This window comes from Engystomops pustulosus, chromosome 10, assembly GCF_040894005.1.
Source record: "Engystomops pustulosus chromosome 10, aEngPut4.maternal, whole genome shotgun sequence".
In the NCBI taxonomy this organism is placed as follows: Eukaryota; Metazoa; Chordata; class Amphibia; order Anura; family Leptodactylidae; genus Engystomops; species Engystomops pustulosus.
Window position 1 is genome coordinate 61,187,824 of NC_092420.1, and position 72,089 is coordinate 61,259,912.

Sequence of the window (72,089 nt, forward strand, 5' to 3'; positions counted from 1 at the left end):
TCACCTGCTACAAAGCAGGACCTGACACTTAAAAATAGTGTCTCATAACAACATATGTCAGCAAAGAGTTAGACATTGCATAGACAACCCACTTAAAATAATATATTACTAGCAGATGGGGCCATGGGGGCACCATTCTTTAGTTTACCTTAGGCAGCATAGTCCCCCCTGTCTATACACAAAATGTATTTAGTGGGTAAACCCCTTTAAGCATGCATGACCATAGCTAAGCATTCAAATAGTCTGTTGTGTGCCTAAAACCTAAAAAACCATTTGCAATGCAATTTTGGGTGGTCAATTCACAGAAGATCCATGTACATTCTTTGTCTGCAGCCTCCAAAATACATCTCCTTCCATAGTAATTATTATCATCCATATTCATATTTCTAAAAGCAAAGGAACCCCTTCTTCTCATGTGACACCATTTAAACCAAGTATCATAATTGATGTTTTTCTGCAATGAAAGACTGTAAGGTCTCCATATGTATTACTGAGGAACGTCGTGATGTAATTTAGACTTTGCTTTAATCAGATGCTACAGTCGGGAGATGCAGTGGAGCGTGTACATTGATTATTTATACTCAGCTGGAATGTACATTTTATGTAATACTTTACACAAGTCTTAAAGCGTATTCAGAAATTGGTTCCACAAGATGTGTTTTGCACAAGGGACCCTGGTTCTGTTTAAAGCATTTATTTGCCTGAGCCTGACAACAGTTTCCTATTAAACATCTGAGTTTCTCTTTAAGCTGCCATGAGATTTTGGTAAAGAACAGAACACTGAGATCAGGATAAAATCCTTCTGTGTATTACTTATATATTACGCAGCAAGATAATAGATTTCATAAGAGCTAGGAAAATAAGGTAATCATGGTTAAGGGGTTTTATAAAAGATACAGATACCACTAGTAGGGCAGTAGTTAAAGTGCTGTTGCTAGTATCCCAAACGAATAAGAAGCCCAACCACTGTATACATTGAGTAAATCCAATAATTAGTGATACAGATAATACCAATATTTCAGTAATTGCCTAATGTGATCACATTTACATTTCATGCCCATTGTGTTACTTCAGAAGGACAGTTCCTGGAGGTGCAAGAAAGGCACATATTATAATTTGGTTTGTCTAAATGGAGTTGTGTCATTACTAAAACTAAATGCTGGAATTCTTGCCCCAGGGATCTAGTGGGACTGACCACCCCATTAAGAGTCCCAATTCAAAGTAATCCAGTGTTTAAGTCCTTCCCTAGTTATGCTTCATTCCACTACAACAACCAATGGGCAAGAATTGGACAATACAAGAGCATAACTAGTTTTATTATATCTGCAAGGGTTAATATTTTGTTTCTGTTAAATGTATCTTCCTGAGGTATAGCGGGTGTTCAGATTGGCTGGCACCTCATAAAGTTCCAGAACAGAGAGATTATCAATTTGCTTTTTGTCTGGACTTCTGGGTCTTAGTCTTAGTGATGGGCAGTCCAGCTCTTTTCAGTAAGGTGGATTTTTAGGTTCAGCTCACTGAAAATAGCTTGCTCTTCTGGCTCTTGAACTTCTCCCTAAATTAAATATTAAATATTAATTAAATATGATACAGGGAGTTTCTGTTCAAGGGTAGAGTCAACCCATAAGGGGTGGAGTTAACCGAGCCATTGTTAAAATCATGACAGAGAGCTGTATCCCACCTCTTACTTGTTGCAGTGGAGCATGGGAACTGCCAGCTTCCTGCTCCACTGCACTGCATTTCACAGACTGCCAGTGTGTAGCCTGCAAGATGCAGGATCTGCAGTGCAGGCAAAATGCGACCTCTTTGCATGCGCCGCATCTCCAACATAGGAGAGAAGGCGGCACTGGCATTGGGGGCAGGCACTGTGACTGTTGGCTACTGTTGGAAAGAGCAGTCACAATTGGCTGCTGGGAGTATGCGCTGTGTTGTTGATATAAGAGCATATACAACTAAATAGTCAGTGCACGTGGGTTTTAATCATATTTAGCCCAATGGTATTTTAAATTCTAGACTAGAAAACTAGAAGGTTGAAAAACATGAATTCAATTGCTTCTAGAATCTTAGGAATAATTTTGTTCACATGTCGTGGTACACACTTCTCGCTCGCAATGCTATGGTCTTCCAGCTCTTATGCAAAGCACAACATAGAGCATCCTACAACAAATGGTACAGTTAGGAAAGGAGGATTTAATATTAGAAGAACAGGCAGAAGGGCAGAGGTTGAAGGCCATTGTTCTGGACTATACCTGTAGTAAAACATCTCCAAAAATATCAAACACTTGAGAAGACAAATACTTAACGTAGACCAATTTTTTTCATTTAGTTTTACTCAATGTAGGTATCAATATGACTATGCCAGAATACTGGAGTATTTGCACCTAAAATGTGCGCCACATTTATTGAGGCTTTAAGTCCACTTTTAGGCAGCTTTGCAACTTGTCTGGAAAGGGGGTATGGCCTTAGTAAAAGGAGGTGCATCCCTTAATGCTAATGTTCTTATTTAAAGAGGACCGGTCACCGGAATATTGGCGCAGGGAGCTGCTTACTAAAGTAAGCGCCTCCCTAGCCCTATCCCAGGTGTAGCAGTGTTAAAATGCTAGCTTTATCAGAGCATACCGATAAGCTAGCGAACACTGCACTACATAGTGCTTAGAACGCTGCACCGAGCTTACCGCTGTCCAGCATATTAATGGGTGGGAGGTCCGAAGAGGCGGTGACTGCCATATGAAGCTTGGCAGTTACCACCAGCCTATGGTGTTGCGGGGGAAAAGCAGACAAGAGCGGAGAGCCTCATAAATACGCCGGACCGTTAGTGTTTGCTAACTTTATCTGCATGTTCCGACAAGCTAACAATTTAACACTGCTATACCTGGGGTAGGGCTAGGGAGCTGCTTACTATAGTAAGCAGCTCCCTGAGCCAATACTCGGGTGACAGGTCCTCTTTAACTTCTTATTTAAAGTTCTTATTGAATTCCGTGCATCATATATCAATATGATGCACAGAGTTCAATCCTCAGCAAAGCGATCAGTCCTTGGAGTGACAACCGACATGACCATGATCACGGACTGATCACAGAATAATGTGAAACGGGCCGAAATGTGAGCCATAAGGCACTATAATATTAAGTGATTTGAATTTTGGAAGCAAAGAGAAGCCGTAGCTCTAATTATCACAATCCATTCCGTGGAGTTGTCAAAATAGTTTGTTACTTTTTCTGCAATACATGTTCTTTCCTCCAAGTTTCTCCTCATGTTGTGCACAGAATAAGGGCTGTTTTTAATATTGCAAGATAAGGATTGTACCAGATGTTCTACAATTGAATCCTGACAAATATATTGATGTTTCCTGCTGGGACCAACAAAAAAAAAGTGGAATATAAAGTGGAAATATTCTTGGCTGTTTGCATGTCTTTTTTTCCAACACATTTGTAAAGCTACTGCAGAAGCCATTACAAATTATGCTTATCCATCGCTGGACAGCCTGAGGCCACATACAACACGCGATATACAAACATTTTCTGTCCATGGCTAAGCTTTAGTTGTGTACTTTGGTAACACAGACTACAGAAACTTAGTTGTCCAATTATAAGCAAAGTAGTAGTCAGTAGCAACCTGATTGTAGGGTAGTAGTAGAACCCTTAGCTACTGCTCCTTTATGAAGCAGCACAGGGTGCTCCTATGCAAAGGTTTAGCCACTACAATCATATAATAGAAAAACATTGTAGTTTTTTAAAATTGTAAAAAAAAAATTAGCATCTGCAATCAGACAGAACCACTGTCAGATCCGAGGAACTTTTGGAGGTTCCCAGAACTATTTAATCTGGTGGGCCCACAATACTCCGGTCTGACACTGTACAGGTGTCTACAGAACTGTACTTTGTACTTGCTAGTGTGGTTTACAGATATTTCAAGGCCTTTAAAAGGTTGGATATTGACTGAAATAGTGTGGAAACAGATGGGGAGATTTATCACTGCTACTACACCAGTTTTCTGGCGTAGAAGCAGTGAAAGAATCACAAATTGTTGCGTTGTGCAAGAATTTGTGATTCTTACAGCGATTACACAACCTCCAAGTCATGTGGGCATGGAAGGGACGTAGAGGGGCACCGCGGCTGGTGGAGTGGGTGGGCACAGGGTGTTCCCGCCCGGTGCCTGCGTAATTCTGAAAAACCATGCATTGTCTGATAAATCTCCACCAGAGAATCAGGTCTCCTGCCTTCTGAAGTAGCTTGATCTTTCAAACTTGTCCCAGAGAATGGCTTGGATGGTAAAAGTGGAAGAATTTTTTGTCCACCCCAACACAGTATACTTTTTCCCTTAGTGCCCTTAATCTATCCCTCTTATCAAAACTTGCTCTTATTGTGCCCTACCAGCAGTTCCCACCTCTTATTTTGTCCCCCCATCAGCTTCTCCTCTTATTGTGCCCACCCATGCAGCTCTCTTTCTTGTGCCCCCCAGCAGCTACCCCTCTTATTTTGCTGCCACCATAGAAAAACCAAAACAATACTCACCTTATCCCATTTCCCCATAGCAGCTTCTCTCTCCTTTCTTTCTGCTGTATGTAGAAGTGAAGACATCAGGCAGGGATGACATCATCACATCTCTGCTACACAAAGCAGATGGAAAGAAGAGAGCAGGGAGTTGCCGACTTTCTGCACTGTCACTAATCCAGAGCCTGAAAATGGGAACTTTCCCGCTGGATCCGGGACGGATGGGAGGTATGTGCAGACCTGCCTGCTGCCCATGTGGTACATAAGATTTCAGTGGATGTTTTGGTTCTACAAGTTTTGCCTATGATAGGTGTCTGTTGGGTAGAGGACATATCAACTAACAATGACAGTGGTAACTTTGGCTATAAATATATTTATAGAATAGGATGGATAAAATTATATATAATGGCAATGGAAACTATTGAGTCCTGGAGGATTTACAGAAGACTTTTTCGATTGCATCCCAGGTATTATAAGCTGGGTATCCCTGAAGAGCAGAGGATCTTTTCTTATAGATACATAATAACATGTTAGGTCTGATGAAGCTCACTACAACTGTATATCACTACAACATTATCCCAACCCCTGGGGGATGCTGCCAATATGTACCATACTTGTTTTCATGTGATATCTCTTGAGACATCTGTGAAGTCTTCAAGACAAACATGTTTATTTCTCAAATAAACTTTAAGGGGGTCTGAATGAAAGCTCACGCATTAAAGCAATTCAAGTATGAGCTAACCAAATGATTTTAGCCGATGGCAAAGTAATCTTAAGTGTGAAAGTTCAATTTCACAGAAAACATGAACAACACGGCTCTGTTCGGGGACAAAAATGTGTGAGTCAAGACAGCCGAGTATAAGTAATGCAGAATGAACACTATGGGTGGACATATAGAATAGCCACACTCCTACCATTACAGAATATTCCTACAATCTCCAATCTATATGATTCCATTATAGGGTTTGTCCATTTTACGAAACAGCTTGCCAAAAAGTTATCAAATTGTGCCAATTGTGCCTTGTGGTATCTGGTAGGAGATTCTTTAATTGAAATCTACCATTCAAACCAAGCATGATAAAGCAGGCAGTGTGACTGTGATAATCTTCTAATATTTGCTATCCATGGCCTCCCCCTCCAAGATTCCACCTCCAGTTGTCTCCTGTAATATCACAAAGTGGAAGAGGAGAAGTGCTCCTGCACAGTGTAACATGCTGTGAAGCTACAGCATGGAGGGGCTCTGGAAACATTTCCCAGGAGCCCTTCTGGCTCATTAGCATAGTTTTAAAGGTTTATTTTAAAAGGAAGGAGGCCATGGATCTATGAGTAAGTGTCTCTGGTTTATCATGATGGATTTTGATGGCAGATTTCCTTTAAGTTGTGTGAGTTGATGGTCCAAAACAAGTCCAAAAACTACCCTTCTCCATACAAGGTAGGTGTCAGTCAGTCCTGGCAACGGTCCTGGTAGTTAACCTGCTAGTTGCCGTTGTTAAAGACAATCTTTTTTACATCAATGGCGCAACCTGGATGACAATTTTGCACCCCACATATAAATTAGTTTACAGGTAATTCATATATTGCCAATTCCTATATCCTTATGTCTGTAATTCCTATAAACTCTGTGAAGCGTTGCAAAGCAAGTTTCATCACACAAAGGATGGGAGAAGTGCTCCTTGCATATTGTAACAGCCTGTGAATCTGTGAGCCTGTTAGTACAGTAGTGCTTTAGACTCATTAGCATAATTTTAAAAGTCGATTTTAGAAGTAAGGAAGCTATGGATAACAAATATAAGAAGATTATCACAAGAGTCACAGAAACTAATTCTCTACCTACTAGCTGAAAGATAACTGCAATTGATAGAAAGAGCCTGCAGAGGGGGATAATATAAAGTAGAGAGGTCACATACTGCCCAGAAACGGTATTATTCCTCATGTGGACGCACTAGAACTAGGTGGTACAAAGCTGCATATTGAGATCTTTGTATGGTTTCCAGTCCTGAATTTATTGCAGTCAATCAAACCTCTGATCATCGGTTGCTATGTGTAAAAGGCATTAAAGCCATTCATTGCTGACATAGATTTGTTTTAAATGTTTAGATTTCTAACCAACTGACCCAAAAAACGAGACTACACAAAAAATTACAATCTGTAACTAGCTCACAATAAAGTCTATTCCAGTATGAAGGGGGTCTTGTTAATAACATGGTCTAGTAGTCTTCAAGCCTTTATGAGACTTTTCCTCAAAGAATGTCTTGTGAGGCAGCCATGGCTATGAGGCTGAAGGTGTCACGCACAGAGGATGGCTGAAGAACTGGTTTATAGGGACAATTCATATAATATTACAGGGGCATAGCGAAGCTGGACGAACCTGTGCATCAGTAAAGAGTCCTAAAAGGGTTGCCAGAAAGAGCTTGAACCGGGCTGGGTCATCTAAGCTACAATGCCAGGGTTTCATTTACCCCTTTTACATTTCATTCTTCCTCTCCAATGTAGCTTAGCATTTGTCAAATATTAGAAGCATTGTATTTCTGTGGTATGTATTCAGGGATCTGAATTAATTCTAGATAAGATGAGGTCATAAATAGTTGGGGGTCTGGATTCATGATTTGTGGTATAAAATGATGTGTGAGGCTTGGGATGGCTCCAAAAGTGAGGACCAACTATGTCATGGAGATCTGGGCTGGGTGGAGAACAAAAGTAAAGAGTACTATTACCATCAAAGACAATTTCAGTCTCTAGGCGTGTGTATGTGTATACATATTTCCTGGGTACTGAAAAGGGATGGATTATCATCCTTTATACCCATTGGGCCATATGCATATCAACAGTAGATTGCTAGGCAACCTAATAAGTAGCCTTATACCATTGGCCCCTTGAGTTGAGTGACATCCATCATTTCCACCCAAAAGTCATATACACCCACTTTAGCTCCTCCCACTAATTAGTAGCCCCGATCCCCCGATGACGCCAGGCGTTTGGCGAAACATGTCGGGGGGGGGGGGGGGGGGGGGGGGGCTCGTGTCTTAATTTTAATATCATGATTTTGGCTGCTAAATCAATGTGATCGCTGCAGAGATCCAATACTTGGAGTGATACAGTGAGGAGATATCTATCCTAAATAACTTAAGAGCTATGATAGCAGTCCAAACATGCATTTTTAAGAGTTAGTGTGATATAATTTGATTCAGTCTTACCTTGAACATTGAATAAAGTTTTAGGCCTGACTGATAAGGTTTTTTTCTGTCTTAGGACAGATTTGAGAGTAAGGTGTATGCAGTATGGCAAGAAGATGGGGGTAAATAACAATGTTTGGAGAACAGGCAAGGGCCTTTGAGTCTACTTAATATCCACCAATGGTTATATCCAAATCTTGCCCTCAGGCTAAGGCTTGGTGTGTAACTCCATAGTACTAAATGCTGCACTTGTCTACTTAGCTAGCAAACGATAGAAAGTAGATATATAATAGTTATAAACCAGAACAGATATGATCCTAACAACTTGTAGTGTTAAACCAAACACAGCACCTTTTAGATGTGTTTTTATGTTTTAATGCTGGCTCTTCATGGGATTAGAGCCATCATTCTTCTATTGAAAGAAGAATGAACCACTCATGGAGGGCTTGGGACCTAAAGCATACTGTCAGGAATGAGGGAGCTGAGAGAGATGTTGGCTATGTGTGACAAGCTGAATAAAAAAAATCAGCTCCCTCATTTCCCCCTCCCTCAGAAATTCTCTTCAGTGAGTCACACACAGCCATCTATCTCAACTCCTTCATTCACCCTCTCTCATTCCTTAGGGGGGCGGGGTTAGCAGTATCAATGACAGTAAGGAGGCTGGGTAGCTTGACAGGAGCTCCCACTGCCTCCATCTTTAGTAAAAGAGAGCATCAATAAAAGTCTTTATTAGAATTATAGCTCTAATTCCATGGAAAGAGCCATTGATGAAACACGGATAAAGACATCTAAAAAGTTCTGTGTTCTCATCAATTTCATGCAACAATAGGGTAAGTCACTTAAAAGCTGGAAGTAATTATCTTCTGATGACTTTTCAAGGTACATTGGCATAAGATTCATAGATGGACAGACACGGATGTTATCCTCTCTACAATACAGATGTAGTTAATTATTATACCACTATTTAGAGGCCAGGACATAAGCCTGACTAGTAGACATAAGGTAGTCACAAAGCCATCATAACACACATCAGACCTGTGGAGAAAGCAAGAAGACGGGAAATGAGTCAAAACAGATAAAAATCAGAATAATATGTTCTGTCTCCTCTTTATAAATTCAATTACAAGTCACAATGGATTCATAGTCCTAGCATACCTACACCACATGCCGCACATATTTCACAATGCCATCTACTTATCATAGAATATTTTACCTTGGATTTTCATGAATTAATGCAGAACATATTGTTCTTCGTTTTTCCTTATCATCATGACCTATTGCAACTCATTTCTTAAAGGAGCACTTAAAGAAAGACTGAGCTTTAAAGGGGTTGTCGCATTATATAGACATTTAACCAGTATCCACGGAGATGTCTAATCGCTGGGTTTCCTAAAGATTGGGACAGAGGAATAGGGATTTCCAATGGCACCGGAGTGCTCCTTGTAAATGGGGAAGTGGAATCCACCTATTCATCTAGTTTCATGGGACTTCCGAAATCGACGTACCGTATATACTCGTGTATAAGCCGAGTTTTTCAGCACAAAAAATGTGCTGAAAAAACTCCCCTCGGCTTATACACGAGTCAAGTAAAAAATAAAAAACTTAATACTCACCCTCCGGTGTCCGGATCGTTGCCGCGGGTCCCGATGTTCAGCGCGAGGCTCCCGATCTTCGGCGCGGGTCTCGGCGGCTCCTCTTCTTTCTTCTCTGCTGTCTCGCCGGCAGCATCGCGTCCATGCGATCTGCGGCGAGCGCACACTATGATGCGGCGGTGTCTCCGCTGATGACGTCATCAGCGGCGACACCGCCGCATCATAGTGTGTGCCCGGCGAAGATTGCATGGACGCGATGCTGCCGGCGAGAGAAGAGGAGCCGCCGGGACCCGCGCCGAAGATCGGGAGCCCCGCGTTGAACATCGGGACCCGCACCAACGATCCGGAAACCTGCATACTACATTGGGGGGGGGGGGGTCTGCCTGGCTGTATACTACATTGGAGGGGGGGGGGGGGGTCTGCCTGGCTGTATACTACATTGGAGGGGGGGGGGGTCTGCCTGGCTGTATACTACATTGGAGGGGGGGGGGGGGTCTGCCTGGCTGTATACTACATTGGAGGGGGGGGGGGGTCTGCCTGGCTGTATACTACATTGGAGAGGGGGGGGGGGGTCTGCCTGGCTGTATACTACATTGGAGGGGGGGGGGGTCTGCCTGGCTGTATACTACATTGGAGGGGGGGGGGGGTCTGCCTGGCTGTATACTACATTGGAGGGGGGGGGGGGGTCTGCCTGGCTGTATACTACATTGGAGGGGGCGGGGGGGGGTCTGCCTGGCTGTATACTACATTGGAGGGGGGGGGGGTCTGCCTGGCTGTATACTACATTGGAGGGGGGGGGTCTGCCTGGCTGTATACTACATTGGAGGGGGGGGGGGGGGGTCTGCCTGGCTGTATACTACATTGGGGGGGGGGGGGCTGCCTGGCTGTATACTACATTGGGGGGGCTGGCTGACTGTATACTACATTGGGGGGGGGGGGCTGGCTGACTGTATACTACATTGGGGGGGCTGGCTGGCTGTATGCTACATGGGGGGGGCTGGCTGGCTGTATGCTACATGGGGGGGCTGGCTGTATGCTACATGGGGGGGGCTGGCTGGCTGTATGCTACATGGGGCTGGCTGGCTGTATACTACATGGGGGGGCCGGCTGTATACTACACCCTCGGCTTATACTCGAGTCAATAGGTTTTCCCAGTTTTTGGTGGTAAAATTAGGGGTCTCGGCTTATACTCGGGTCGGCTTATATTCGAGTATATACGGTAAGTCTCATAGTGACAAGACCGCTATTTTCTTCATCATTTGTGGTCCATTAATTTATAGGGCAAATGTATCCGGTGATTGCTGCTGTCCAATCAGAATATGGTAGAGGGAACAAAGCTGAGCTCAGTGATTGGTTTATATATTATGTATAGGTTTCACTGTTATGAATATAACAAAAAAATACAAGATCAACCCTGACTCCTAGGAAAGATGGAAAGAGTCACAATTACTCTGTCCATCCAAGTTCAGCTTCTTTCCCTCAAGATTGTTTTATTTGTCACTTATTGCCACCCCCTCACTGAAGGTAATTCAGCCTAGATTGTTTCCGATACAGGTAGATAATACTTGGATAAGAGGTATTTATTGACAAAGGAAATTTTTTTTTATGTCTTTAAAGTGAAAAAAAAAGCAACACATTGGGCGCCCATTGGAGTACAAAGGTAGTGAATCGTCAAAGAAGACATAAATAATTCTGTATGTGGCACTAGACAAACTTTGGCCAAAGTGCAGCGTGTCCCACCAAGCCTGAACCCAATAATAAAATGGTACATCTCAGGTCCAGTTTACACTTGTGTCATGACTTTCCATTATACTTTCCGTTTTTGGAGAGCGTAACGAAAACTAAAAAAGCGAGGTGAACAGAAGGTCTGCCACTCACCCATGACTTCAGTGTACAGAAGGTTACCCTCCATTACATTTCCATTATTAATAGCTTAAAAAAAAATGCAGGCTTTTTGTCCACTTTATAACAATGGAAGGATGAACAGAACCTGCAAGTGTGAACTGAGGCTTACATATCAGCATCTAAATGTTATTGTTTGTATGATAAAGAATTATTATATTTTCCATTATACTTTCTGTATCCATTCATGTTTTTTTAGATCTCTGCTTGCTGTCATTTTACAGGAAGCTTCATGGTTTACTTCCTGTGGATAGATATGGGTGCCCGGTCATGTGATGTCACACAGGTGCACGGCTCTCTGTGAAATAACGAGCCATGCACCTGTGTGACACCACATAACCAGTGACCGGTGTTTTTTCACAGGAAGGTTCTTATAGTAGGACAACAAGCAGAGATCTAAAAACTGAGGAATTGATACAGAAAGTATATTGGAAAATTGTATAACTTCTCATCATACCAACAATAACACTTATTTACCGAAGCTGAACCATCCCTTTAACTATGTTAGGTCTTCTTGTCCAGTCCATTCAAAAGACTCACGGGGGGAGATTTATCATAATTCTCTTAGAGCAGAACTGTTCTAATTGCCCATAGTAACCAATCAGAGCTCAGCGTTCATTTTCTCACAGCTGTGTATAAAATTAAAGATGAACGCTGATTGTTTTCCATTGGCAATTAGAACAGTTTTAACTCAGAAACGTTATGATAAATCTCCCCCTAGGTGTCTTTATAAAAGATATAAAAGCACAATCCAGCACAAGGCTGCATTCACACGAATGTATGCCCGCCTTAGCCGTAACACAGTGAAAGATAGAACATGTCCCATCCTTTTCCCGTGTACAGAGCGATAGTTCCCCTTGCGGTCGTGTGAATACAGCCTAAGTTTTGTAAAAAGTCTATTGATGGTCATGACTACTTACAATAATTCATATAATTGGAAATCGTATTTATAGCACATGAAACATCAGAAAAACAAAGCCAGCAGAAGAGAAACGTAATGCTGTAATGGGATAAATTATATAAATAGACAACATAATGCACTATTAACATCCGAAACTCATATATACAAACAAAAGATAGAGCAAAACTACAATATTTATAACAAAGGGGAAAACGAGAAGACATATGCTAGTAGATGAGCATAGACTGGCACTATGTGAGGGTTTGGCAGCATATACAGTGTCGTGCAACCTATGTCCGTCTTGTTTTACAATGGCAGCAATGTACATTATTGACTTTATAATACTATATACAGGAATGCAGATTTCTCAGCGTGAACTATGATGTCATCACAGACCGATCACCAGAATGACATCCATAGTAGTCCTCAGCCCTGGTGTGAATACAGACTATAGGCAGATATAGTCCAGTCACTCACTACACAAGGTTCCCTTTAGAATAGGATATCTGTTCTGAATTACAAAGATGGAATAGTGGGGGGCATCACTCTGCAAAATCTGTGACAACCCCCTCCCCCCCAATAAAACGGAACGGAAAATCATACATGACAGCCCAAAAGGGTTTTTACAGGCTAAAAATACTGAGCAGCGATACAATAGGTCATCATTACCAGAATGGTCTGACACTGGACACCCCACCCCTGAGCAGCTCCTCTCACCATTGAATCTAGAAGTCCACAGTATGCAGGTCAGAGCCGTACATTGACTTCTACGGGACTTTTAAGTCTTTCTGGTATTGAACATGTGAGAGCAACTTGTTTTCCCCTGTTCAGTGGACAGCAGGGACTCTTGTCCCCCCCTTCACGATCATGCATTCAAATGTAAAGTATGATACAACCCCTGTAAGTGTGGTAACTATATATGTAAGTGCAAATTTATGGAAATGTTATGTGTGACAACAAGAATGAGGCATAATCCTACCACCGGTATATAAGAGGCCAAGTCCTAAGGAATAGTGACTACTGTCCCCAACCAATGCTAAATCCTTCAACCAAAATATAACTACTGGCTTGTGTCAGCAAGACAAGAGGCCTGACCATGATTACACTACTTGTTTACCTGATTGTATAAAATAAAATACAATACTAGTAAGGTTAAGAATCTTTTAGAATTGCAACACTGCACTTCTATTTTTAGATTGTTATTAAAAAGAATAAGCCAAGTTAGCCGTAAAGTGTTAATAGAGTGGGTGCCTACCTAACAGAATAGGTGGTAGGTGTCTGATTGCTTTGAGTCGTATCACAAGGTCCCCTCTTACGGTTAAAGGGAACCTGTCATGAGAAACTGACCTAAAAAACCACAACCAGTATGTTGACAAGCAGATGAACACCTTCCAGATCATGTTTCTTTCATGGTCCAGTGTGATGGCATCATCCACAAAATCAACTTTGAAGTAAGATGTAAACTGGTTGTATAAAGTCAAGTAGGCGGAGAGTTTAACACTGAAGTCAAGCTCTCCCTGCCTTAGAACTTCCCTTCATTGTAATTGATGAACCTGCATCCAAAGACATTACTAACCAGTGATGTCAATGAAGTCCATGATGTCAATCACATGGGTGGAGGTGTTCAGAGGCGGGGAGAGCTTGACTTCAGTGTTAATCTTCTGGCTCCCTGTCTTTATACATTCAACCTACATCTCAAAGTTGATTATTTGGATGATGCCACCTAGCTGGGCCTAAAAGCTGTTCTACTGCTCGACAACATGCAGGTTCTCTTTAAGCAGTCATTCACATGCACATTAAAATGTTTCATTCACTTCCATGTGAACGATGTAGATTTATAGTGGATTCTGAGATCCTTTTGGTCAAGCAATTATATCCTATAGATACATTTTAGTTGGAATAACTTAAAAAGGGAGTCTCCCAGGTATGAAATCACCCACAAAAAAGACTAGTGTTGTCTAGGGCACTTTAAAAAGTTTCAGAGATACCTTCAGTTTCTTTCAGTGATCTGTAACTGAACGGAAACACCCATTGTTGCAAACTAGGGCCACCACTTAGTAAACTGGGGGAGGAGTCATACATTTTGGTGCACCCGTTTTTCTATGCAGCACTCGATACTGGCACTTTTACATAATTATTGACACCCCCCATAGAAACGAGCCTTAGAATGCAAAAAACGGGGACAACAAGCTGCTTACTTGTGTAAAATAAATAGGTCTGAAATGACAGGTCACTGGGAAACAGGAAGGGTAGTTTTTTTTAACGTGCACATACAATGCTGTAGAGATTTGGGAGCTGGCATTGTTCCAGATCTATAGAGGTGTAACATACTCATATACAAAAGGTTCCCCTATCACTCCGTGCCCCAACAGATGTGTGTACAGATGCATCACCAACGACTCTACCTCTTCCATGTGCAAAAATATATGTTAACAAACAAAACGACAATAAGTAGGAAAAGCAGGGGAAAAAAAACATCAGTTCTTCGTTCTCATTCACAAAAACTTAGTTCAGTAATAATTGTCCATGAGGAATGTTGTCCCTTTAATCAGAGAAGAGGAAACTGAAGTGTTCCTGAAGAGATCCCACATATCGAAGCGGTTAGGAGCGATACTTCAGAATAATGGGAACTGCCAGAAATAGAAAAATCACAATTACATAAATTGAGGATAAGAATTTTATGTCTTCACCAGTCCCAAACTTTCGCAAAATATAGATGTGGAGAGCATTTCCACACAACATACAACGATGTACTGATGGAAGGCTAGTATATTATATATACTAAAACTATATTAGAATAGGTTCACACACAATTATTTGAAGCAGACAAAACTACTCCAAAAACCGCATGTGACACTCAAATATTAAACATCCGAAGAAATAAAAATTGTTATGATACATACCGATAATGACTAGCAGGATGAACACCAAGACCAATGCCACAATTGCTTTCATCTGGAATAAGGAGAATATATGTGGTGTTAAATCAAAGTATGTAAAGATGATATAAACTTAAAGCCCATCTTTGAAGCTATTCTTATTTCTTTACTGATGTGGTCTTAGATCTCACATTATCACACATCACATTATTTCACAATGACTGATGTAAAAAATGAAGAAATGACTGAATGGTGAACTGGTGCTTAATGGACAACTGGGTGTTACCATTTCATCAAAGTGGTGTTTCCTTAGACAGAGAGCCAGTGTCACACTGTATAGATACAACTCACCCACTGGCAACACCCAGTTGTCAATTTATTTTAACAGTTCTGAGAGAAAATAACTGGAAAGATCACAAGGTAGAGGTCTCTTAGGTCTGGGGTCTGGCCTAGATGCACTGACCGGAGTACTGCTATTCAGAGCGGAAATAAATAGGGGGAGATTTATCATCAAGTTTCTGAGGTAAAACTGGTCTAGGTGTCCATGAAAACCAATCAGCTCAGCTTTAATTTTATAAACAGCTGTGGGAAAATGAAAGCAGAGTTCTGATTGGTTGCTACGGGCAGCTACAACAGTTCTGCTCTAAGAGACTTATGATAAATCTCCCCCATAGAGTGTAAGGGGACCTCCACAGCTTCTTTACTTCAGAAAAAAAAAATTGTCAGCAACTTATTTGAAAAAAGTAAATAAAACTTGCTTAAAAGGGATTTAACAAAGATTTGTGATACTGATGACCTATCCAGAAAAATTGAAGTAATAATTGGAATTTAAAAAATGTGAGCTAATAGACGGCAAGAGACTTCAGCTTTGTCACCAACCAAAGGGCGAAAATGATTTGGGAAATGTATAGATCAAGTGAACATAAAAGTATAGGAACCTCCCAAATTCAGACTCTAATATGTGGAAGATATAAAATTTAGAGTATACCTTGCATTCCCGCCACCACATTTGTCTCCGGAGCTGCCTTGCTCTGCTGCTGAATGCTGTCGCATTATCTGATAGACTTTCTGTGGGGAAAGGTAAAAGAAAGGAGAATGTAAAGATGAGTGACCGGAGACACTGGATCAAACAAACACATTAAAATTCTCCTAATGTCAATGGCAATTGTGTGTTCCTGGTAGATGACCATGACCTAAGGAGCTCAGGCATCCCCAGAGCTTTTACCTCTGCTCTTTGGTGTCTCCACATTCAGACATCAAGTTATTATTTCCTATGGGAGGCCTAACTCAATAGGCCAAAGGCGGCCATGATAAGCTACTCCTCCAGGCCCATCAATATTCACGGAGAGAAAGCCACTGACTAATACCACTGGAGGATTAGCTCTTGTGATAAGGGTTCGGAAGTGTAGACACTGAATCTATGGCTACTCCATTGACATTAGATTGACGGCCATTCCCAATTAAAAAAAGGAGAGCAGTCAGGGTCAATACACTTTATTAAAGGGGTTTTCCTGATATTTGGAGGCCTCAGTGACCTCCAGCGAAGCCTTCGTCGCTCCTTGAGACGAGCAGAGCAGACAGCTGTGCATGTCCATTCTGATCCATTCCCCTCTATGGAGCAGACGGAGATTGCCGAGCACCACCAATCAGCAATCCTGTGGATAGGGCCCAACGTGTTTCCCAGGAAAACCCCTTTAAGGGATCCAACTCTCCATTAGATAATGACTGCAGCTTCTCATTGAGCACTGTCCACCTCACCAGATTTATCTTGCAGTTCATCCAGCCGCTCCCCTCGTTCTATCACTTTGGTGATATTTTCCTGCATGACATCGATGACTTCATCCACCTGGTTCTGGACACTGTAAATGGAAAAGTATATAAGTCAGTTAACAGCGGGCTAGTGGTCTTCTTGGCAGCTTAAAATGGAAGGCATCTTAGGAGAAATCTACCATCAATATCCAGCATGATAAACCAGGGGCACTTACTCATAGATAGAGGCAGTGTGCCTGTGGTAATCTTCCATGTTATCCATGGCCTCCTTCCAAAATGAACTTTTAAAATCATGCTAATGAGCAGACAAGCTCATAAGGGCATTACTAGACCCCCTCCATGCTGCAGATTCACAGGCTGTTACACTGTGCAAAGAGCACTTCCCCCTAGGTGGGGTTTGAGACAGTGTAACAGACTGTGAATCTGCAACATGTTGGTGCTCTGGCAAAACTCCCCTTGGAATAATTCTAAAAGTTGATGTTAGAAGGAAGGAGATTATAAGGAAGGAGATATAAGAAGATTACCACAGTCACAGTGCCTTTATCTATAAAACCTTCCATAGGCCATAGGCTCAGGATTAATAATCTGATAATGTGGATATTTTATGTAGGAGATCTGAATATGTCAAGCAAAGGGGGAAACAGGGATAACCCAGAGTGAAATGTTTAACCATTTCCACCAGCTGTGAAGCTGAACACAAGCAAGACAGTCCAGTTGAGGGAAAAAAGACAGGTCCTTCAAGTTCACCTGAGCCTATCCCAAGTCATACAAGTCCTAAGTCTGCTATCCCAGTCCTTCAAATAATAATGGTGGATTGGGAACCTATTTCCAGCACCTAGATCACTTAACTACATCCAGAAAATATTTGCCTCTGTGCAATCTGCAGAGTAAGTGCTCCTAACCCTGATCTGGAAACCTCCTCTACTCCGTGTCCAGGAGTCAAGGGTCAAATACCAACAGGAGAATAAGAAGGAAGCGTCTTCCCTATGATTTACATCGCTTTGAACACCAACTGGTGACTCCACCGGGTTTTCCCAAAGCGTCCTATCTATTTCAATGAGTAATGTAAGTGTCAGCTCCTTGTCATGTCATTATCCACAACATATTTGTGACGGATATTTGTTAAGATTAACATAATATCCACATCTACAATATGAATAAATCTGTAGCATAGCTGTAAATTGTGTAACATAATAGGTTTATTTTAACAAATGTCCCTTCCCATGAGCACCAGGGGTTAAAGGGAACAAGTCTTGATTTTACCTCATTAAACTACCTACCCCTTCAGGTACCTACCCCATCTAGAATTCCTTCTAATGTGAAATCTTACCCAACGCGGTATGAAAATGAGCAGAGAACAGTCATATTTGCCTGAGATGAGACAAGTTTAGAGGCAACAGGGGGTGGGTCACTTCAGGCACCTCAGAAGGGGTTGGGTCACTTCAGAAACATACTTCTGGTTTCATATTAAGGATAAGAATCTCATCTTTAAAGGACATCTACCAAAAGGATCAAGGATTGTAAGCCAAGCAGACTGACATATTGGTGTGAGACCCTCTCTGACAGGTTCTTTAAGCTTCTTATGCCTTTGTTTTAAAAATGATGCAAATGGGTTGTCAGGGGTAATTCGGCAGATTTACCATTGAGCATGTTACATTTTTCTATCCCCTACAAATTATTTGCCTTAGGTCCAGCCATTGCAAGGATCTACTCTGCTTTAGGGCCGATTCACACTGCACATTGGTCCGTGAATCACAGAACATGCATTGTCCTGTTTTCCAAAAACAAATTTTTATCCTCCAAGGCTGAAATTCAGACAGGGACATTTTTTTTTATGAATTGAGAAAATTGCCATTATGTGAGGAAATTATTTAATTGCTCTGAGCTTGCAGGATAATGCGATCATACTGCTGGAATGTAGCGCCACAATTATAGGAATCCCAGGAATGACAACAAGATCTGATTAGAACATCTTGTAATTAAGCCAATCAGAGACTAACTGGTATCCATGCCGAAATTCAGAGTGGTCACAGCAGTCGCAGATGTGACTGGGCCCCCTGCACCTCATTATTGTGACTGCAGTCTGTACAATAGAACGGGGCTGCACTTACACCCGGAAAGCTTCAGAGCCAAAATTGTATACCATTTCTTTCTGGTTCTGTAAGTTATACCAGGTACATTACTAGAATGATCTAATGCGGGATCCCACATTTAGGGGGGGAGCTATCACGGGGCGAGATATTCCGTTGTACAGGCGGTCCCCTACTTAAGAACACTCGACTTGCATACGACCCCTAGTTACAAACGGACCTCTGGATATTAGTATTTTATTGTACTTTAGTCCTAGGCGACAATAAATAGCTATAACAGTTATCACAGCTGGCTGTAATAAAGCTTTAGTGTTAATCCTGGTTCTTATGACAACCCAACATTTTTAAAATCCAATGGTCTCAGAGACCAAAAAAGTTCTTGCTGGGATTACAATGATAAAATATTCAGATCCGACTTACATACAAATTCAACTTAAGAACAAACCTACAGACCCTATCTTGTATGTAACCCGGGGACTGACTATATAAGCATACAGAGGGATACGTCATACATCGTAATGACATGTCGAGATTCCGCCCAAAGTGTCCTTACATTATAAGGAAAAAATAATGTGTGAACCCAGCCTTAGGCTATGCTGTAAGATGTACACATGGATACGACCCCACGTGATCCACGGAACGAGGTGCGATACAATATAAATATAACCCCGCAGCAGGGATACATGTACAGATCACTTTCCAGCTGTCGCCCACAGACTTACTGTCTGATCTTGTCATTCCTTGCTCCAAACTTAGGTGCAGAAGGTCCCCTCCTGGAAAGAGAGAATATTCAGTGTCAGTATCAAATGGTGCGACTTCAGATATGAGCGTCCACAGCAGACAGACAGAAACTACAGGACAAAATGGTGGAATCAGTATCACAGATCTCTCCTCTGGTCAGCGGGGACGAGTCACATCTTGCTGGAATAAACATTTATACTTGTATGGACACAGCTAGAAGCTCCCAGCATACAGGTTACTGTGCACTATATATACTGCGCCGCACAATATAACATGATCTACGCCTTCCAAAAGCGATAACTACAGCTGGATCCTATCTGCAGCTCTTACCTAGGTAAAATGTAGCTATGGTGGGGGCTTTGTCTATGCTGGAGACCCCAACCAATGGGGAGAATGGGGTCCCATTAAGTACGACGTGGACCACTTGGTCCCGGGCCACAAATGAACATTTGGGGACGGCTAAAACATATCTGAAAATAAAAATCTGATAATCACCTTTCTACTCTCAGACCAAAGGAAAGGAGAATGGGTGAGAGTTAATACAAAGGGCATAATAGGGCCACTCTCTTATATAACATTACTGCAGCCCCCCACCTAGTGGAAAGGGGGAAATATAAGAGAGAGGCTGCAAGAAAGGAGGCTTCATAAGAGCGGGGGCATTATATAGCATGTGGGCATTATACTTTTTAAGAAACACAGGGGTTTGGGGAAACTCCACTAGTCCCTTGAGAAATTTTGTTGTGCAGTCGCTCTAATTGTTCCATTGACATTGGAAGGCATAATTTCCGAGAATAAAATGCTCTGATGAGCAGTGGATAGGGGGACAACCACTTTAATCCTTTGGGCAGGTCATTAATGGAGTTTTGTTTAGCTTGGGCCTGACATCAGAATTGATATTAATACAGAAGCAGAAAGCACCATACTCTGGGCAGTGGCCATGCTGTGCTATTGCAGCTCTGCTCCCTTGAATTATAATGGGAGATAGGTTGTTATAGCACAGCCAGGCCACCGTAAAGCATACAGAGTCCTCCGCTTCTGACCCCAGGTCCCCATTGATTGCAAAGAAACTTGTATCTTGTTTCATGGTTTTAAATTTCCTCAAATTCACTGTGTGCTAAAATTACTCTTTTTTTCCCTCAAAGGGTTGTTATAGCTCTGATGAAACCACTTTTATACCGTTATGTTTTTATTTTTACCAACTTCTAGGGAGCACCAGGTGTTGAACACCACAACTTTATTTGCTGATGAAGATTGACTAAATTAGTCTTATGTCAACATGTCATGGAAAAGGAAGAACTGAGGCCTGTGCAGAATTTAGGGTGAATGAACTTGTTATATTCTTATCCTGTTTTTAACTTTACATTTTAATTTAAGGCACTTACAAAAAGAAGTCTTCCTCCTCATCAGAGTCTTCCTCTAACAGATTTCTCTGTAAAGAAATAAAAAAGTTACAGATATATGAACAATATAAAGATTAGAATAAGACAAGCCGGCCGGTTGCATCATGTTACTGGTGTCTATTTCTTATCTCACATTTATGGCTATTCCTAGGAGTGTTGTTTTCAGGCTTTAGATACTATGGATTGACAGTACACAAGATAATTACAATGTAGACAAACTATATCAGAATAGAAGCATCAACTGGATAATAAGTAAACCTGTCTGTCAGTAATTATACATGTCACAACTAACACACACATGCAGCAAACTCCAATGGGACAGGAATACTCTGCGGAGGTGCTTGTTTTAATTTAATTCTACAATAGGAAATCTAGCAATAATCTAATAAATATCTTATATAGATGTATTTAAACTTCTGGTCTGGTACCATTGCTCTATAATGGCAGCTGCCCAATGGTACAGCCAATGGTTCAGACCTGTGTAATAAATGTATGGTATAACTGTATAGAATTTACATGCCGAAGACATGTGACCTCCGGCCTGGCAAACTAGGTAGCAGTAGGGTAACATGAAACACAAAAGGTCTGATAACTCTTTACGAAATGGTAAACTATGTTCAATTACCATTAAAGGGGTAAGTTAGGCCCTATCCTGTGGATAACTTGGTGATCGGTGGGGGCCTCGGGGATGAGACCTCCACAGAACACGAGAAAGGGAGGTTCAATTTGCCCCAGTCAGCCCCTCGTCACTTCCCAAAATGAGCGGAGCAGTTGGCTGTGCATGGCCGGGATGCCCAATTCATCTCCATAGAGCTGACGGAGACTGCCGGAGCCATACTCAGCAATCTCCGTCAGCTTCTGCAGCTCCACTCAACTTGGGGAGCAACTAGGTGTCCGACTGAGGTACATCAGACCCCTCCTTCTAGTGATCTCTGGGGGTCCCATCACTGAGACACCCACTGATCAGAAAGTTAGGCCCTATTCTGTGGAGTCCGACTGAAGGAGCAGCAAGCAATCCAGAGAATGTGGAATCCTGATCTCTGTCGCTCCTGTTCACTGTCTATGTGAGTGCAGCACATTCTTGTCCTGACATTCTAACCATTAGCAACAACGGGACCCCCAATTCTCCCTCATAATAGGGGTCCCAGCGATCAGAACCTCACCAACCAGCTTGTTATCCCGTATTCTGCGGACAGGGAAAAGCTTGCAAAGTGGCTACAATCCTTTTAGAAGCCTCAAGCACCGATTCTTTTCATAGTAAGACGAATGCTAGGAATCTTTGATGGCCAAATTCTCTAATACTAAACTACTGGCATCAATTATCATTGTAGTAAAGGGAAAGGATTCCAAAAATGTCCTGTGTAAAATGGGACTGCCCTAACAATCATCACCTCCAGCCAGGACTGAAGCAGACAAAAAGCCTTGGAGAACATTTCTTTCTGAATGGAAACACATTGTAACCTTTTTATGAATACATTTTTCCTGGTAAACAGGTTGTTTCACTCCTTATAAGCCATTAGAGTAAGCAAAGAGTAAGCATAGTAACACTGCAGGTGCTTAACAGTAAATCAGGGGGTGAAAGCCTTTATCGGTCTGGGGGTTGCATTGTCATCAGATGCAATAACTAATACAGACCCCAGAACAGACTACAAATATACAGTGTACAAACCAGACCTTAATAGTTCTGGAGACCCGACCCCCCCATAGCACATATAATAAGGGAGACCCACCCCCAGAGCCGACTATACAGTAGATTCCCCTATAGCTGACTTTAAAGGGAACCTGTCATCATAAATTGACCTTATAAACCACTACCAGTATGTTGTCAAGTAGCTGAGCAACTTTTAAATCATATTTCTTTCATGGCCCAGCTTGGTGGCATCATCCAGAAAATCTACTTTGAAGTGAGATATAAACTGGTTTAGTGAAGTCAAGGAGGCGGAGAGTATAACACTGAAGTCGTCTTTCCCTGCCTCAGAATATCCCCTTTACTGTAACTGATGGTCCTGCATCCAGGGACATCATTGACCAGATCTCCAGGAGTATTGTGCACAATGTTAATCACATAAGATGAAGTGTTCAGAGGCGGGGAGAGCTTGACTTTGGTGTTTAACTCTCTGCCTCCCTGACTTTATACATCCATCAGTACAACTCTGGAGGAAGCAGCTTCCCACTTAGCAGCCTCAGGCCTGTGGGCAGCAGGGAGCGGCCTGAGGGTTGTGCACCCATGCGGTATAAGATTTAACCCTAACTCCACTTCTTTGCCCAGCTGGCAGGGTTTTTATCAATGGACACCTCTTTCAGTTTCCTTGCTGCGGTGGTACATGGGTACTGAATGCTTAATTCCCTAAAGTTGACAACCCCCTCAAAGTTGTACTGTTGTTTGAGTACATTTTTTATATTGTGTGTGTTTGAGGAGGGGTGATGTGAACATTTTTCAAATATACTATATTATTCAATTCTTCTTAATTTGTTAAAAACCTGCTACAAAGTGCTGCCATTAGTTACATAAACTGTCTATAAGCCAGTATAGTGTATGTCTATGCAGGCTGAATACTCTCTCGGCATCTCCTTATGCAGCTGAAAGTGAAGCGAAGAGTCATGCGGATAGCCGGAGAGAGGATAAAAATTGTTAAAAGTCACTGCATGAAGCTGTATAAACAAGCACAAAACCTGCTGTTTCGACAGCCTGCATAGCCACACACTATTCTTGCTGGAATATACAATTTCCATCACAACAGACAGATAATGTGTAACTGAAAGGGCACTTTACAGACTGGTCTTTAATAAACTGAGTAGGTGTTTTCCCCGAAAACAAGTTAGGCCCTACCCACAGAATAGAGCCCAACTCAGTCTCAGTGATGAGAATGCTGGGGGCCAGCATTGGCTGGCTGGCTATACACTGCCGGGGGCCAGGCCTGGCTGGCTGGCTATACACTGCCGGGGGCCAGGCCTGGCTGGCTGGCTATACACTGCCGGGGGCCAGGCCTGGCTGGCTGGCTATACACTGCCGGGGGCCAGGCCTGGCTGGCTGGCTATACACTGCCGGGGGCCAGGCCTGGCTGGCTGGCTATACACTGCCGGGGCCCTGGCTGGCTGGCTATACACTGATGGGGGCAGGCAGGCTATATACTACTGGGGGCTGGCAGGCTATATACTACTGGGGGCTGGCAGGCTATATACTACTGGGGGCTGGCAGGCTATATACTACTGGGGGCTGGCAGGCTATATACTACTGGGGGCTGGCAGGCTATATACTACTGGGGGCTGGCAGGCTATAAACTACTGGGGGCTGGCAGGCTATATACTACTGGGGGCTGGCAGGCTATATACTACTGGGGGCTGGCAGGCTATATACTACTGGGGGCTGGCAGGCTATATACTACTGGGGGCTGGCAGGCTATATACTACTGGGGGCTGGCAGGCTATATACTACTGGGGGCTGGCAGGCTATATACTACTGGGGGCTGGCAGGCTATATACTACTGGGGGCTGGCAGGCTATATACTGGGAGGTTGTGACCAATGCATTTCCCACCCTCCGCTTATAAGTCAGTAAGTTTTCCCAGTTTTTGATGGTAAAATTAGGGCTTATATATAAGTACAGATTAAATATTTCCCATTAAATTGTAAAAAAAAAACATTAAAGTACACTATAAAAATCATCACCATTTTTGCCCTGTTTGCCAGATACAATACATATCATATATCAAAATGACCCTCACACACTAGGAAATTAATTTATAATGGTCACTTTCACATAATTTATACATTTGAAATAAATATACTATATATTACCATTTACACTTCTTGTAAATTTAACCCCCCACAAAAAAATTTAAAAATGCTTTAACATTTGTTAACTTTTGACTAGCCCTATTTGTCAAATAAAAAATGAAAAAGAAAAAAAAAAACATTGCAAACATTTAAAGGTAGCATGCAAAAAAATAATAACTTATGGTTCTTAAACCACTACATGAAAAAATTCCTTAAAAATGACCCAGTCATTAAAGAGAACCCGTCATGCAAAATAAACCCCCTAAACTAAATATATTTTCATAAACTGCCATTAGAGAGCATTGCCTCTATCCCTTCATTGTCCCTCTACATGCCTGTAAACCTAAGTAATTGCCATTATACCTGAGGGTCTGGTCACATGTACGGCTAGTGCTGCGTTTTCATGTTTTAATGCAAGACACTGGGTCCTGGTTACCATTCACACGGGTTTAAAAAAGAAAACACATTGGGGATCAGCCGAGGCCCCATACCCTATTGCTGAGTTTGTAAACCCAATACTAGCGGTACATGTGACTGCATACTAAGAGTGTGGTCACACTGTGCGTTTTTAAATCGCTAAGCAAAATGCATGCGTTTGTGCACTTTGCCATGTATTTCTTCATTTCTGTGTAACATTTTCACAGCTACTTACACTTCCAGAAATGACAAAGCGTGATAAAGCCATATGCATGGTAACATTCAAAAACACATGCATTTGATTAGCGTTTAAAAACACTCCAAAAAACCATCATGTGACTGCTAAATGGTTCATTTCCATGCCTGAAATACTAAAAAAAAAAAATTAGTTTGTAAGCTTATATACAACTCAGAGGAGTCCATTGACATTAAGCGAGATCAATGCGGCCCTGCATATTGAGTGGTTACTGCAATGCCCTGCCTCATTGTTCCTGATTGACAGGTCTCACTGCTACCTATTATATGCTGCTGCATGGAACACTGAGAGAGAGCTCTGTTACATCATTGGCCACTTCATGTAATGTGACCAGGATAATGTCATCGTAGGTCCTGTTACATTTGCACAGTCTACCCCATGTATGTACCGGATCACATGAAATCACATTAGCCTCCATGGAGGATGGGGAAAAGTAGAAGTCCACAGAGGCGTGATATGATCATGCCACGATACTGCCATTTGATCAGGTAGATGTTGCAAACGTAACTGGGTAAAGGACCTTAGATGACATCACCCTGGTTACATGACATTCTGCGAAGAGGCAAGGGACATAGGGAGGAGTAGATGGAAGGGGCCAACCAAGCAGGAAGGGAAACAATTTATAGCTAGAATAAGGGCGCCAGCTGGTTAATAGGACTCTACGGCAACCTGTCACTAGCTGTATTTGTGAAAATGTGGTGACCAGTTCCCATTAATGCTTAAAAATTCATTATGTAACACAGTGGCGTAACTTGAATATGCAGGGCCCCAGTGCAAAGTATATTTTGTGCAACAGCCTTGGTTTTGGTGACAAATAAGTTCCTGTAAAGTCACTGTCTGTACAAAATAGAGAAAAAAGTAACACATCAGTTTAGACAGAGAACACAGAACTTAAACTCTGACCCATAGTCATCAGGGATATCATTTCTTGCCAGGGATTTAGCTTATTGTTCCTGCCGTCCACATCATTCCTATTGTTTCCACCTGCCAATTCCATAAGAAGGATGGGAGTCTGAAGTTCTGCTTGTAACATTGTAAGCAGGACTCTCATTTCTAATGTTTCCTCTAATCACTTTACTACTCTAGAAGGTCTTATTTTGGCCGGATCCTAGAACTGCAGGGTGATACAATGAAGTTAGTTATGTGATGCTGGGAACAATTATGATCATAGAGAAAAGCAATACGATGACAACCACAAGACTAGGAACCAATCTTATTACTGGACTCAACCTGGATCACAATCAGGACACAAGAGCATCAGAGGATCCTTCGGTGTATCCAATGGATACAACAGGGGACAACCTTATTTGGGGGCTGTTTTGATTTTTTCTAGGTGATGAACAATGTATTTTATCTTGTGGCCCCATGTAGCTGCAGTCCAACACTAGTCCCAAAGGTGATGTAATGGGATCATTACAGAAAACACAATTATTAAATTTGCTGTTGTGACATAAAAGCAGATCTTGCTATGGGCAACACATGCTATATGTCCTTTTAATAATTTACTCTACAATGCATCAATGTCATACTTACCCGTTCACTTTTTATGGACCCTGTGACCTCCTCATCATTGAGGTGCCGCTTAAACTTTGGAGGCATGATGTGTGATCAGACCAGCGTTCTTGTGCCGAGAAGATCTTCTTATCACTTTACAATTCTGCTTCTTGTTTCTGCAAAACATAAAGTGTTAGGGATTTGTGAGTGCAAAACTTTTGTTCTAAACTCCCAAAAATAAACTCCAAACACCGGACCGACAACAACGCTGAACCGTAGTCTATTTTCAAGGGCAACCGGTAAGATTTAGATGTATAAAAAAAAGTGTAAGGAGCGGAGACTGTAGGACGTCATCTAAAAGGTAGGTGAAAATGGACTGGGATTGTTAGCGATTGCTATACAGAAAGTGAGACAAGTAGTCTGAGCTTCCCATTCACTGCCATGATCTCACACCACGGAAATGAATGGGAATTGTCAACTACAGACTCAACCTAGAAAACAAAGGAGCACATGGGGTATTGTGTCCCCTGCATTTAGGTGAGGACACTATAAGGCAGGTCCATTCCATAAGTAAGGACCTACAATCCCCAGAATGCACGGCTGATTGCTAACCTGACCCCCTCTACCACATCAGTAACATAAATGACTTGTTAGATCATTTCATTTTAGGATTGCACTTCAGTGGCTGATCATGACACAAAGATGTAAATGGGTTGATTTAACGACATCCTCAAATGAATGGGGAAGGGGTAGACTATTTTGCTACAAATCTGGTGATCCTTACGGATCCCAATATGAGGTATGTATGTTGTCACTTCCAGATGCTGCAGCCCTGGGCCTGGGACAGTCCCTGCTTCTGAACCTCTGCACATGCACACATATAGACAGGTGCACAGCTCTGCGGCTACTGGCCCCGCTCACTGCAGGACAATAACAGGAAGCAGAGCAGGACGTCACCTGCCTGTCCATCAAATATCAGATACTAAATTGTACCGACATCGGTCACGGCGCTGATCGGATCACCAAACCAATTACCGATCTCCGGTTATCTTTTCCCTGTAGACGTGCACGGCTCTTGTTTCTAACGAGCGTCTAACATGGCGATTCATCGGCTACCGATACAACCTCATCACTCGGCACTCGGCTGCTCTTCCTGCTGTGTCCTGTGACAGATGGATATTGCACAGCTGCGCAGGCGCGCTTAGTCTGGGAAACCCTAGCCTCCGCCATGTTTGTACACCCGCTGCATCATGTCCTCTGTAATCTGTGCGGTTTACACCCCTATCACCAGTCCTGAACATCTTAGCTATATTTATTATGTAGATTTCGTGCAGAATGCATATGTATTAAAATTTACTGATTAAAATGGATGGGAAGAGGGATTACTTGTATAGCATATGCCTAAATGTCCAAGAAGGGAATACCCCTCTAAAGATACAACCACCAAAATTGTGTTCTGTAAATTACATAGAGTATTTATAGTGGACATAACGATAGTGGTTCTGAATAGATCAGTGGCTACAAAGCTGCACTGCCCCTCCAAGTAATTCCAGGAGACTCATGGAGCCCAGTGCTGTACAAATTGGTAAGGGGGGACGGGCCACGGCTCAATGCGATCGGTAACCAACCTTTGAACAACACGAGACAACGGGGGTTACATTTATCAAACCTTTTTTTTTTTTTTTTTTTTTTGTGCCTTTTGCCATGTTTGTATTTTTCAGCGTTGTGCCTGATTTGTCAACAGCTTCCATATGTTTGACTTATGAAAATGTCACAATTTTGCCATTATTTCATTTCAAACAATGTCAAGCATGACTTCCAGGGCTGTTTTTAGGTTGTAACTAACTAGGTATAGTTTATGGACTGACCTTGTAATGGCGGGAGCGGGCCGGGGACCCTGATGGACAGACACTGACCGTGCATATAGCACATTGCTGTTTGCTGTGCAGCCCTGGCCATGAATATAATTACCTGGATTACTCACCTCAATCACAGTAAGAAAAAGGTTTATTTACTGATGTACCAAGAAGGTTTTGTATATGTTCAGGGGATGTCTGTACTTTTGGTGTATATAAGATTTAGATTTTGGTTGTCGTGGCATCTTTTCACTGTTTAATCTATTGGGTGCTGTTCTCAAGAGAGTCTAAATAAAGTGTACAGGAGGTCCCCTACTTAAGGACACCCGACTTATAGACGGACCCCTCTGCCCGCTGTGACCTCAGGTGAAGGTCTCTGGATACTTTACTCCCAGGCTGCAATGATCATCTGTAAAGTGTCTGTATTGAAGCTTTGTTGATAATCCTGTAATCCTGTTGACTGCCTGTATTGTTTTTAGTCACGGCACCACTCTGTGATGCTTTACATACATACTGGGACAGAAAAGAAACATGAACCATGGAAAATGGCTGAGTGGGACCGTCAGTGTGAATTAGTGGTCAGTTTTCTTATAGATTTATATCTGGGGCTCAAACCCCTAATCATTGTAAGGTGACTTTCAAATTAAATGAGTCTGTGTCCAGCGCTGGAATTGACTAACTTGAATGAAAAGACAAGACCTGTCCTTGCAGGAAGTTAGCAACAAGACCAACAAGTTTATTGAGGGACGGACATTTATAGAAAACCATAAGGCACTTTACATAAGGCGTGTAATTAGGAAAGCAACAACTATAATTGGATGTTCTCACCCAGGAAATGTAACACTATTGGATGTAAGCACACAAAGGAGTCTGATACTATTGGCTACATGCAAATACTGAAACTTCACATAAACCAAATGTCCAGATGTGCACCTGGATACCTTCCACTAGGTGCTGCTAGTGAGCACTAAGCCTTTGTTCAGAGAGGGAAACACCCAAACTTAGTTATCACTACACAAAGTTATATGAAATGAATACTGAATCTTTAAAATGTCCGACAGTACGTAAGATGGCGTCTGAGTCCAGTGTAATATCTTTAACAATTCCCCCCTTTTGAGCTTTGCATGGCCTGTAACTTTTGTCCAGGGTGACCTCCTCAAACTCCAGGTACATACAGGTAGGCTAAGCCCTTACCTGCTGGACTTGTTAACTCTTCACCAGATCCCCTGGAGGCCAGTCACTCGGGGGTTACAGGCCTGCATACTCAAATTACATCATTGTGTTTCCATAGTTTATGGGTTTATTAACAGGCTGGTTCTTCAACAAGACGGTATCCTCCACACCGGCACTTCTCCTGTCATGGTTCTTACCACCTGGACGGCCATCTGGGACATGGTGGACTTGATGATGAGGACCACACAACACGCAATAAGTGACGAGAGCAAAATCACAATCCTCAATATCACCCCTACTTAAAGGAAACCCTTCCAATCCCCCAACCACAAAGTGAAGGACAAAGTGTCCACCCCAGAGTTTCTCTCGAGTTCCCTGGACAGTCCTTCAATCTCTTCAAGTGCATGGGTAATGGATCCATAGGGGGCGATGTCATCTGGGATGTATATGCGACAAGCCACTCCCACCATCTTACAGACTCCTCCCTTCTCAGCAAGGATCATGTCCAAAGCCATGCGGTTCTGGGAAGCATCTCGGATACAATCACAAATCTCTGTTGATTACAATACAACCAGTTAACCCAATCAACATCTTTACTCATAGCTCTCTGGGGAATAATGGACTCTAGACCTGCCCATATCTGATTGTGGGCCTTGTACTCATCTGGGACCCCCCCCCTTGGTGCTCCCACTGTATCTATATAAACGTTGTCATCTAGGTGCTTCTCTCCGACCTCAAGAATCCTTTTGGGATTCTCCACCTTTTCTTATGTGTCTGATCAAACTTATCCCTGGGGATCACGAGGAAGGAATGCACAGGTTTTATCACCGTACACTCACCTTCCCAACCTCTAGGCCTGACCTGACTCTCCTATCCCCACAAATCCAGTACACATCAGACACTGCTAATACAGTGTTACCTGCGCTGTCAATGTTAAAGAAGGTCATTGTCTTGTTGCACCAACCGTAGGTAAAGTCTCCTACCCTGGGGGCATCCTGGTCACCCCTATAGATACAGTGATAGTCATGGTTGGGGTGTCCCTGAGCATACAGTCAGTCAGAAGAGACCAGCTAGCAGGAAGAATAAGTAAGCGTGGAAGCGTGCTGACTTCCCTCTAGCTTCACAGACGTGGCACTGGTCGGCAGGACTTGGAAAGGACCATCGTAGCGAGGCTCCAGACTGTCTCTCTGGTGTCTCTTCACCACCACGTAGTCTCCAGGCTTCAGGTTATGCATCCTGAGGTCTCTGTCTGGATCTGAAAAAGTAATCAGAAACACTTTTGCGGACCTTTTCCAAGGCCTGGCTCAACTGTGTGGCATGTTCCACCTGGTTTCCTGCCATCAGCTATAGGGTCTATGGGAAGTAGGGGCCTAGTCTGGGTGCACAGCCAAAAAATACTTCAAAGGGGAACAATCTCATCTTTCTGTTGGGGGTGTTCCTAACTGTATGGTGGGCAGCAGGAAAGCACTCGCGCCATGGTTTCCCTGTTACTTCCATGGCCTCCCGGATCTCTAACTTAAGAGTGCCGTTTATTCTCTCAAACCCACAACTAATTCGGGAAGGGGTGTGCAGGGCCTGTTCTACACCCAGGAGGGACAAGGCTTTAGGTTTTTACCTGTCCAGTGAAGTGGGTTCTGCGACCGGACTCTATGGTCTCTGGAAGTCCAAACCTGCAGAAAAATCTCACTCACCAACTTCTTGGCTGCGGCTCTGGCAGTAGCCTTGGTCATGGGAGAAGCTTCTGGCCACCCTGGAAAGAGATCAATGCACACAGGCACGTATTCCTACGTACCACTTTTTGGTAGCTGGATATAATCCATTTGCAGTCTCTGGAAGGGATACAGCGGCTTGGGTGTCACCTTCTGTGGGGTCTTTACCACCTTACCCGGGTTGTGGCGGGCACAAACTATAAAGGCTTTCACTAGTCTAGTGACAGGGGTAGTAATGCCCGGGCAAACCACTGATGGTTTATGAGCACTAGCATGGCCATTTTGGATATGTGTGTGTCCGTGGGCTACCTGACTTACTGTCGGGTGCAGGGCTCTGGGCAGGCACACCCTCTCTCCCAGCATCCAGGTCCCATCGGCATCTGGGCTCCAGCTTTCCCCCACACTCCCTTCACTTCTGATGACACTCGGGCCACCAGGGACTGGAACACCTGTGGATCAAACTTTCCAACTCAGAACTCACCGCTGAGACTTCAGGACAGTCTCTGGGATCCATCTGTGCAGCTGCCTTCGCCATCCCGTCAGCCACATCCTTGCCCTTGGCTTGTGGAGTTACCAAATTGTGTGTGCTTTTACTTTTACTATCCTCACCTCTTGTGGAAGTAAGAGAGCATCCATAAGCTCTTTAACCAGCTTGCCATGCTTAACGGGGGTCCCTGCAGAGGTGAGGAAATCTCTAGCCTTCCATATGGGTTCATAGTCGTGTTTAGACCCCAGAACTATACCTTGAGTATAGATGTTCGCCCTTTTACCTTCCACCAGCTGTAGCGCTTCCCTGAGTGCCGTCACTTCACCTCCTGCGCTGACCTGTGTGGAGGGAGTGGTTCTGCTTGTACTACCTCATGTGCACCACTGACCACTGTATGTCCAGTGTAGAACCGTCTGTCTTCTCCTGCAGACCTGGAGCCATCTATGAGAAAAAACTCAACATCTGGGTTAATCACCCTTCTCTCCCCCCCTCTCTGAATCCTGGAAGACTGGCGATAGAATGAAGGATTCAGAGCTGTGCACCTTATCAGTGTATCCTGGGGCATCAGGAGTGCACACTGGAGTCTGAGCTGTGATTCCTTTGCTCAGATGCTTGGGCTGTACTTGGGTGAGGACACTGTGCAAGGTATGTGGGGTTTGCACAGTAACTGAGTGATCTAGGGTCTAGGATCAGCTCACTGGTCTTGCTGAGCAGATTGCTGGCTGCAGCTACTGACACATGAGGGGCTCCCCTCACGACTGAGTCTAACCGGGCCTAATAGTGGGCCACTGGGGAGGCCACCACGTTCCTGGACTCGACACCTGTGGCGTGCCCTAGATACTCAATGTGATCCAATGGGATGTGCCTAGGGCCAGTGCACACAGAATTTGTCAGCTTAAGGCTATAGAATGCATCAATTGCCTCCTGACTAAGGGCAAATGGGGAAGAGGCAATTCAATTATCAAGGGGCAACATCAGGCTGGAGGCAGCAGACCTTATCCCAGGCTGCAGGAGCTGGCCAGTACTAGAAACATGTAAAGAGGCTTAGGGCCTCAGGGCAGGGGCACATTCTAGACTGCCAGCTTTCTTCCCTCTATCAGGTGTCTGCTTGTGGCTGAGGAGCAGTGGCCTAGGAAGACCACCTTCTCCTGGCAGTACTGGAGCTCGTCTCAGGAAACTTTACAACCCTTCTGGAACAGAAAACACATAAGGTCAATAAATGCATCCTGGCAAACAACAACAGTAGGTCCTCCGCATACTGAAAAGGAGAACATCCAGTAAGGGGCTAGTCTGCCAGTCTACTCCCTGTAGGGCCGTGTAGTATGGAGTACTGGCTGGGGGAGTTTTACCCCCCCCTTGTGGGAATCTGCATCAGGTATACTGGAATACTACACTGGTAAAGGCAAATATTTACTGGAAATCCTCATGTAGGGGCACAGAGAGGAAAACATTTGCCAACAGGGAAGAGTTCTACAATGAAATGTACTAACTCTATTTGGGGGGGCTTTCAGAAGAGGGGGACTGTTCTTGCTGACATCCTTGTCCATTACCACCCCCCTTGTCCCGCCTTGTTGGGGCCGTCTACGTTTCCTAGAGTGTGTCTCTTTGTATTCTTATCACAAGCAAATTCCTTTACGTCTTTTAGATTGTCAGCTCTGTTTCCCCCACTCAACACAGATGCTTTCTGTGCGCTTCAAGGCCACTTCTCACAGACATAGATAAGGCAGCTCAGACAAAGCCCAGCTGCACAGAGATCTCCCCCTGATTAACTCTTTCAACTCCAGAAAGCAGGTACCAGAGACATTGCAACACTTTTTCTACTAATTTTTCTGCAATTGTCAAGATCAAATAAGTTTAAAAATAAAATAAACAAAATAAACAAACAGCGTTGTACACTCAAGACTCTTAGCAAATGTTTGAAATTGGTAAAAATATTTACCTGCCGGCATTTTATTTATATTTCAAACGTCCGCCAGGACGCCTCAAGGGTGACTCGGCTGCTATCCTACAACCAGCCTACAGTGTAGAGTTATAGGCAATTAACTTTCAGGGACTTGAAAAGAATATACTGTCTTAAGATGGCCACCACTAAAAGATGGTAGGGCGTGTCATCTTCTCTAACCCCCAGATACGGGGGTGGAGTCTAAGAGGGTGCTGGTCTGCATTCCAAAAGATTTTTTTTTTTTTTTTTTTTATGAGCACTCTCTAGGATTCCTGTCCCTCTGCCCTGGTCCGTCCGTCCGTAGTCACTGGTCTAAGTCTCCAGTAATCAACCCCATCCACTTTCCTTTGTCATTAACTCTCTACTTACATCAAAACAACCTTCTGCCTGGGTGTGCCACTTTTGTCTTTGAGCCAGCCACCATTCTCATCAAGTGCTGTCTCCTACCTCTGCACACTCAGGGAATCATCTAACATACCCAAAAACTTCAATACCTCATAACTTCCTTTTACCCACTCTTTACCTTTCCTGTGTTACACTATGTCAGTTGCCTTTTTAGGTCTGCAGTGTCCAGCTACAGTCTTACTTTGCTCACTACCCATTTTGTGGAATCTGTGGAATACCTGATTTTGTTCAAGGGCTATAGATATCCTCCGTACATTCAGCTCCAGACTACCCCGCTAACTATCAGTAAGTACAAATTAGAGACCTTCACACAATATTTCAGAAATCAAGGAGAACCCTCAACTGTAAAATTCCTGTCAGTGTCCTTCCTGCCTCTACTGTATTTTCCGCATCACGGGGCCGCATCAATCCCGAAGGAACGATACGTAAATTTGGCCAGAATTTGTCTCTGCAAACTTCCAGATTCTATCCGCGCTTACATGAACGAAAATCTCCACCATCACAAACTTTCTGAACTACATCAACAATTCACAAGAGGGCACTGCAGACCTTTTTCTACAACATACATTGTCACGTCCAGTCTCTGTCGGTCACCGTACAAGTGATCCTTTGCCGAAATCATCGAGCACATACTATTATATATGGACATGTAAGGCAAAGTACATAATATCACACAAGGAGATGACCTTACCCAGTCCCTTTCAGCCAGTGAAACAGAACTACAGTCAAGGTAGACAGAAATAGACTTGACTTACCCCGACGAGCGCTCATTGTCAGTTCTGGTCACTGGCCGCCTGGACTCTTGCGGAGGTCACCTCGATGGCTAGATGCCCATAAAAGTATGCCCAACCAGGAGACGCCATTTCTTATAGATTTATATCTGGGGCTCAAACCCCTAATCATTGTAAGGTGACTTTCAAATTAAATGAGTCTGTGTCCAGCGCTGGAATTGACTAACTTGAATGAAAAGACAAGACCTGTCCTTGCAGGAAGTTAGCAACAAGACCAACAAGTTTATTGAGGGACGGACATTTATAGAAAACCATAAGGCACTTTACATAAGGCGTGTAATTAGGAAAGCAACAACTATAATTGGATGTTCTCACCCAGGAAATGTAACACTATTGGATGTAAGCACACAAAGGAGTCTGATACTATTGGCTACATGCAAATACTGAAACTTCACATAAACCAAATGTCCAGATGTGCACCTGGATACCTTCCACTAGGTGCTGCTAGTGAGCACTAAGCCTTTGCTCAGAGAGGGAAACACCCAAACTTAGTTATCACTACACAAAGTTATATGAAATGAATACTGAATCTTTAAAATGTCCGACAGTACGTAAGATGGCGTCTGAGTCCAGTGTAATATCTTTAACAGTTTCACTTGGAAGAATCGGCTATGGAGCCAGGTTGGCTCTGCTGCATCAGCAATTGAAATCTCTATGATATCAGTACACAGAGACACACACTAAACTCCATGCCCTAAGACTGAGGGTGCAGTGACATGGTGCATTTTTAAACTCATCGCAAAACCGGTATTTTTGCATGTTACCATGCGTTTGGCTGTTTTGAATCCATTTTCTTCATTTCTGGAAGTGTAAGCAGCTCTGTTAACATTTTCACAGCTGCTTACACTTCCAGAAATAGAGAAAAATGGACGGATTAAAACCAGCCAAACGCATGGTAACATTTAAAAACTCCAGACAGAAAGCGAGGATTTATAGACTCTCTGTTCTGGAACTTTCTGAGGAGCCAGCCAACCAGAGTGCTTGCTAAACCTCAGGAAGATGCATTTTAGTAAAACAGAAACATTAACCCTTTCAGGTTACAAACAGTCGTAATAGATTCAAATATAATAATATTATAATAATAAGAACTGTGTGTAATAATGCAATAGTGTCCTATGTCAGCCACTTTTTGGTTCTGTGGTGCCATATAGACTAACCAGGGAAGGAAATATGCAGTTTCCTATCCTGGGATAGGAAAAGGGCCTCATTTTGTGAGAATCTAAGTCTCAGTAGGTTCCTTGAGCAGGAACTCTAGGGACCAGATGTAATGTAATGGCCTAACTTCAGGACGTTATATTTATCAAGGCAAAGTAAGCAACTTGAATAAATATGTGTATTTACAAAGATGTTAAAAGAAACACTTTTTTTTAATGGAGTGCTGCTCCATTGGCAATTTTTCTGAACATTGCTGTTGGTTTTGTCAAAACCTGCACCCGCCATTATTGATGCACAAGTGCTGCTCCATCATCCCCTTTTTTCTTGGTACACAAAGAACATGGTGCACTCCCAACCCCAATGGCTGTGTTGTTTCAGGTGCCAAAGGAACAAGTGATCAGTGGTGGTGCCAATTCAATGATGTATGTGCTATTTGGAACAAATTTCTTTCCAGTCTGGGACTAATCTTATGCGTGCGCATGCGTTTTTAACAATCTGAAAACGCACTAACTAAAAACGACCCAAAAACAGCCTAAAAACGGTGATGCCACACATGGCATTTTGAAACCGTTTTTGGTCCGTTTCTAAGCAATCCGTTAAAAAACGCATGCGGTTTTTGAAAACGCATTCGTTTTTGACAGGTTTTCTGAATTTGCACAATAAAAAATGGACAAAAACGGATGCGTTTTTTAACGCATGCGGTTTTTAACGGATTGCTTAAAAATGGACCAAAAACAGTTTCAAAACGCCATGTGTGGCATCAGCCTTATAGGACTTCCTGAAACAAAGAAATAATGGATAAGACCCACTGCAAATGACCATTTTTGATAATGTTTGTTCATTGAACTCATTCCTATTTCTAATGTAATCTGACCAGAGGAAGGCTGCTTTGAACCCATCCCTGATCGTTAGGGAAACATAGGATGAAGCCAATGGCAACCGTCCTTATTGCTTCACACAATACCAGGTGCGCTGCCAACTTCTATCTAAGAAGCTCTTTGTAATGGAACTAAACTTTCCAAATGTTCCATTATGATATCCAGAATGATATCTGTGTGCCGAAATAAATCACTGTAATTTATCCCCGAAGACTGCAGCTTACATGTGGAAAGGCTACTACTAACAGTTATTGAACGATTTAGGATCTTTTTCTATCATCATCTTTGTCATCAAATTTTTTTTTTCTCTTATTTAACCAAAGCAGTTTTAACCCCTTACTATCACAACCCTTTTTCACGTTTTCATTTTTTCACGTTCCAAAAGCTAGAACTTATTTATTTTCTTGTTCACAAGGCTACAATGCCTAAAGTACTAGTTGAAACATCAAAAAATATAAAAAAGTGTTATACACAAAAAAAGAAACAAAAGTAAAAAATATAACTCAATCTTATTTGACCACATTATACATAAAAACAATTATTAAAATTGGCAGATTGTGGAAGGCAAACCCAGTAACATAGATAAATGTACCTTTTCCCGCAAAGTTTATGTACGAATTAGATAGCACTCAAGGGACAGCAGTAATATATGCTGTATAAGGCTACATTCACACTACAGTATGGGGGACGTATATACGGTCGATGTATATACGGCCGATATACGTCCCCCAATCACTTCTATGGGCTCACGGCCCTGTACGGGAGCGGTACGGTGTAGCACACGTGCGGCACCGTACCGCTCCGTAGCACGGGAAAAGATAGGACGTGTCCTATCTTTCCCCGTATTACGGCGCCGTGCGCCATTAATTCCTATGGAGAGGGGCGGGGGTGAGCTGCGCTCACCTCCTCCTCCTCTCCCCGCGCTGCCGTGTGCCCGCCGTGCTACGGTGCGGCGGGCTCACGGCAGTGTGAATTTAGCCTTACACATAGCAAATCTGATATAGATCTAATGCTGACCTCATAATTACCTAATCCAATAGAAGGACATGCGGACAGCATGGGAGGGACTCAGTGGTCCCCAAATCCAAAATCTCGCAATACCGGATCCTTGCACATGCGCAGCAGCACTGAAAACACTGCAAATTGTAACCATCATACAGTGTAATAATGCAAAATATTGTAACTAAATAAAAAAGGTGAGATCAATGACCAAACAATAATTATGAGTTCATCATCTATATCTGACTGGCTATGTGTTATATTAGTTACGTCCTCCTTTGCTAGACCCTTAGAAGAAGCTACTCTGCAAAACACACATCAGGGCTTGGATGGTCGCCATTGTTGTATTATTTGTCCTCCCTGCTTTAGGCTACATTCACACAACCATGTGGGGACCTATATATGGCCACCGTATATACGCCCCCATAGGCCAGCAATGGGCACACGGTGCCCGGGTGCAGTATATTGCCGCAAACATGCCCGGGAACATATAGGACATGGCCTATCTATTCCCTATTACAGTGCTGTGCACCATATATCTCTATGGAGAGTGGTGGGGGTGAGCAGCGCTCACGCCCTCTTCCTCTCCTGTGCGCTGACGTCTGACCAACATGCATCCGGACAGAATCCTCTGTGTAGTCCCAGAGGTTGGGCTTTGGTTTGGATATATTTCAGAAAACAACGTGACTTTTATTCACTCATAATAGTCTAAAAACTGCGACCACAAAAAATTGACCAGTAAGGGAAAAAAACACTGAAAAACAACATAGAAAAATTAACTACTGACTAAGGCTACATTCACACTGATGTGTGACCACCGTGCTGTAGCACAGTAGTCACACATCAATGTGCTACGGGATAGGACATGTCCTATCTTTTCCTGTATTATTCCCCTCCTCCTCTCTTCCATGCGCCGACGTGTGACCAACGTGCTACGGCACGGCGGTTACATGTTAGTGTGAATGTAGCCTTAGTAGTTAATATTTCAGTGTTTTTTTACTTACTGGTTTATTCTGTGGTCGCAGTTTTTAGAATGTATTATGAGTGCATAAAAATCACATGTTGTTTTCTGAAATGCATCCAAACTAAAGCCCAACCCCTGGAACTACACAGAGGATTCTGTCAGGATGCAAGGTAAGTTATAGCATACAATTATAATTGTATGTATGTTATGCAAATGCTTAGAGAAGGTTGAAGGCATACTTGCAATTCAGCTGTAATGGGCCTCTGTAACCTGTCTTTAGTGAAAATGAGGTCCCTGGTGACAGGTTCCCTCTAAAGACAACATTTCCTCTGACTGTTGTCTGGCTGGCATATGGCCATTCAGTAAGAACTGCAGTAACCTAACACGGCCATGACACATTCCTGGCCGTTGTTGGTATACAGACCAGTCGGTAGAGTGCAGACATTGCTCCCTATTGTCGATAGCAGTTGTTCAGAGACAATGAGCAGCCCTGGGTGCTCTATAGGAACAGCCCCTTTATAGCTTGTTAAACCAAGGTTTGTAATTCAAGAATCGCCATCAGGGTGTACTGGGCATAGCGTAGTGAGGGCAGTATCTAGCTGTGTTATATTTTTGAGACGTAGTTTACATTTTGGTGGAGGCTCCATTTGTAAGCCTTGTCTTCACCACATAGAGAAGACCTGCCAGGATGCTCTTATACACCGAAAATGACTCAACATCTGTTATGTTTGTCTATTCTGTAAAAATACTAGTAGAAATGACTTTTCTCAAACTCAAAACATTTTCCAAACGTGGTACTTCTGCCTGGAAAAATAAGCGTACATTCCTGCATGTGACAGCTCCATCTAATCCTGTCCCGTACCTCACCTCGGAGTGGCGGAGCGGTGTAAACATCCAATCTACATTCCACTGGAATCACACACACATCTCTGTGAAAGCAATTATATTTCTTGAGTAATACCACAGGTTTAGGCCAGTAAGTGAAGAACCCAATATTCGAACCCTTAGATTATTTCCTCAGCATATCCTAGTTCTCTAGGGTCAGGGTTTTTTTTTGTACTGAAAACAATACAGCACACAAATTCCTGTCTTAACTGCTCACTACCTGGAAACTACAATGATTCATTACTTTTCCTTCTAAACTATATTTTACAATAAAACCTTGTGAAATCAGTCAAATTTATAGGAATGGTAAACTTGTCAGGTGATATTTGCTGACATGCACCCTCCGTAGGAAAGAGAAAAGGGGAGCTATGGGATATTTAGGTGTATAGGACCTGGAGAAGGATCACGAATCGGACTCCTAGGGAAGTTAATGAAAGTCCTGATTATTCTACACACACAAAGGGACAACCTTTGTACCGAGCTGTCAATCATCCTTCCCTGTACTGTCAATCTTTCTGTATGGGTTTAAACAGGACTCCTAGGAGAGACAGTGAGGGTCCTGATTCCTCCACCTACACACATTTATTTAGAGCCTTCTTACTACATGTGCAACACCCCTGCCAATGCATGGGATAGGTAGGTGTTATGAAAGTGTCCCTCTCCATGTCAGTAGCTGTCTGGCGCGGCTATGAACTCACTGAGAGGTCTCTAGTATGGAAACTTGGTAATTGCAGCTCTAAGATTCTGCCTGGGAGCTCATGAGATAAATGTAATGTCCAATTATATGCTTTGTACAGGTAGTCCCCGGGTTACATACAAGATAGGGTCTGGAGGTTTGTTCTTAAGTTGAATTTGTATGTAAGTCCAAACTGTATATTTTATAATGGAAGTTTTAGACAATTTTTTTTCTTTTGCCCCAGTGACAATTGGAGTTTCACAATTTTTGGTGTAATTGGACCAAGAATTATCAATAAAGCTTCATTACAGACATCTTACAGCTGATCATTGCAGTCTGGGACTATAGTAAAGCATCCAGAGAGCTTCACCAGAGGTCACATGGGGCAGAGGGGTCCGTCTGTAACTATGGGTTGTCTGTAGTCGGGTGTCCTTAAGTAGGGGACAGCCTGTACTTGCTGTAAGGAAGGAGTAAGCTGGTTGGACAAAGTACTTGCTACCTAACAAGGGAAGGTGATAAAACCCCTTGTTGGTGGGAGCAAATGGTAGTTCTCAAAAGGAAAGTTCCTGAGGTCAGTCTTGGTCAGAGTATTCCAGAATCAAGTCCAGTGTGCAGCTCCAGTCGAAGCTGCACAGTCAGCATTATAGTCCAGGAAGCAGAGGTGTCTCAGGCAAGCTGCCTGACACCTTGACCAGTCAGGAGACTAAGCCCAGAACAGAGATCCAGATTAGGACTCTACCAGCTCAGCATGAAGCGACTCTACCAGGCTGCATGCCCACCTTCCTGAGGACCTGAACACCAACCAGCTGAAGGTTTGCTGCTGGTGAGGCTGTTGCCTGTTTGCTAAATAAAGAACTGTAAGTTATATTTCACCAAAGTATCTCTGAGTGATCCCTGGATCCAGCTGTATACCATCATGGGCACCCCATCCTTCATTCCCAGGGATCCCTATCTACACACCGGGGTTACCACAGGGAGTAACCTACTCTGTCAGCTTCCCCTCCATTTTGTTGCATACACCTCCTGCTAGGGGCTTGCCAGACTGTGGACAAGGCTTCCACTCCTGATACCAAGACTGAAAAAGGTCATGCCCTGGTGGGGGATGTTGCACATGCACTATCACAAGGAAAGCTGTCAATCTACCTTTGCGGATGGGTAAACAGGACTCCTAAAAAGAGTCCTGCTTATCCCACTAAAACACAGTGATTTACAGTTTTGTTTTCTACATATACTGATGCAGGCAAAGCTGTCAATAATCCTGTGCTGCGCTCTCAATCTTCTGTGAGCTGTCTCTTCTATGAATCCTGTCAGGTTTCACTCTGGTTTTTACTCAGAAATCCTGCATTCAATTATCTAAACTTATATAATAATATTAAAATGTTAATATTTTTATAGCAACATTATACTTTGCAGTGCTTTCCAAATCATATAGAGTGCAGAGGGCGCCAGATTCATGAATTGCGGGGCACCTTTTTCATGAATATGGCGCCCCCTGCCCTGCCCCGGCAGAGTGCACCAACTTTTTTTTGTTGCACCTTTAACATAGGGCAAGCGACACATTTCTGTTGGACTCTGTATGATAAATGTGACACATGGTCAGATTGTGCACCAGAACGCCCCTCTCATTGACAAAATGTATGGTGCGTGAGGAATGGTGAAATAGAAATATTTCTATACTAGGTTTCATCTGGCATAGAAATATAAGCAGTGCATCCTGGCCCGCAGATACATCATGAGTAAAGAGCCTTTTGATGTATACGGCGGTGCATGATTTTATCATACGCTGGTGCACGAGCCCCGGCATATGTGGAAATCTACCCCAACCTCTCTTTATATCATTTTATATTCTTTGGAAAGTACACTTCAATATGACTTGAAGGAAGCAGATGAGGCTTCTTACAAATGATGTCCAGCAATTATTGATTATATAAAAAGGCAAAACATTAGGTTAGAACATGTTCCGTATAAGGTCATTTATTGTGGCTCCCATATAATAATAATTTAAAGGACATATATAACTAAATCCAGGATTGTAAAGCAAACATACTAGTGTGCGCCACCTCTGACAGGATCTGCTGTTCTTTTAGCTTCTTATGCCTTTGTTTTTAAGAAAAACAGGCTTTAAAAATTTGGCAAATGAGCCTAAGAGGCTCCAGGCTCCATTAACTCCTATGGAGCCTGGAGCCCCTCAGGCTCATTTGCATAAATTGATAGCAATTTTTTTTCTTCTTAAAAACCAGGGCATAAGAAGCTAAAAGAAGAGCTGATCCTGCCACAGGGGGCGCACACCAGTATGTCAGTGTACATGGCTTACAATCCTTGATCTGGTGTAAATGCCCTTTAAGCATCACTAGACTACAATATCCTAAGGAAACCTTCACTTCACACACTGGTATGAAACCACTCCGCCAGTTTTCCCCTAATCTGTTTTATAGAGTTATTCTAAATGACTTACTACCATTTATTTATACTGTTTCCTACATAAAACTAAGCTGTTCTCATTCATCATAAAGGATTATAGAGCCGGTTTATGAGGATGATTGAGTCACACGCCTGAGTACGAGAGAAACTTTAACAGGTGGATCTTGTGACTTAGGAAATATCATTACAGAGTGATTTATATGTCTGGCTCCGGAGGTCACATCAGTACTAGGACATACTGTATCCACAGTAAGAGCCTCGAGATCCAACCTGCTACAGTTCAGAATTCAGATTTACATCTAATAAGCAGTGTTTAAACACCAAATATTCTGGCAATATGCCCAATATTCAGAAGGGTCCAAAGATAACTAAAGTGAATATTTTGGAGTGAAAGTGTCATAACACCTATTGAAGGATACAAAGGATTAAAGTTGATGGAGGTGGCGAAATAGGTAAAGAGGTTGTATCAAGTTCTATTGATATCCCCCATCATGACAATGGGGGTCCCATTCCCAATATTTGATGGAGCGGCAGGTTAAGCATGTGTCATGCAGCTCCATTCAATACTTTAGGAGTGTTAGAAATTGCTGAGCACAACATTGTATGAAAATTGATGGGGGTTTGAACAATAGGACTTTCCATCAATCACAAGTAAAGTGGGTCCCTTCTCACTTACTCATGGAGCAGCAGGATAAGCCTGGGTCCTGCTGCTCTATTCACTACTATGGAAGCATTGGAAAATGCAGAACACATTTTTGTGACAATTGCTGAGCATTGAGACCCCCACCAGTCCTGCGGAAGGGGGTCTCTTCTCACTAATAGAGCGACAGGTGGAACATTAAAGGAAACCTACCACTTGAAGTGGCAGGTATAAGAGGGAACTACCGAGCACCAGCTCAGGGTGAGCTGGTGCCAGAGCTTATTTTTGTTAGCGTTTTAAACCGCAGTATCGCGGTTTAAAACACTTTTTAAACTTTATGGCCGAAGCTACTTCGGCGCAGGGAGGTACGCGCTCGGTGCACCATGCGCGCAACCGTGCCCGCGGCTCTCATTCACTTCCTAAGTAGCCGCGTCCACGGTCGCGCGCATGGTGCGCCGAGCGCGTACCTCCCTGCGCTGAAGCAGCTTCGACCATACAGTTTAAAAAGTGTTTTAAACCGCGATACTGCGGTTTAAAACACTAACAAAAATAAGCTCCGGCACCAGCTCACCCTGAGCTGGTGCTCGGTAGTTCCCTCTTATACCTGCCACTTCAAGTGGTAGGTTTCCTTTAATCTTTTTGCTGCATTTAATGCCTACGAGAGTGCTAGATGTTACCAAGCAAAGAATACGAGGATGCCAGATGCTGCTCCTGGCAATTGAAAACATACCCATTGTATTAAATAGAGCGGCAGGAAGCATGTACCCTGCAGCTCCATTTACTATTGACCGGTGGTTTGTCCCAAATTGCTCTTTTCCAGAAATAGAATAGATATACTGGTTTGGATTTTATCCCACATAATGTCATAAGGCCTCTTGTAGGTCATGCTTGATGTCTAAAGAGCTGCCTTACAAGGTAGCTAAAAGGGGTGTGGCTTTCCTTATCCCATCCTGGAAAACTTTGCATATTTCCCCCTAGTGGAGCATCCATGGCACGGAAAGGTGGTTTAAACAGATCCGACCTCTTACCAAATAAGAGGTCGGATCCTCATATCTCGTGCGCTGCAGTCGGCGTTATTCATAAGGGGGCCAACCGACACTCCCCCAGCACGCCCCCTGTCAGCAGGGACCTATAGGAGAAGCCGGCAGCATCGCATACTTTGCATAATCGCGGCAGCGGCTGTTATATATATTCGGCCGGCACTGTCAAGAGCTGGCTGTTAGAGCTGGCTGCATCGCGGAAAGCCGGCAGCGATTACACAATATATGCGATGCTGCCGGCTTCTACTATGGGTCCCCGCTGACAGGGGGCATGTCGGCCGGCCCCCTTATGAATAACGCCGACTGCAGCACACGAGATATGAGGTTATTTGGTAAGAGGTCGGATCTGTTTAAACCGCCTTTCCGAGCATAAATTTAAAAAAAAATGGCTGGTGAGAAAGGGGCTAGGGAGAAGGTTATGGGGGGGGGAACATTTGGTGGGCAACTTTTTTGGGGTGACAGGTCCTCTTTAAGGTGCAAAATGAGCCCAAAACCCATAATAAATGGAGTGCATAGAATGAGGGTGACTCTTTTGGCACAGATGAAGCCACAATTCTGTTGAATCTTCTCAATTGTAGTAACAATTTAGCCCAATCTGAGGAACATTTACAATAAGCAAAAATATTTTATTAGGAACATGAAATAGACTCATTAATCGGATTCTAGAAACTGTCTGTAATATTTGTTTCTGGACACATGGTGACCTTTGTGAGTTACCAGGCTGCAGATTGGCAAACTTTACAAGGGAATGTGATGTTGCCAGGGCCTTTTTGTTCTGCCTGGAAAATTACTCATCTACTTACAGAAAGAGCATGTTATTTAGGACATATTTGTTCACGACGTCTGCTTACATAACCCATCTTCACGTATTTAGCACCTTCTCAGTAGCCGGGCGTTGGATGCAATAGGATTGAAACTGCTACTGTTTTAGCTTATAGTCCACACTCAGAATGGGCGACTGCTGGAGTGGTTATAGTTAAGCAAGAAATTTACTGATCGAATTAGAGACTTGTCTACTCTTAGGTTACCATTACATTGTGAAAGGACCTTGTAATAATGAGTGTGACAAGTTATTACAAGTTATACATACCTTCTTAACCATCCCGGATTTAAAAGGACAGTCCCAGTTTTTGGACTCTGCCTCCCCCACATTGTCCCGCCTTCTCCTGGTCCCATACATTTCAAATATTGGGACCAGGAGGAGGCGGGATTAGCCCCTGCTTTGTCTCACATGATGTATGAAGAGTCAGTAAGAGTCTGGAAGAAGAAAAGTGACTGCTGCGGGGGAAACGAGGGAAGGTAAGAAACAGAGTTTTTTTTGTTTAATACCCACAGGAAGAGGAGGATAAGACATGAGATCACAGGAGGAGGCTGGAGGACAGGAGACTGGGGAACAAGGGGCCACAGGAGGAGGCTGGGGGACAGGAGGCCACAATTTAAGGGGGATAGAAGACAGGGATCACACCATGTGAGGAGGGGTGCGGATAGTATTATTAGAAGTTTGGGAGATAAATAAAAGTCAAAAAATTAAAGAGGTGTTATATGTTGCCTAGTTGCATTAGGGGGTATTATTCTGGTTAATGGGGGGGGCACTGAAGGGAGCATTATATTATGGGGGCCATTAAAGGGATTGTACGGCTACAGACATTGTCTTCCACTTTCTAGATAACCTACAAACACTGACTACACTAATTAAATGTTATTAATGATTCTTGGGGGTTTTACAGCTGATTCACACATCCTTGTGATAACGAATTGCGTCACAGTTTAAAACTAAGTTCTTTGACCACACTTTGTTGCACCTTCTTCATTTCTTTAGCGCTCAGACCACAACCCCTTTGTCGGACAAGTCGGAAAAGTGTAAAATTAAAAAAAAAAAAATGGTCTAAAAGCCTTGACATTTTTCGGTGCAAATCTGCCAAAAGTCTGGCACAGGAGTGTTTTTTCCTTGTTAAATATTTTTACTGTTATATACGAGTAAAATACAATGTTGGCAATGCAACATTTATATAAAAAGACACAGCAAATATTTATTGAACATTTTGCAGCATGTATCGTAACAGGATTGTGGACATCACACAATGTGAATAGTCTTCTTCACCAGAAATATCAATTCTGAAAAGACAAAGAAAGTGATACCAATGGATCAATGAAACCAGTAATAGATTTATAAAAATACCATAAATATTGATCCTTTCAAAAATACTAATTCCATGCTCTGAGTGTATGGTTACTCTCAAGCGCCTGGTGTAGAACTGCATTATAGCCTGTGCCAGGCGCTGGTGTGTAGGTGATGCAAGTCCTAATATCTAGCCCTGTGCCAATACAGGCAGTCCCTACTTGAGGGCACTCATTTTACAGACGGACCTCTCTGCCCACTGTGACCTCTGGTGAAGCTCTCTGGATGCTTTACTATAGTCCCAGACTGCAATGATCAGCTGTAAGGTGTCTGTAATGAAGCTTTATTGAGAATCCTTGGTCCCATTACTCCAATTGTAACTGGGGCAAAAAAAAACCCAAAAACTACAATTATAAAATTTACAGTTTCGACTTACATACAAATTCAACTTTAGAACAAACCTATGGACCCTATCTTGTACGTAACCCGGGGACTGCCTGTACAAGGCATGATAAAATTCCCCACAGTAAGTGACAGCATTTTCAGTAGCCACACATCTGCGGATCGGAACAGATTATCTGTGGTCCTGTGATTGCTGGGTATCACAGTGTTAAAACAGAGGTGCCGAGTCTCTATGCATCTGGTTTCCCATCATATCTGGGGCTCTTATAGATGGCCCCATCTCCATGGAGTCCTTATAGCTCATTGCTGAGAGCTTTCTCCATCATCAGTAGACTCACCTTAGGCTCTTCTTGGACTTTGGGAGTGCTATTCTGGATAAAATAGTCAGACATTTCTTTCAGGGCTCGGTACCGATGGGAAATACTATTCTTCACTTCTTTGGGAAGCTCTGCATACCTGTAGAGAAGGATTTATAGTGACATCCAAGACTTCATATCATCATTGGGTGTATATGCCAGCATTTAGACATTTTGCGGTTATAAATCATTTTTATATTATTATAGATTGGGAATTTGGAATGCAGGGTTGCCGACCAGGATTATGACATATTTCTTTTTTTCCATTGAAGGGGTGGTGGGGGTGGTGGAGGTGATTTGAAATTTGTCTTTTTTAATTTTATTTATTTTTTTAGACACCTCCCCCACACACAATCCATCAGGGGTCTGATTGGCAATATAATATACTGCAATACACCTATGCACAAAATAAGTACACAATTAACTTCATTATACAGTTAAAATTAGAAGCATAATTCAGCAGACACCCACCAAGTAGGGAGAGGGCTCACCCTTAAAGGACATCTACCACCAGGATGAAAGACTGTATGCCCTTTACAGACCCCCTCCGTACATCCTTAATGGACATTTTATTGCACCATATTTAAAAGACCCTTCAAGATGATTAATAGAAGAGCGACACCCTGTGGCCTCATTGCATACTGCAGCTCTTTGGCAGGTTAAATGTTATACAAGATTGGATGCTGGGATAAGTCAGGATAGTACCTGGTAATAAAAATGGGACTTCCACTAGTTTTAAAAAGAACCCAAAAGAAACAAATATTCTAAATACAACGAGCTAACCCCTTTCTCAAAGTTCTTTATATTTTGTAGTGGTTATGTGCTTACAAGCTCTGGTTATGTAAACCATAATGTCCTAGTCACAATCACTGCTATGACTGAAGACTGGTCTCTGATGGCCAGCAAATCACCCCATCACACATCTAATGGGGTGGGGGTGAAGGCCAGGAGTCCACACTGTTCTGACGTCGGTGACTGAGTCGATAGATAATCGTGGAAAGCACTGATGCCAACAGGCGGTTACATCAGCTTAGAATCTCAAAACTGATGTAAATCTTGTACGGAGAGACACTGTAACAATATGGATGTTGCTTCTCTTGCTTAGAATCTTGATTATCAAAATCTACTTACGTTTGTTCGAAACCGTCAGGCTGGAAACAGGGATCCCAACCAAAATCACGGGGCCCACGTGGAGATACAATTTGACCCTATATAAGAGCAGATTTCATAAAGTCAAATGAAACAGATAATAAGAACCGATAGGAATTATAATAGTAAAAATAATAAAAAACAGTGGGCACCGGAGGGGATGGGCTTGTGCCTTACACACCAGTGTTTTCCCTCTGAATAGAAGAACTGGCTCATCAGGCTGTCCAGTACTATAGGCAAATGTGCACAGAGCATATGCAGATTTATCCTCGAATCCCGCCAGCATCCGATGCAAGCCTGGAAATAGAACAATACAATACTTTTATTTCCTACAACCACGTGGCTAGTAGGAATATTATGGCAGAATTATTCTATGTGTCTGGACACAACATCTATGTAATGTGTTACCATTTTCAAGGTAAAATACACTTACCTTCAGGTTTTAACTTGTCAAGGAACCATTTTCTGCAAAACACCAAAATACATATAGGATTAGACCAGACCCCAAAATAACTAAAGCCTCCCGAAAAAAAAAACATGGAAAAGTACAGGACGCAAACTGCGCGATAAATGTGACATGGAAGTAACCAGACAATAAACCACATACCTTGAGGCAAAGAGATCACCTCATAGGGTATCAGAGAGTCTGTCCCTGATAATGAGAAGCCCAGGGACAATAAGAACACAACTGGTAATTGGTGGGAATTTCCTTGTTTCGAATAAAAGTACAAATTGTAGACCTGAGCTATCTGGTTCCAAAGTCAAAAGGTTAACACAACTAATTGGAATACAGAAAAGACAATATAAAGAAGCGTTCACAAACGCATCACAACAGCTGAGAAGAGAAGATTTGCCTGAATACATTGCTGTTTACATTATGTTTACAAAATGCATGTGTTGTTAACATTTAGTAAACGCTATGCTAGCAGCAATATAATCGGGCAAATCTCCTCTTCCCAGGAGTTGTGATGTGTTTGAAAATGTGAATGCAGCCTCACCGAGAACACGTATATTTTGTGCAACAGCCTTGGTTTTGGTGACAAATAAGTTCCTGTAAAGTCACTTTATAGGACAGATTTCTATAAATGTGTAAAATATATGGTACAGACCAGTGGCATAACTAGAAGCTGATGGGCCCCAGTGCAAAGTCTGTGCAAGGCCCCCTGACCATAATGTATGGTATATAGTACTTGTCTTCTCGTATGGGAAATTGACACCATATGGGCCCTCTAAACCTCTCCCGGTTGGGACTGAACCCTCTGCTACCCCTCAAGTTACGCCCCTGGTACAGACGTATTTACATAAGGCATAGAAGATATTAGTTCATTCCATCCACTTACATATAAGGGCCGGGAAGACCACCCAGAGCGTTAAAGCATAGACATGTGTCTTCTACTATAACTGGACCTTGAACCTAAAAACAGAAAGGTATCACAGTTATACAATGGCCTCATCCAATAACCACATTATGGATCACGCATTGTCTGAATGCTGCCAGTCTATGGGAGAGCTCTGGACACTATACGGCAGTGGGGGTGAATCTATGGCATTGGGGCCAGAGATGGCACTCAGTCCTCTCTGGGGGCACCCAAGCCATCACCCCAGCACAGAGTTTACCATACAGGATGTGCCTCGTTCAGTGCTATTTTGAAGTGACATCATGGGATGCCTGGTACTATGGGAGGTGCGACGAGGCGCGCACTCGGCTGGGTCATCATTGGAGATCTTTCTACAGGGTCCAGCAATTCTTTGTAATGCATGGGTGTCTTCAGGATGCTTATAAGATTGAAAACTCTCTCAGAGCATGTAGCATTAATTCACTGCTTAAATTGCTATGCTGGCACTTAAATAAGTGGGTTCTGTCTGTAGTTTGGGACCCTTGGTCTCAAGAGGTAGGTCATCACTGCTTTACATGTTACAGAAAATGCTGAGATTTGTCTTGATCTTTTTAAACAGACTTAAGAGTGTTTCACTTTCAGCAAATAATAGATTTTTTGTGTACAATTTTCTAATATACTGTCTGTATCAATTTTCAAGCTCTGTGCTTGCTGTCCTTCCATAGAAAGCTTCTATGTTTATTTTAGTGCATAAAAATCTATCTATAGTCTTGTGTGATGTCATGAAGGTGCACATGCCGTTAGTATCACACGGATCTTATTAATCTCTGTGATAAGAATGTCTTGTGCACATCACATGACCATGGACAGATTTTTTTGCATTGGAAGTAAACACAGAAGATTTCAATAGCAGAACATCAAGCAGAGATCTAGAAAACTGAAGAATTGATAAAGAAAGTATATTGTGAAATTGTCTAACTTTCATGACACAAACAATATCAATTCATTGTTGAAAGTGGACAACCCCTTTAAATTACTACTTCAATGATATCAGTACTGTTCAGTAGTTTCTCTATGCTGCCTCTGTGTGAGTGAGATCATCAGCTTTTGTGATTCGCGTATTCAATGCTAGTACAAGTCACCATGTATTTCTATGGGCTCATAGTGATTTACATAGTCTTTGTGTGAGCCAACTGCCCTAAACTCAGAGCAGGTCCTCTTCCTGCCCCTGTTTCCAGCTCTGGCAGTATATACACACAGCCCCAAATGACAAGTAATGGATCCATCGTTTGCGGCCTTTAAAATATGCGCGTTTAACAAGCAGGACCTATAGCTGTCCCCAGTGATAGATACAAGAGCTGAGTGCTATACGTATAGCTGTCCCCAGTGATGGATACAAGAGCTGAGTGCTATACGTATACCTGTCCCCAGTGATAGATACAAGAGCCGAGTGCTATACGTATACCTGTCCCCAGTGATAGATACAAGAGCCGAGTGCTATACGTATACCTGTCCCCAGTGATAGATACAAGAGCCGAGTGCTATACGTATACCTGTCCCCAGTGATAGATACAAGAGCTGAGTGCTATACGTATACCGGTCCCCAGCGATAGATACAAGAGCTGAGTGCTATACGTATTCCTGTCCCCAGCGATAGATACAAGAGCTGAGTGCTATACGTATACCTGTCCCCAGTGATAGATACAAGAGCCGAGTGCTATACGTATACCTGTCCCCAGTGATAGATACAAGAGCTGAGTGCTATACGTATTCCTGTCCCCAGCGATAGATACAAGAGCTGAGTGCTATACGTATTCCTGTCCCCAGCGATAGATACAAGAGCTGAGTGCTATACGTATACCTGTCCCCAGTGATAGATACAAGAGCTGAGTGCTATACGTATACCGGTCCCCAGTGATAGATACAAGAGCTGAGTGCTATACGTATACCGGTCCCCAGTGATAGATACAAGAGCTGAGTGCTATACGTATACCTGTCCCCAGTGATAGATACAAGAGCTGAGTGCTATACGTATACCTGTCCCCAGTGATAGATACAAGAGCTGAGTGCTATACGTATACCTGTCCCCAGTGATAGATACAAGAGCTGAGTGCTATACGTATACCTGTCCCCAGTGATAGATACAAGAGCTGAGTGCTATACGTATACCTGTCCCCAGTGATAGATACAAGAGCCGAGTGCTATACGTATACCTGTCCCCAGTGATAGATACAAGAGCTGAGTGCTATACGTATACCGGTCCCCAGTGATAGATACAAGAGCTGAGTGCTATACGTATACCGGTCCCCAGTGATAGATACAAGAGCTGAGTGCTATACGTATACCTGTCCCCAGTGATAGATACAAGAGCTGAGTGCTATACGTATACCTGTCTTGCAGCCTCTTTACACTTCTGAATTGAAATTTCATCAGGTTCTCCTTGATATTCTGGTACTGTATAGGAAAGGAAAGTAATAATCTTTCTAGAATATTAAGTCTTAAAGAATTTATGGTTATAAGTGATAACAGACAGGAACCACAAATCAAATAAGATGCAATTTATTGCTTGTGTCGCTATATGATTACTATTCCAATATTCCAGCCTACAGCACAGAAGCAGAGATTATAATGGTTACAGATATAGAAATGCTGATCATCAGGACTATAAAAACAACAACATGAAATAGGAATAAAATACCCAAAATGGACTGACAGTTCTGGTCCATCATCCAATCTACAACTTATTCCCTATCCTGCGTCTTTGGGGTAAGATGCATTTATAGTTCTGCAGTATCGGACTACGAAGGTCCACTGATTGGCCCACGGCTCCTCTCACTGTCTCTATGAAGAGATGCCATTGGCGGAGTGAGGTATATGATAAGAAATAGGAAAAGATATGATCATCTGAATCTTGACTTTGTTTTAAAAGGGAACAATAACTTTGGTAATGTGGGTCCACTGACCACCACAACACAATCACAAGATCTCCTTTGCAAGACGTTATCCTTAGCTTACTTACAGTCAATCTTCTTAGCTACAAGTTTACAAGGAAATTTGTCTCCAAGTATCTGGATGACCTGTGGAAACAAACATGAGTAAAACTTGTTTATTCTGTTATTGCATCTCCTAAGGGAGAATTATTTTTATATTTTGGTATTTCTGGACACAGGGATAACAAATATGTTTTATTTCTATTGTGTTCTAGTGAACTTTTAGGTTTTACTAGCACCTCTCAGGGATTTGGACCTGGTCGTTTCCCCCCTTAATACTGCATTCCCCTACTTAAGGAGGACCTGTCACCCAAATTTTCGGCACTAGGAGCCGCTTACCAAAGTAAGCAGCTCCTAGTGCTTGAACAAACGCCGCAGTGTTAGAGTGATAGCGTTACCGGAAACCTAAGGCGTGGTACAATGTAATTGTCGGACAACTCGCAAAGCTGTCCGACGTATTCATGAGGGGGCGGGGTTGGGGCGCAGCTAGAGGCGGTGACTGCCGCCTGGCGCGCGGCAGTCACTGCCGGCCTATGGAGCGAGCGGGGTGGTCCGGGGATTACACTGTACCCCGCCGCAGTGTTAGATAGCGAAAATTTGGGTGACAGGTCCTCTTTAAGGACACCCGACTTAAAGACGACCTCTAGTTTCAGACGGACCCCTCTGCCCACTGTGACGTTGGAAGCTCTATGGATGCTTTACTAAAGTCCCAGGCTGCAATGATCAGCTGTAAGGTGTCTGTAATGAAGCTTCAAAAAAATAAAAAAATTGTCACTGGGGCAAAAAAAAAATTTGTCTGGAACTACAATTATAAAATTTACAGTTTGGACTTACATACAAATTCAACTTAAGAACAAACCAATGGACCCTATCTTGTACGTAACCCGGGGACTGTCTGTATATAGCCTTATACAAGAACAGCTCTCTGTTCTTCACACCCAACCTTCACTCATTAGATCAAAGTTAGAGATAAATAGACCCAACGTTCCCGTTCAGATTCGCCCCTGCAACACGGACGTATTACTGGATTAGCAGTCGAACAACAATAGCCATAGCTAGGTGCTACGGGCATCAATTTGCTGGATTGGCTGCTCAGCCGGCAATATATCAGAGTCATGCAGTGGAACCTGAACAGGAACGTCGGATCCACTTAACTCCAATCAAAGTTCATGAGGATTAAAGGGAACCCGTCATCAAGTTTTAAGTCATTGGATGAAATGTTCTTTCTAGAATTCCCTCATCGCTTTACCTATAAAGTCAGGCAAATAGGAGGTTTATTAGGTCCCTGCACTAATTTCCCAGATGTTTTGGAGTGAGGAGAACAGAGAATACCATCACTCACCTCCTCCAGCTTCTTGGCATTGCCAGTCACAAACACCACACTCCTGCCAGTCACTGCAGCCATTGCCAGTGTTATGGGACAGACTTCACATGGAGCACAGAGCCGGCTCCAGACACTTCCTGCAGCCTCCAGCCCTCCAATCACAACTCGCAGCCAGCCCTCAAGTCACCTACACGACCCGGAAGTGATCAGAATCCGAGCTGTCAGTGCAGGAGCACACACTGATCGCGTCATACAGCCAACTGCCGCTAGATGGCGCTATGGGCGTAAAGGAAATATGGCAACCAGAGCTCAAACATAAAGCAGTGTGTGCATATCACAGGGTTCTCTGCTCCTCCTGCTATATAACACGCTGCCTGCAGATGTGCACACGATGCTCTGCTCCTCCTGCTTCATAACAAGCTGCCTTCAGATGTGTACAAGCTGCTTTGCTCCTCCTGCTATGCAACATGCTGTCAACAGATGTGTATAAGCTACTCTGCTCCTCCTGCTATATAACAAGCTGTCTACAGATGTGTACAAGCTGCTTTGCTCCTCCTGCTATGCAACATGCTGTCAACAGATGTGTATAAGCTACTCTGCTCCTCCTGCTATATAACAAGCTGTCTACAGATGTGTACAAGCTGCTCTACTCCTCCTGCTATGCAACATGCTGCCAACAGATGTGTATAAGCTACTCTGCTCCTCCTGCTATAGAACAAGCTGTCTACAAGCTGCTCTGCTCCTCCTGCTATGCAACATGCTGCCAACAGATGTGTATAAGCTACTCTGCTCCTCCTGCTATATAACAAGCTGTCTACAGATGTGTACAAGCTTCTCTGCTCCTCCTGCTATGCAACATGCTGCCAACAGATGTGTATAAGCTACTCTGCTCCTCCTGCTATATAACAAGCTGTCTACAGATGTGTACAAGCTGCTCTGCTCCTCCTGCTATGCAACATGCTGTCAACAGATGTGTATAAGCTACTCTGCTCCTCCTGCTATATAACAAGCTGTCTACAGATGTGTACAAGCTGCTTTGCTCCTCCTGCTATGCAACATGCTGTCAACAGATGTGTATAAGCTACTCTGCTCCTCCTGCTATATAACAAGCTGTCTTCAGATGTGTACAAGCTGCTCTACTCCTCCTGCTATGCAACATGCTGCCAACAGATGTGTATAAGCTACTCTGCTCCTCCTGCTATAGAACAAGCTGTCTACAGCTGTGTACAAGCTGCTCTGCTCCTCCTGCTATGCAACATCTGCCAACAGATGTGTATAAGCTACTCTGCTCCTCCTGCTATATAACAAGCTGTCTACAGATGTGTACAAGCTGCTCTGCTCCTCCTGCTATGCAACATGCTGCCAACAGATGTGTATAAGCTACTCTGCTCCTCCTGCTATATAACAAGCTGTCTACAGATGTGTACAAGCTGCTCTGCTCCTCCTGCTATGCAACATGCTGTCAACAGATGTGTATAAGCTACTCTGCTCCTCCTGCTATATAACAAGCTGTCTACAGATGTGTACAAGCTGCTTTGCTCCTCCTGCTATGCAACATGCTGTCAACAGATGTGTATAAGCTACTCTGCTCCTCCTGCTATATAACAAGCTGTCTACAGATGTGTACAAGCTGCTCTACTCCTCCTGCTATGCAACATGCTGCCAACAGATGTGTATAAGCTACTCTGCTCCTCCTGCTATATAACAAGCTGTCTACAGATGTGTACAAGCTGCTCTGCTCCTCCTGCTATGCAACATGCTGCCAACAGATGTGTATAAGCTTCTCTGCTCCTCCTGCTATAGAACAAGCTGTCTACAGATGTGTACAAGCTGCTCTGCTCCTCCTGCTATGCAACATGCTGCCAACAGATGTGTATAAGCTACTCTGCTCCTCCTGCTATATAACAAGCTGTCTACAGATGTGTACAAGCTGCTCTGCTCCTCCTGCTATGCAACATGCTGCCAACAGATGTGTATAAGCTACTCTGCTCCTCCTGCTATATAACAAGCTGTCTACAGATGTGTACAAGCTGCTCTGCTCCTCCTGCTATGCAACATGCTGCCAACAGATGTGTATAAGCTACTCTGCTCCTCCTGCTATAGAACAAGCTGTCTACAGATGTGTACAAGCTGCTCTGCTCCTCCTGCTATGCAACATGCTGCCAACAGATGTGTATAAGCTACTCTTCTCCTCCTGCTATAGAACAAGCTGTCTACAGCTGTGTACAAGCTGCTCTGCTCCTCCTGCTATGCAACATGCTGCCAACAGATGTGTATAAGCTACTCTGCTCCTCCTGCTATATAACAAGCTGTCTACAGATGTGTACAAGCTGCTCTGCTCCTCCTGCTATGCAACATGCTGCCAACAGATGTGTATAAGCTACTCTGCTCCTCCTGCTATAGAACAAGCTGTCTACAGATGTGTACAAGCTGCTCTGCTCCTCCTGCTATGCAACATGCTGCCAACAGATGTGTATAAGCTACTCTGCTCCTCCTGCTATATAACAAGCTGTCTACAGATGTCTACAAGCTGCTCTGCTCCTCCTGCTATGCAACATGCTGCCAACAGATGTGTATAAGCTACTCTGCTCCTCCTGCTATATAACAAGCTGTCTACAGATGTGTACAAGCTGCTCTGCTCCTCCTGCTATGCAACATGCTGCCAACAGATTTGTATAAGCTTCTCTGCTCCTCCTGCTATAGAACAAGCTGTCTACAGATGTGTACAAGCTGCTCTGCTCCTCCTGCTATGCAACATGCTGCCAACAGATGTGTATAAGCTACTCTGCTCCTCCTGCTATATAACAAGCTGTCTACAGATGTGTACAAGCTGCTCTGCTCCTCCTGCTATGCAACATGCTGCCAACAGATGTGTATAAGCTACTCTGCTCCTCCTGCTATAGAACAAGCTGTCTACAGATGTGTACAAGCTGCTCTGCTCCTCCTGCTATGCAACATGCTGCCTACAGATGTGTATAACCTACTCTGCTCCTCCTGCTTTATTACAAAGCTGGCTGCAGATACGTATAAGTTGCTCTGCTCCTCCTGCTATGTAACATGCTACCTGCAGATGTGTATAAGCTGCTCTGCTCTTCCTGCTATATAACAAGCTGCCTGCAGATGTGTACATGATGCTCTGCTCCTCCTGCTATGCAACATTCTGCCTACAGATGTGTATAAGCTACTCTGCTCCTCCTGCTTTATAACAAGCTGCCTGCAGATGCGTATAAGCGGCTCTGCTCTTCCTCCTATGTATCATGCTACATGCAGATGTGTATAAGCTGCTCTGCTCCTCCTGCTATATAACAACCTGCCGGCAAATGTGTATAAGCTGCTCTGCTCCTCCTGCTTTATAACAAGCTGCCTACACATGTGTACAAGCTGTTCTGCTCATCCTGCTATGTCACATGCTGCCAACAGATGTGTAGAAGCTGCTCTGCTCCTCTTGCTTTATAACCCTCTGTCTACAGCTAGGACAATATGCACAATCTGCTCAAGTACTCCAGCTCTATAACATATGAAACACTATGGGGCAGATGTATCTTCGGTGAATTGGTTTTTGGTATCTACAGGTTTTTTGTTTCATTTTAGTGATTTTTTTTCTGGTGTTTTTTTTTTCCAAGCAGTGCACGGGAGTTGCCCTTACCAGTAAAACTTATTTGCACCTTATTTGTCTTTGTATTTTTCTTGCTTCCTTATGTTTAAGCATGACTTAAAATCAGCACAAATAATTGAGCAAAAAACACTCCAGTCTTGACCATGTGTTGGAAAGGCAGTGGTATGAGGTGTGCAAATATTTGCCTTTTTAAAAATTAGTGTCTAAAAAGTCTTTGAAACAACCCATCGTTTGGGAAAGAGCCCAAATTACAAAGACAAATTAAAAAAAGGTTTACTAGACACACAAAGGGAGCAAAGGGAAAAGAAAAAAAAGATAAATCAACCCCTATGTACAATTAGCTCAACTCCTCCTGCTTTACAAGATGCTGATAGGACACTATGTACAATCTGCTCAGATCCTCCTGCTCTATAACATGCTGTCTGCAGATAAGACATTACAGTCATGGCCATAAGTTTTGAGAATGACAAGAATATTATATTTTCACATGATCTGTTGCCCTCTAGTTTGTCAGATGTTTTTATCACATACAGAAATACAAGTGCAATCATATTATGAGTAACAAAAGCTTTTACTGACAGTTAGAATGAGTTACTGCAGCAAGTCAGTATTTGCAGTGCTGACCCTTCTTCTTCAGGACCTCAGCAATTCTCCCTGGCAGCTCTCAATCAACTTCTGGACCAAATCCTGACGCGTTCACACGTTGCGTTTTGACCTGCGTTTTCATTGCGTTTGAAACGCATATAAAACAGCCGAGGAGAGGTGATTTGCCTAATTACATCACTGTTAACGTTTCCGTTTACAAAACACATCGTAAACGCGATGTTAATGCACGCTTTAACAAAGCGTTAATGCATGCATTTTTGTTAACAAACGTAAACGGTAATGTAATTAGGCAAATTACCTCACATCAGCTGTTGTATATGCGTTTCAAACGCAATGAAAACGCAACCAAAACGCAATGTGTGAACGCGCCCTGACTGATAGCAGGCCATTCCTGCACAATATATGCTTGCGTTTTGTCCGAATTTGTTGGTTTTTGTTTGTCCACCAGTCTCTTGATGAATGACCACAAGTTCTCAATGGGATTAAGATCTGGGGAGTTTCCAGGCCATGGACCCAAAATCTCTGTGTTTTGTTCCCTGAGCCATTTAGTTATCACCTTTGCTTTATGGCAAGGTGCTCCATCATGCTGGAAAAGGCATTGATGATCACCAAACTGCTCGTTGATGGTTGGCAGAAGTTGCTCTTGGAGGACATTCAGGTACCATTCTTTATTCATGGATGTGTTTTTAGGCAAGACTGTGAGAGAGCCGATTCCCTTGGCTGAGAAGCAAACCCACACATGAATGGTTGCAGGAGGCTTTACAGTTGGCATGAGACAAGACTGGTGGTATCGCTCACCTTGTCTTCTCCGAACAAGCTGTTTTCCAGATGTTCCAAACAATCGGAAAGGGGATTCATCAGAGAAAATGACTTTACCCCAGTCCTCAGCAGTCCACTCCCTGTACCTTTTGCAGAATATCAGCCTGTCCCTGATGTTTTTTCTGGAGAGAAGTGGCTTCTTTGCTGCCTTCCTTGACACCAGGCCTTGCTCCAAGAGTCTCCCCCTCACAGTGCGTGCAGATGCACTCACACCTGCCTGCTGCCATTCCTGAGCAAGCTCTGCACTGCTGGTAGCCCGACCCCGAAGCTGAAACACTTTTAAGAGACGGTCCTAGCGCTTGCTGCTCCTTCTTGGGCGCCCTGGTGCCTTTTTGGCAAGAATGGAGCCTCTCTCCTTGAATTCCTTGATGATGCGATAGATTGTTGACTGAGGTGCAATCTTTCTAGCTGCAATACTCTTCTCTGTTAGGGCGCGTCCACACGTTCCGCTATCGTCGCGTTCATAACGCGACGCTAGCGCACAGTGGGCGGGGCTCGGGCCGATCGCATATGCGTTTCCCAGGAAACGCATGCCATTAATAACCCGATCGCATGCATTTCTCTGGAAACGCATATGCGATTGCCCCAAACTACGCCCCCTTTGCACTAGCGTTGCGTTATGAACGCGGCGCTAGCGGAACGTGTGAACGCGCCCTTAGGCCAGTTTTGTGCATTGCAATGATGACTGCACATGTTTCTTTCGAGATAACCATGGTTAACAGAAGAGAAACGATGATGCTAAGCACAAGCCTCCTTTTTAACCCCTTAACGACTTGGCCTTTTTTAGTTTTTTCACTTCCATTTTTCACTCACCAACTTCAAAAATCTATAACTTTTTTTTTATTTTTCCACATAAAGAGCTCTGTTATGGCTTATTTTCTGCGTAACAAATTGCACTTCATAGTGACGGTATTTAATATTCCATGGCGTGTACTGGGAAGCGGGAAAAAAATTCCAAATGCAGTGAAAATGGTGAAAAAACACGTATTCTTGTTGGCTTGGATTTTACAGCTTTCACTCTGCGTCCCAAATGACATGTCTACTTTATTCTTTGGGTCGGTACGATCACGTGGATACCAAATTTGTATAGGTTTTATAATGTTTTCATACATTTAAAAAAATTAAAACCTCCTGTACAAAATATTTTTTTTTATTTTGCCATCTTCTGGCGCCAATAACTTTTTCATACTTTGGTGTACGGAGCAGTGGTGTCATTTTTTGCGAATTTTGATGGCGTTTTCATTGCTATAACTTTTGGGACTTTCGACTTTGGACACTATTTTCCGTTACGGGGTTAAACGCAGTGAAAAAACGTTATTATATTTTGATAATTCAGGCATTTTCGGACGCGGCAATACCTAATGTGTTTATGATTTTTACTGTTTTTTTTTTTTTTTTTTTTTTTACTGTGCTGGCACCGATCGCGGGTGTTGCCGGTAAGCCTTTGCTGCAATAAGCAGCAAAGACTTACCGGCTATGGAGAGGGCTCGGCCCGCGAGCCCTCTCCATGCACCGGGACCCGGGAAGGGGTTAAAGTGTGTTAATGGAGCAATCACTGAAACTATGTTAGCTTCTCCATTTAAGGCAGGCCTGCAATGAGGTTGAAATGTGTTTTGGGGGAAAAAGTTCATTTTCTAGGCAATTAATTGCTGCTAAGTTGATCACCCTTTATAACATTCTGGAGTATATGCAAATTGCCATTACAAAACCTGGTGCAGAAGACTTTGTAAAAAATAACTTTTCTATCATTCTCAAAACTTTTGGCAATGACTGTATGTATAACCTGTACTTCCTGCTCTATGACATACTACCTGCAGAGAACACCATGTGCAATATGCTCCTCCTGCTCTATAACATGTGGTCTACAAATAAGACACTGTATAACCTGTACTTTCTTCTCTATAACATGCTGCCTGCAGATAGGACACTATGTATAACCTGTACTTCCTGCTCTAAGGCATACTATCTGCAGATAGAACACCATGTGCAATATGCTCAGCTCCTCCTACTCTATAACATGCAGTCTGCAGATAAGACACTGTATAACCTGTACCTCTTTCTCTATAACATGCTGCCTGCAGATAAGGCACTATGTACAATCTGCTCAGCTTCCCCTGCTCTATAACATGCTGCCTGAAGACGCGGCATTTTTGTCATAATAGACGCAGCAATTACCGTTGTATAACACACAGCGATCACACACGTCACAGACATAACACCATTGTCACACATCACAACATAAAGCACATGGAGACAGAAAGCAGAAGCAAAGCCCCTGCAGTTCCCGCCCTCTGACCAATCAGAAGGTGCGCCAGTAAGTCGATGGCCAATCGGAGCGCGCACTTCCACTAGCCACCAAAGTGACCCGGAAGTGATTGCGGCACGTGTGCTAGCCATGAACCTGTTACCGAAGAGCAGTAAGGAGTTCTCCTCCAGCGAGTACTGGGAGCAGTTCTTCAGGCGCCGGGGGGAGCGCGCGTTTGAGTGGTATGGCGGCTACCTGGAGCTGTGTGCGGTGCTGCACAAGTACATCAAGCCTAAAGACAAGGTGCGAGAGCGCCCCCTACTGTCCCTGTCATACACGTAGCGCCACCACAAGTCCCGGCGTGTTGTTGCCTCCTGCATATGATGCCCTGTGGCGCTTCTGCAGCCCACTGTTACCTCTGATTACACATGCGTTTGGCCATGTTTTGTAAGTGCAGGTTTCAAATGAAATACCCACAAATACTTGACTCTGGGATTGAGAAAGACTAGTTATAAGTGGGTATGCCTTTTAATTCGTCCAGATATTGATGAACTGTCCTTATTTTAGGTCATCAATATTTTAGTCTGAATAGTTATTCACCGATTTGTGTGGAGGATGTAAAAAAAACTATTCCTGTAATTTGGTTTTTGGCTTGGGCCTTTCCATGTAAGTGTATGGGATTGGGAGAAATCTGGATGGCACATACAGCTGTCAGCAGTGTGACATTCATATTTATGGATCAGTTGTTAGAGAAGTCATTTAAATCTTCCAAGCTTGATTGGGACATGCTAGTAATCTTTTTTTTTTTTTTTTTTTTTTTGTGGTTCTACGTCTGAGCACTGTTTAACATACAAATGGACTGGAAAAACGTACCAAGGATCCATTGTTTGCAGCCCAGGGATTGCACAGAGTTCCTGTGCAGGAAGCATTTGTAATACCCATAGGATGAGGGTCCTAATTAGAGAACATCTGGTTTGGGTTCCCCGCACAACCTAGACATATTGACAGATTGGCTGCTGAGCAACCAATATGGGGAATTAATGCCACTAGCTACCAGCCACGGCTCTTTGCTAGGGGCATTCGTTTGCCAGATTGGCTATCGGCAGCCAATCCGGCAATATGTCAGGGTCATGCAGGGCACACCCGAAGTGGACGCTCTTCTTCCTATACGTATCATAAATGCTTCCCGCACAGGATTGGCTGTTCGGCAGCCAATCCGGCAATATGATCAGATCCGCTTATCTCTAGTCCTTATGAATGGATTCTTATATGTAACAGGGGCCCCTATAGTATTGGAATAAGTGGAGCTCCCAGACAATGAAATGTTTGAGTTCTTGTTATCTGTAGGTTTATACTTATTCTTAACATAACGTGTTGAAGTAACTTTGGTTTTTATCTTCTCTCTTTCCTGGCAGGTCTTGGTTGTGGGATGTGGCAACTCCGAGCTGAGTGAACGTCTCTATGATGCTGGATGCCAAAATCTGACAAACATTGACGTCAGCGAGGTGGTCATAAGACAGATGAATGAGCGCAATGCCAGTCAACGGCCCAACATGACCTATCAACTTATGGATGCCACCAAGACTACGTTTACGGACTCCCACTTCCAGGCTGTGCTGGATAAGGGGACACTGGATGCCATACTCACGGACACAGAAGCTGGCACTCTAGAAACGGCTACTAAGCTATTGACGGAAATTGGCCGGGTCCTCCAGTGTGGTGGGCGCTATATTTGTGTATCCCTGGCACAAGCCCATGTGTTGGAGAAATTGGTCACACAGTTTTCTCAGGGGGGATGGATGGTTCGTATACACCAGGTCTCCGAGAGCAGCAGTAAGCAGTCGGGCAGTCAGTTTCCCTTACCAGTCTTTGTTTTCGTGATGACTAAAGTTAAGGAGATGCCAGGTTTTCCTCTAGTCCTAGAAATGATGCCAGATGATGAGGGGGGGAAATCTGTCCGCTGTGGAAGCACTAACGAACTCATGGACATGGTGAAGGAACGACAGCGCTATGCACTGATCAGAAACCGGCTGAACCAGAACCAGGGTTCCCCAGAGGTGTCACTGGACTTATGTGACGGGGTCTCTGGAAGAACACGCTATACTTTTCATGTCGTGGATAGTCCAACCATACGACCTTCTCACTCCAATCACTTTGCTATATTTATCAGTGAGTGTCCTCTGTAGCTTTGCTCTCTGTAATAGCAGGAAATGCTGGTTAAAGGGGTTTATAACAAATTGTTTGTCCAATGACTGATCTGGGGATTGGCAGAATGGGTGACCGCTCTGTTACATTGTCTTTAATGGGACATCTAGGACAGTTTACATTGTTGCCTATCCTACGAGTCCCATTCTGTAAGGGACAGTATGACTTGCAGTCCCCTGTTCTGTTGAATGCTGGGGTGTCTGTGGTTGTCAAGCATATTAACACCTTCCAGATCCTTATTCTTTCATGACTCACTGTGTTGGCATCATCTAGAAAATGAACTCTGAAGTAAGATGTAAGATGAATATATAAAGTCATGGAGGCTGAGAGCTCAATACTGAAGTCAAGCTCTCCCTGCATCAGAACGTCCCCTCTGTTGTAATTGATGACCCTACATCCAAGAAAATTATTGTTTCTCATGAAGTCTGTTGCATGATGTCAAGAACCGTATAGAGGAGGTCCTGAGATGGGGAGAGCTTGACTTCAGTGCTGAGTCCTCTATACCAGTGGCTGGATGCAACCAATTTACGTTTCACTTCAAAGTTGATGCCACCACACTGGGCCACGAAAAAGAAACATGATCGGAGAGGTTTTAATCTGTTTGACAACATACTAGTAGCACTTTGTTCGGTCACTTTCTGCTGACTCTCTTTGAGTTATTAGGGATGTGAGTTTGGCAGTCATATGAGGGCATTTGAACATGCCATTTGGTGCATTTAATATACAAAACCAACATATATATATATTTTTTGCATTTTGCTATGGATTAGTAACTAGAGCAGGATGTATGCTTCAGACTTCTCCTTACTTTGATCATGGAAAGAGGGGTAATAATGGGCTCAAGTCCCTTGTTGTAGTAATTGGTCCCTAATCTGGGGAAATGGTAACTATTGCTTGTACAAAACCTTTATTTCATTAGAAGCGTTTATATGTTTAAATGTTTTATTGTTGTGGCCTCTAACATTGTGTACCTATTGTACAGTTCCACAAGGAAGGGAAACAGAGTGGCTTTTCGGTTCAGAGACTGGACGGAGACAATTGGCAGGGAGCGTTGGATTTCGTCGTCTTCTTGTCGTGGCCTTACATAGAGATCAGCAGTACGATAGCATGGAAGCTATTCAGTCAGAGCTGTCTGCCAAAGTGCTGGAGCTCGCTCCTCCAGGGCTGCCTGATAACCAGCAGGTAAGTTGTAGGTACCCCTATAATTCCAAAAAAAAGGTTGGTTACAAGAAGAGTTTTTCCAAAAAAGAAGATTTCAATGTGGAAGGCAATGTGTCATTCTGGTGCAATAGTCTGTCCAGTGTTGCTGAGTCAGAATCTGCCAGATGCAGTGAGAGAGGAGACTTGACAAATTTAAGGAGCTGACTGCTCAAGTGTGACATCTTCTTGCAGCGTTAAGCTCATGTAGACATGGGTGCAGGGGGATGATGGAGGACTTTATACTCTGAAGGGTTTGCTGGCAGAAAACCAGATCTTTTATACTAGAACAGGGAAGATTGATTACGAAAAAGCTTTCACTTATGTTTTACATTTTACCATTCACAATTTATACTTAAATTCCAATTTGTGTCTTGTTTTTTCTCACATTTTTTGCACAGGTCCCATTTTTGTCAGCGGGTGGAGACATTGGAGTCCGCACAGTCCAGTATCGTGGCAGGAGTGAGATGAGTGGGGAGTACGTGGTGGAGGACGTACGAGGGGACGGAACTAGCTATTTCAGGCGTCTTATTTTCTTAAGTAATCAAAATGTAGTTCAGTCTGAGGCTCGACTACTGCCAAGTAACACTCAGAGTGGTAAGGACAGCAAGACTCGATATCTGTTGTATTTGAAGTCTGTATCGCTTGAACGCCAACCTGAGTTACCTGGGTGTTGCAGGTTTAATGATCTATTTTTGGGTTAAATGGGACCTTGACACCCCAACCCCTGACTATCAGTTGTTTGACACTACAGACAGAGCCAGAATCCGAACGTGTGTTCACCCCTCCAGCACGCTGTCCATAGAGAAGCATCGGGCCGGTGCGGTGACACAGCGGAATATAGGAAATGTCCTATATTTTTCCGTTCACAGTGCAGTGAGACAACGTGTGCTCACAGCAACGTGGCCAGGCCACATGGGTATCAATCGAGAATGATATCTGTCCCCATTATGGCCGTCAGAATGAGGCCTTAGTGTAGTGCAGGCTTCCTCTTGTCTCACTAATTTATCAGTATCGTAAAGGGATTGCCCAGTTTCAGCAAATAAATGTTATTTTTTGTATAAGATCTAAATTTTGCTTACCTGAAAATTTCTTTTCCTCGAAGTCCAAAGGCAGCACTGATGGGTAAGAGTCTGGAGTCCTAATTATGACAGAAGAACACAATAACAATGTTAATTAACAATAAATCAATTAACCGACTGCCCTATAAGTATCCTAGGAGTCAAGGAAGAGGCGTGTTTTATGCAGCAAAAAAAAAAATAAATAAATTATTTTATTGGGAGGGAATATAATAGTGCTGCCTTTGGACTTCGAGGAAAAGAAATTTTCAGGTAAGCAAAATTAAGATCTTCCTCTCGTCCTACAGGCAGCACTGATGGGATTTAGGTAGCAAATCAAAGGGGGGGACAAATTTTCGAAGCCACTGTAGATAGCACCGATACGCCAAAGGCTGAGCCAGCTGAGGAGACATCCAGCCTGTAATGTTTAGCAAAAGTATTAGAAGAAGTCCAAGAAGCTGCTTGACAGATCTGATCTATAGAGAGCATTGCATACTCTGCCCAGGAAGTAGCAGTAGATCTTGTAGAATGAGCCCTAATCTGTAAAGGTGAAGGTTGTCCCAAGCCTCTGTAAGCCATAGAAATACTCTGCTTTATCCATAGAGAGAGAGAGGCTGCAGAGGCCTTCATCCCTTTTCTGGGACCTTGAAATTGGAGAAACAGAGATTCAGATTTTCTAAAAGATTTTGTCTTCTCTAGATAAGTCAAGACGGATCTTCTAACATCCAGAAGATGCAGAACTTGCTGATGAGCATTAGCAGGAGTTGGACACAAAGCTGGAAGATAATATTCCTGATTTAAATTAGAAACTGAGGCCACTTTAGGAAGAAACGATGGAACGGGTCTTAGTATGATGCAGTCTGGTCTTATCTGTAAGTATGGCTCTTTGCAGGATAAGGCTTGCAGCTCTGAAATTCTTCTAGCAGTGGAAACGGCAACTAAAAAGAAGCTTCAAGGTAGCAGGTTTTAAACCTTTATCAAGGCCGTCCTGTAGAAAAGTAAGAATATCTGAGACTGAAGGTTCAGATACAGAATTATCTGAACACCAGGATGTGAAGACTTTCCAAACTCTACCATAGGACTTAATGGTCGCTGGTCTTCTAGCTGACAACAATGTGTTTATAACTCTGGATGAAAGACCTAGACCTGTTAGGGTCTTCTTCTCAATCTCCAGGCCGTAAGCTGTAGCTTCTGTGGTGATGGATGGAAAAACCCCATCTGTTCCAAGAGATGTGGAACTGCAGGAGTTTCCAATATTCGCCCTTGGACAACCTCATTACAAGAGGAAACCATACTCTGCGTGGCCAAAATGGTAGGATCAGAATTGCATTCGGTTTCTCTTCTTTGATTTTGTAAAGTATCCTCTGAATGAGCGGTATCGGAGGAAATATGTAAATGAACAGGTTGGTCCAGGGAAGAGACAGGGCATCCACTGCATAGGGTTGGTCTGACCTGTAAAGAGAGCAAAACATTGGCAACTTCGAGTTCTGTTTGGTCGCCATCATGTCTATTTGTGGACAACCGATCCGACTGACAATCTGTTGGAAGATAACACTGTTCAGGGACCATTCCCCTGGTCTTAGTTGAGAGCGGCTTAAAATGTCTGCCCGAGTGTTCAGAGACCCTCGAATGTGGACTGCTGACAGACTCTGAAGGTTTTCCTCGGCCCAGGAGATAATCTTTTGACACAGTTTGATGAGGGGTGTGCTCCTGGTACCCCCTTGCTTGCTTATGTAATAAACACATGACAGATTGTCGGTCTGTACCTTCACATGCTGTTTTTTCAGCTGGGTCTAAAAGAATTTCAGGGCTAAATAAATGGCTTTCAATTCTCTTTGATTTGAGGACAGAGTCCTGTCTGTGTAATTCCATTTGTCCTGAACCCAGAGATTGCCGAGGTGGGCCCCCCAACCTGAGGATGAGGCATCGGTTGTCAGGATCTGGGGTTGAACAAAACGTAAAGATCTGCCGGACGCCAAATTCTTCCTCAACCACCAACCGAGGCTGACTCTGGTCTGAGGAGTTAGTACAATCGGTTTGTTGAATCCTGCTGGAGATTTGTTCCAAACAGCCAGAATGTTGAGTTGTAGCTGTCTGAAATGTGCCTTTGCCCAAGGAACTGCTTCTATTATTGAAGTCATCAGACCCAGGACCCTCATGGCTGTTCTGACCGTTGTGCATCTTGTCTTGATAAGGTAGTGCACGGACTGCTTGATTTTCAAGATTCTCTCCTGAGGAAGATGAATAGTCATACTGCAGGAGTCGAGAATAAACCCCAGGAACTGAATTCTGGTTGTTGGAATAAGAAGGGATTTTCCCCAATTGATTAGGAAACCCAGTTGTTGTAGAAGATCGATTGTCATCTGAAGATGAAGTTTCAAGAGAGATTGATTCTCTGCTATAATCAGCCAGTCGTCCAAATAGGGCACGATCTGTATCCCCCGAAGTCTCAGTGCGGCCGCCAGAACTATGGTGGTCTTGGTGAAGACGCGAGGGGCTGATGTAATGCCGAATGGCAGACAGGTGAACTGGTATTGAAGAGTTCTTGAATTGGTCACAATTGCTATTCTCAGATATTTTCTGTGACCTCTCCTGATGGGAATGTGGAGATAGGCATCGGCCAGGTCTATTTTGGCCATGTAGTTGCTTTGCTGTAGAATGGCGGTGGCTGATTTTATGGAGTCCATCTTGAATGCAATTTTGGTCAAGAATCTGTTTAGATAGCGGAGGTCTATAATTAATCTCCACCTGTTGTTTGGCTTTGGTACAGCAAATATGGCGGAGTACACTCCTTTCCCTCTTTCTGACAAAGGGACTTCTTCTAGAGCTCTTTTTTGGATAAATTCGTGCAACAAGGGAAGGATCTGAGATTTCTCGATTTTTGTACTCAAAAATCTTTCTGGCGGAGTCTTGTCGAATTCCAAAGCGTATCCGTTTTTTACGGTGGACAGTACCCAAGCATCGGATGTGATGTCTGTCCATAAGTGAGCGAAGTCTGCCACCCTTGCACCTACTGGAGACAGACCTGGCATGGCGTCAAAAGTCAGGCTTCTCGTTTTTTTTTACTGTGGAGGATAGTTCTGTCTTTAGACTTCTGAACTCCTCTACGTCGGTTACGAAATGCACGAAAAGGTCTTTCAGGTCTTGCTTTTCTAGGTGGAAAGCTCGGTTTTTTGGAGGTACTGGCTACTTGTGGAAAAGAGTTCCCCTTATCTTCACTAAGATTCTTCAACACCTCCTTCAGGTCTTTCCCAAACAAGGAAGATGGGTGGAAGGGAAGTGAACAGAAGTGATGTTTGGAAGCTACATCCCCTGTCCAGGGCTTTATCCACAGGGCACGACGTGCAGAGTTAGCCGTTAGCATGTTCTTAGATGCAAGTTTTAAAGAGTCAAGAGAAAAATCACACAGAAAATCGCCTGCAAGTTTAACAGAAGACAAATTCTCATAAATTTCTTCTCTAGGGACTCCATCCAAAATGTCCCGACCAATCTGGCTTAGCCATAATCTTAAGGCTCGTGCAACAGGCACAGTAGCAAGAGATGCCTTAGCCATGGCTGCTGAGAGCTGATAGCTTCTGCGGAGCATAGCGTCAGCTTTCCTGTCAAGAGGGTCTTTAAGTAAAGAAGATTCATCTGCAGGAAAAATAGATTTTTTAGATAGTTTAGCCACTGGGATATCAATCTTGGGAGGCAATTCCCATTCTTCAGATTCTTTAGGGTCGATTTTGTATACTGCTCGAAAACGAGACCCTAAATCAAATCTTTTTTCAGGCTTAGACCAACCCTGTTCAAAGAGGACTTTAAGATCAGGATGACTAGGCAATACTTTGGCTTTTTTTCTGGGAAAATAAAAAAGTGCATCTTGGTTAACAGAGTCATTACGACTCATCTGTCTCCATTACACTTTTAACCGCCTTGATCAATGTAGAGGTTTTATCTTTGTGAAACAGAAAAAAATCCTCAGATACATCTGGCCCAGAACCTTCCGATTCAGGGCTATCCCCAGAAATTATCTGGGCTTCTGAGCAGCTACTAGAAGGCAAAGATATAGAAGATGATTGCCTATGATGTTTTCTACGTTTATGATGTCTTTTAGACTTCTTTTTCTTTGAACTCATCTCATCAAATACAGCAGACATCTTTTCCTTCATCCACTGAAAAAAGACATCTCCTCCTGAAGTCTGAGCAGGAGCTGCACAAGGGGCACAAACATCATCAGGGCAATCATCCGGTATAGGCTGCTCACAGCTAATACAGTCTCTATGATGAGACTTTCTCTACCTTTTACCAAGGTTGGACATCTGTAACACAAACAACAAGTGTTAGGACATGCCAAATGAAGAAACAAGGGCACTCATGAAAGGAACAAACCTTAAGCTCAGACTGACTCTGCTGCCTGGCAGGTGCAGAGAGCATACCTGAACAGTACAGCCTTAAAACAATCCCAACAGGAAATGCAATGCACCTGGTCAGAGGCGACACCCGGGCTAACAACCAAATCCTTCTAACATAAGAAAAGGATGCAGGGGACGCGCTGAGCTCTAAGGTTAGCAAGAGCTTTGTTCACAACAATATAGAAACCACCTTACGGTACATAGCAGATGGTGGCTTCAGGAAGGGGAGATGCGGCAATACAGCAGCTATACCCCAAAGTATTGAGTGCAACACAAATCTGACCTCCACTTCTCTGCTTATTCAAAAGCCGTACCTGAGAATACAGCGGTTCCCGCTTCCAATGGGAGACGCAGTAGGAGGGGAGTTTATCCAGAAACTCCGAAAATACTGGACTTCCGCCACCACGGGGGGAAGGACAGCCTCAGAATGTAATTTCACCAGGATTGCCACTGGTAAGACATTTGCTTCTACCCTGCTGGACGTGCACCACAGCCCAGGCCTCAGGGGAGCAAGAGGATACTGGCAGTAAACCTAATTAGGACAGAAGAAAAAAACACGCCTCTTCCTTGACTCCTAGGATACTTATAGGGCAGTCGGTTAATTGATTTATTGTTAATTAACATTGTTATTGTGTTCTTCTGTCATAATTAGGACTCCAGACTCTTACCCATCAGTGCTGCCTGTAGGACGAGAGGAATGAAAAGTTATACAATTTTCCAAAATATCAATTTCTCAGTTTTCCTCTTCTTGCTGTCATTCAATAGGAAGCTTCATAGTTTACTTCCTGTGGATAGAAACCATTCCCTGGCCATGTGATGTCACACAGGTGCATGGCTCATTACATCACACAGCTCTGAATACACATTGAAACTAAGGCACCGTGCACCTGTGTGACATCACATGACCAGGGACCGTTATTATCCAAAGGAAGTAAACCACCTATAGAATAACAGTAAGCAGCAATCTAGAAACTGTGAGAAATTGAGAAAGTTTTTTGTTTTGTAAAATTGTATAACTTTTTATTACACAAACAATATCAATTATTTACTGCAAGTGGACAACCCCTTTAATTTGCTTTAAATATAACTGGCTTACTAAAAATCGCCTTCATAGTAAACCAAATATGAGAGTGCCCCCATTTACCAGGCCTAGAGCATATCAAATCCTTTTGACTTCATGCTGGCTGTAATGCATTTTCCATACGTTTTATAAGTTGTGCACGAAAATGCAGTCTCACATGGATTATTGTACTGTATAAAAGCATGCGGGTATTTAATACTGCATTTTCCATTTTTCAGCATTTTTGGTTTTTCTCTTTTATTCCAGGTCAGAAAAAGAAGAGAAAAGACAAAAAGAAGCAGCAAAA

At 43.2% G+C, this 72,089-nt stretch overlaps 3 protein-coding genes across 6 annotated transcripts in view; 1 reads left to right on the forward strand and 2 right to left on the reverse strand.

Annotated features, from left to right (window-relative positions):
- Positions 1 to 12,144: 12,144 nt before the first annotated feature.
- Positions 12,145 to 28,088, reverse strand: VAMP4 (vesicle associated membrane protein 4). Of its 2 annotated transcripts, none has more exons than XM_072128986.1 (8): positions 27,920 to 28,088; positions 26,924 to 27,060; positions 20,924 to 20,970; positions 19,523 to 19,573; positions 16,699 to 16,799; positions 15,929 to 16,008; positions 14,965 to 15,016; positions 12,145 to 14,691 (listed from the first exon to the last, which is right to left on the reverse strand). In XM_072128986.1, exons 2-8 carry the CDS (start codon positions 26,987 to 26,989, stop codon positions 14,663 to 14,665), a joined length of 426 nt encoding a protein of 141 aa, XP_071985087.1. In that variant the 5' UTR covers positions 26,990 to 27,060; positions 27,920 to 28,088; the 3' UTR covers positions 12,145 to 14,662. The 2 variants fall into 2 exon arrangements, with proteins under 2 accessions (XP_071985087.1, XP_071985088.1); XM_072128987.1 differs by lacking the exon at positions 27,920 to 28,088 and adding an exon at positions 27,846 to 27,868.
- An 18,757-nt stretch (positions 28,089 to 46,845) lies between these two features.
- Positions 46,846 to 54,783, reverse strand: ITPA (inosine triphosphatase). Of its 2 annotated transcripts, none has more exons than XR_011850276.1 (9): positions 54,601 to 54,783; positions 53,288 to 53,345; positions 52,658 to 52,722; positions 50,272 to 50,345; positions 49,365 to 49,396; positions 49,084 to 49,228; positions 48,914 to 48,990; positions 47,765 to 47,882; positions 46,846 to 47,020 (listed from the first exon to the last, which is right to left on the reverse strand). XR_011850276.1 is itself a non-coding variant. In XM_072127659.1 (9 exons), exons 1-9 carry the CDS (start codon positions 54,661 to 54,663, stop codon positions 47,015 to 47,017), a joined length of 609 nt encoding a protein of 202 aa, XP_071983760.1. In that variant the 5' UTR covers positions 54,664 to 54,777; the 3' UTR covers positions 46,846 to 47,014. The 2 variants fall into 2 exon arrangements, 1 of the variants encoding a protein (XP_071983760.1); XM_072127659.1 differs by having other exon boundaries at positions 49,113 to 49,228; positions 54,601 to 54,777.
- Positions 54,784 to 61,916: 7,133 nt separating this feature from the next.
- The window catches only part of METTL13 (methyltransferase 13, eEF1A N-terminus and K55), a 14,300-nt gene continuing 4,127 nt past the window's right edge, over positions 61,917 to 72,089 (forward strand). The window contains exons 1-5 of one of the 2 annotated variants that reach the window (XM_072126655.1): positions 61,917 to 62,171; positions 63,284 to 64,037; positions 65,056 to 65,255; positions 65,672 to 65,867; positions 72,050 to 72,089. The exon at positions 72,050 to 72,089 is cut by the window's right edge and continues 122 nt beyond it. In XM_072126655.1, coding sequence (XP_071982756.1) covers positions 62,019 to 62,171; positions 63,284 to 64,037; positions 65,056 to 65,255; positions 65,672 to 65,867; positions 72,050 to 72,089 — 1,343 coding nt within the window. In that variant the 5' untranslated portion in view covers positions 61,917 to 62,018. The other variant, XM_072126656.1, reaches the window with a different exon arrangement.

Excerpts from the sequence above, each read along its gene's own strand:
- ITPA (XM_072127659.1), bottom strand. The coding sequence starts at position 54,663 with ATGGCTGCAGTGACTGGCAGGAGTGTGGTGTTTGTGACTGGCAATGCC. Across the intron at positions 53,346-54,600 it reads ATGCCAAGAAGCTGGAGGAG|GTCATCCAGATACTTGGAGA; the intron begins GTGAGTGATGGT and ends TTGTTTCCACAG. Across the intron at positions 52,723-53,287 it reads TGTAGCTAAGAAGATTGACT|TACCAGAATATCAAGGAGAA; the intron begins GTAAGTAAGCTA and ends TTTCCTATACAG.
- VAMP4 (XM_072128986.1), bottom strand. The coding sequence starts at position 26,989 with ATGCCTCCAAAGTTTAAGCGGCACCTCAATGATGAGGAGGTCACAGGG. Across the intron at positions 20,971-26,923 it reads GGTCCATAAAAAGTGAACGG|AGAAATCTGTTAGAGGAAGA; the intron begins GTAAGTATGACA and ends ATTTCTTTACAG. Across the intron at positions 16,800-19,522 it reads AGGAATGACAAGATCAGACA|TGTCCAGAACCAGGTGGATG; the intron begins GTAAGTCTGTGG and ends TTCCATTTACAG.